The sequence below is a fragment of the Schistocerca gregaria genome, chromosome 8 (assembly GCF_023897955.1).
Source record: "Schistocerca gregaria isolate iqSchGreg1 chromosome 8, iqSchGreg1.2, whole genome shotgun sequence".
NCBI classification, from domain to species: Eukaryota; Metazoa; Arthropoda; class Insecta; order Orthoptera; family Acrididae; genus Schistocerca; species Schistocerca gregaria.
In genome coordinates this window covers 122,985,680-123,057,768 of record NC_064927.1, presented here as the reverse complement: position 1 = coordinate 123,057,768, position 72,089 = coordinate 122,985,680, and the positions used below count along the sequence as shown (strand labels likewise).

The following is a 72,089-nucleotide window of genomic DNA, read 5'->3' as shown; positions in this document are numbered from 1 at the left end:
CCCTCCGCCTAATAGGCGCTGTTCATCCATATTTGTTTACATCTTTGGGCGGGTTTAGTGCCATCTCTGAACAGTCAAAGGAACTGTGTCTGTGCTACAATCTCCACAGTCAACGTCTACCTTGAGCAGGAGTTCTGGGAACGAAGATGATACAAAACTTTATTTTAATGTGAAATTTTCGTTACCGCGACAACTTTCGAAAGAAAGTTTAGAGGTTCTTGAAGCACTTGTTTATGTTCCGTGGATGCTCTGTTTCTTCTAATCGTCTTGAAGCAGTCGTGTCACAAATGTCACTACAACTGATCCACCTGACGGCCACTGATGACATGTTAATGTGCTGCAGCACATAGTAAATATCACACTAAAATTACGCTATTTCTCTTCGAATTCGAGGCAGAAATATCATTAAAATAACAGTTTCTTTTCAAATGCGTACTGGTATGCGAATAAAATTGTTAAAATTATGTTTCGTAACACTCTGTCCGCGATAGTTAGAAACCAGTGTTGAGTTTTGACATGATGGTCAGCCATATTACGATCAACTCAGAGAAGGGACGCAGCTGTCTATTTTCAACTGCGCAGGCTCTGATACGACGTCATTCCTGCCAGCACGAAGAGAGCTGCGTTGCTCACAGCGTCAGATCAGTACTTTTCTTTGAAAGCGCGTATAAAGTATTGTGCAAACAACAAGGCGAATTTTGTAGACGATCTGCTAAAGATGGCCTTTTGCAGTAGATCTTTGGAGGAGAAAGTGAGAGTTACTTACTCCACAAAAGCCATGGGACGGGGCTCACCGATTTCACTGTAACTGTGTCAGTAGAAACAAATAGAAGCTCCTTACAAGTTTCCAGAATATTTCGCCTGAGTGGGTCTTGCGAAAAGATAAAATGGTCTCTAACAATTTATGAGTAAAGTTGAAGGAATTTTTGAACAGTAGCAGGTGTATCGATGCTGTGGTGCAGTGGTCCGTCCTACCGACTGGTAATTTGTCAGCTCGGATTCGGTTCTCACTGCTACTTTTTTTCATTTAATTATGTTACTGACAAAGTTAAATTATTAATTACAAAATTTAAATACATTTAAACTGTTCAATTTATCACACAAAATTAATATGTTCAATTTAGTTATGATTGTTACAGTTGTAAGTCAAAAGGCTATAGGAAATGAGGACGAAAGCGAGTATATGAGGAAAATTTGTATAAAAGTGTTCGAAAAGTCTTGTATCTGACGATATAATGTTCAGAATGCACATTTTTGCTTTTCACGTTCGGTATTTGGGAACAGTGGTGTGTGAGTTAGAGGGCGAGTGAAAGATCTAGGATATTTTAATGCATTAATAAAAATACAGATCAAATTTAAGGATACAGACAATATACTTGAGCTTAGTGCAGTAGGTAAAGCTCATGTCACAACAATATTAAGTCTCGACGTTCATGATGATATAGTGAAACATAATCTGATCATTTTTCTAGTACTGAAGGTCGTCTGTAAAATTTTTTAACAGCTGCCACTGGTGTCATATTCAGGACTTCTGATAGAATACGTTCACATGTACCATAACTTACTCACAGGTTGTCGTAGAGGTCTTGCACGGTCTGTCTACAATCTTGAAGAATCGAACCCCTTACTTTCCGAACATTTTCTGGAGTGATTCCAGCTGACGGCCGATCGGAAGGGGCGTCACGATCAGTTGATGTTCGGCCGTGCCTGAAACTTTAACACCAATCCTAAGTCTGTGTCTGACCTAAAGTGTTGTCCCCAAACGCTTGCTTCAACATTTGGTACGCTTCTCCAACCGTTTCCCCAATTTCAAACTATGAAGAGACACTCTGCTCTTTCTGGTCAGCCGTAGCAAACCCGTAAACTCAAGGAGACGCAACAGTGGGACTATGGCCACCAACAAGTAGCAAAACTATTCAGCTTGCAGCCACTCGTCACATTGATTCGCGAAGGAAGTGTGAGATCATCCACATGAGTGCTAAAAGGAACTCGTTAAACTTCGGTTACACGATAAATCAGTCTAATCTAAAAGCCGTAAATTCAACTAAATGTCTAGGTATTACAGTTACGAACAATTTAAATTGGAAAGAACACATAAAAAATGTTGTGGGGAAGGCTAACCAACGGCTGCGTTTTATTGGCAGGACACTTAGAAAATGCAATAGACCTACTAAGGAGACTGCCTACACTACGCTTGTCCGTCCTCTTTTAGAATACTGCTGCGCGGTGTGGGATCCTTACCAGATAGGTCTGACGGAGTACATCGAAAAAGTTCAAAGAAAGGCAGCACATCTTGTATTATCGCGAAACATGGGAGAGTGTCCCAGAAATGATACAGTATTTGGGCTGGAAATCATTAAAAGAAAGACGTTTTTCGTTGCGACGTAATATTCTCACGAATTTCCAATCACCAACTTTCTCCTCCGAATGCGAAAATATTTTGTTGACACCGACCTACATAGGGCGGAACGACCGCCACGATAAAATAAAGGAAATCAGAGTTCGTACGGAAAGATATTCTTTCCGACGCTATACGAGATTGGAATAATAGAGAATTGTGAAGGTGGTTTAATGAACCCTCTGCCAGGCATTTAAATGTGATTTGCAGAGTGTCCATATAGATGTAGATGTAGAGACACAAAGCGAAATTGTAATGAATTTATTGGAAACCCTTTTCATGCAAAATTCAAATTCTGGGAGTTACTGAAAAGCACTTCGTAATTAGGTTTCTTTGTTGGAGCATACTTGAGCTTCGTTTAAGATTCCTGCATGTTTCAGTGGGCGATGTATCCACATTCCTCAGCATAGAAACAGAGCGTCACTGAACATGCAAGAACTGTTGGAAGATGTGGGGAGGCAGAGGAAGACTCAATAACACTGTTAGAGTAGATGAAGTAGAATTGCTCCATTAGTGCAAGCGCTAGCGTGTCAACAACTGGTTTTGAGCATCATTCTTGGAACTAAGCAGAGGAAGGTGTAATGGTGAGCCACCAGACTTGCATTCCAGAGGATAGACGCTCAAATCGCCTTTCATGCTCTCAGATTTGGGCCTGCGGTTTACCTAAATCAAATAAGGCTAATATGAGATGGTTTGTCTGAAAAACACATAATAAATTTGCATTCCAAATCTTCCTAAATCCGAACTTGATCTCGCCTCTAATGATTTCGTCGTCGTCAGGGCGTTAAATTTTAATCTACGTTTCTTATTGGGCCCCAGCGACTAGTTTGAAGCGTCACTGTGTTAAGCATGAGCTCTAGGGTGTTCATGTCACTTTGTTGACAGTGCCCAGGTGGCCACTATAAAATCAAATGAGTCTTTTTATAATTGCAAAAACCGGAAAAAATTAATGTTGCCCATTAAAACTACGTCTACCACGAAAATAAAGAAATGGTTCTTGTTAAATCCTAGACATTTTTGGGCGTAGAATTCGAACTGGAGGGAGGAGGATGGAAAGGGGGATTCCCTTTCGAAAATAAAAGGTGGGCGGGTTAGGGGGTGGCCACATTTATCAGAGACAAAAGCCGCCTTGAAAATATTTTCATCCATAAAATATTTTTCGTTTGACGTGTAATTCTGAAGATATTTAGTTATTCCAAGTTAAAGTAAGTACCCTGTACATACACAACTGGCCATTAAAATTGCTACACCACGAAGATGACGTGCTACAGATGCGAAATTTAACCAACAGGAAAAAGATGATGTGATATGCAAATGGTTGGCTTTTCAGAGCATTCACACAAGGTTGGCGCCGGTGGCGACACCTACAACGTGCCGACATGAGGAAAGTTTCCAACCGATTTCTCATACACAAACAGCAGTTGACCGGCGTTGCCTGGTAAAACGTTGTTGTGATGCCTAGGAGGAGAAATACGTACCATCGCCTTTCCGACTTTCATAAAGGTCGGATTGTACCCTATCACGATTGCTGTTTATCGTATCGCGACATTGCTGCTCGCGTTGGTCGAGATCCAATAACTGTTAGTAGAATATGGAATCGGTGGGTTCAAGAGGGTAATACGGAACACCGTGCTGGATGCCAATGGCCTCGTATCACTAGCAATCGAGATGACAAGCATCTTATCTGCATGGCTGGAACGGATCGTCCAGCCACGTCAGCAGATGGGGAGGTTTGCAAGACAACAACCATCTGCAAGAGCAGTTCGACGACGTTGCAGCAGCATGGACTATCAGCTCGGAGACCGTGGCTGCCGTTACCCTTGACGCTGCATCACAGGCAGGACGGCTGCGATGGTGTAGTCAAGGACGAACCTGGGTGCACGAATGGCAAAACGTAATTTTTTCGGAAGAATCCAGGTTCTGTTTACAGCATCATGATGGTCGCATACGTGTTTGGTGGCATCGCGGTGAACGCACATTGGAAGCGTGTGTTCATCTTCTCCATACTGGCATATCACCCGGCGTGATGGTATGGGGTACCATTGGCTACACGTCTCGGTCACCTCTTGTTCGCATTGACTGCACTTTGAACAGTGGACGTTACATTTAAGACGTGTTAGGACCCGTGGCTCTACCCCTCATTCGATCCCTGCGAAACCCTACATTTCAGCAGGATAATGCACGACCGCATGTTGCAGGTCTTGTACGGGCCTAGCTGGATACAGAAAATGTTCGACGCCCTGGCAGCACATTCTCCAGATCTCTCACCAATTGAAAACGTCTGGTCAATGGTGCCCGAGCAACTGGCTCGTCACAATACACCAGTCGCTACTCTTGATGAGCTATGCTATCGTGTTGAAGCTGCATGGGCAGCTGTACCTGTACACGCCATCCAAGCTCTATTAGACTGAATGCCCAGGCGCATCAAGGCCGTTATTACGGCCAGAGGTGGTTTTTCTGGGTGCTGATTTCTCAGGATCTATGCGCCCAAATTGCGTGAAAATGTAATCTCATGTCAGTTCTAGTATAATATATTTGTCCAATGAATACGCGTTTATCATCTGCATTTCTTCTTGGTGTAGCAATTTTAATGGCCAGTAGTGTATATAAGGTGAAATTAATTTTAGCCATGTCGGGTTATGTTGCATATTGATACACGCTCTCTATATAGATATTTCTAACTGGCTAATTATTTTTGTTCAAGTTTCTTCTAGGGTACAGTTGGAGTTGTTAAGTAGAAACAATTTCAATTTAGATTTGAAAACAGTTCTGCTGTATGTCAGTGATTTATTCAATGGAGAGATTATAAAAAAAGTTTTGTAGCTGGGTGTTGCATTTCATTCCCTTCCTAAGTTAGAAGTGCAGAGAAAATAGTAGATAACTTTTCCTACTAGTATTGTATTGATGAATATATCTATTGCTCTCAAACTGCAATGTGTTGTTGATATTTCGTTCCCTGTGAATGACTTACTCGGGATGTGTGTGTGTGTGTGTGTGTGGGGGGGGGGGGGGGGGGATGTCCACTGCAATAGAAATGCGTGAACAATCCTTTTCGTCGCGCCTTTGGGTTTGTATTTCAGTGTGGCAGCTTTGGGTCTTGTGATGCTCCCAGGATGCTGTCTTAAGGTCTCTGTGCCAGGGGATAGCTATCGATCCTCACTCTTGCTGCTATATAGACAGGGGTGGAGGGCGGAAGGTGGGAAGGTGGAGGGGTGCCCGCAACGTAGGAAGGAGGCAGCAACTGAAGGCGGGAGGGCGTCACGCCGCTACTTGAAGGCTGAGGGGCCGGCTACTGGCCAGCAGTAACAGGAAGACGACTAACGCACCGTGAACACCTCAGAGTTCAAGGAAGCTACAGGCTTTTTACGTAGACGAAACAATCATAACCTCACCGGACAAAAAATTAGTCTCCCCAAGGATAAGTCACATTAATTTTGTGCAACACCGCCTCTAGTGTTGATAATGCCCTCAGTTGGGTGAAGAGTAGTTTACAAGTTTGTCAGTTAACGCCATATCCACTTGAAACCACTCACTGATGATCCTCCAGAGCAGTGGTGGTCAACCCGTTCCATATTTTATGGTAGGCAGTAAGTAGTTGAAGGTTAAATATATTTTCATAAGATTTCTACAAAATTTTGACATAAATTATGTGATAAGTAATTATTATTACATGATTTAACTAGCTGCAACCATGATTTACGAATTTTATAACGTGATGTTACTTCCATGTTTTAGAAATCACCATTATTGAAGAACTGATGGGCGGTTACAAAATTTTAGTACTAGTAAAGATACAAAAGCAAGCTGCAGGTAAAAAACGTTGACTACCCCTGCTCTACAGAGTACAGTTGTATTGAGTGCTATGTTTCATCCGCTGTCACAAATAATTCAATACTTCCAGAATGAGATTTTCGCTCTGCAGCGGAGAGTGCGCTGATATGAAACATGCTGGCAGGTTAAAACCGTGTGCCGGACCGAGACTCGAACTCGGCACCTTTGCCTTTCGCGGGAAAGTGCTCTACCAACTGAGCTACCCAAGCACGACTCACGACCCGTCCTCACAGCTTCAATTCTGAAAGTACCTCGTCTACTACCTTCCGAACTTTACAGAAGCTCTCCTGCGAACCTTGCACAACTACCAGCCCTGAAAGAAAGGATATTGCGGAGACATGGCTTAGCCACAGCATGAGGGATGTTTGCAGAATGAGTTTTTCACTCTGTAGTGGAGTGTGCGCTGATATAAAATTCCGCAATATCCTTTCTTGCAGAGGTGCTAGCCCTGCAAGGTTCGCAGGAGATTCTGTGCCTTGTCAGTTGTTTGTGTTGCCTAAAATCGTCTTCTTGCACACTAGCGTCTTTTGTTAATGATAGTCATTTGTTACCTGATCATAGTCTAGTATGCCGTAACCGGTGTAGTAAGACACAGATCTTAGTGGAAACATTTGCAGTTTTTTTCCTTTTCAGCCTTAAATGCTGACATTCATTTTAAGTCTCATATAGTAGAATCCAGACAACTGAATTCAAACGCAGTAAACGTACAACTATGAAAATGAACTTCAGCGGGTCGATGGAGATGATCATAGAAAATATCTACTGCCTGTCGACAACGCATAGTTGCACTACACATGTCTTTCTTACAGAATATGCATCCAAGTATGCATACTGAGTTATGTGCAAGTAAAGAGATGACTGAAGAACGTATTGCATTCAGTCTACGCGTCTTTTAGATAGCTATGCGTTCTGTTTACAGTTGGAATGAATCTTCTTTGAAAACGTCATACCAGATAAGAATATAACAATAACGAGAAATTCTCTAAAACAATAATATACTATAATACATCTATATCTACATGTATACCACTGTGACGTGGACAGCGGTTGGTAATTCCAATTGTATAATTTATTAGGGCTTCTTTCCGTTCCGTTCGTCTATCGGGTGTTGGAACTTTGACTGCTTAACTGCCTCTGTACCCGCTGTAATTGCTTAAATCTTGTCTTCTCCATCCTCTAAGGGAACAATAAGTAATGGTTCTAGTTCTCATATACTCGTATCCATAGGTTCCTCACTTAATATTGCTTCTTGAAAACTTTAAGTGGGTTCTTGTGTAATAGCTGATGTCTATTTTCAAGCGTCTGACAGTTTAGTTTCTTCAGAATCTCCATGACGCTCACCTATGGGACAAATAAACCCATGACTATACCTGCTGCCTTTCTTTGTACACAATCAGTATCTTCTGTTAGGCCTCATCAATATGGATGCCACACACTTTTCTTATGTTCTACGATAGGCCGCACGGGTATTTTGTAAACAGTCTCATTCGTAGACTGACTGCATATTCCCAGTATACGACCAACGTATCGAAGTCTGCCACCTGTTTTACCTTCGAGGGTAATCTATGTGCTCGTTCTCTTTCATATCCTGCAAGTTGTTGCACCCACGAATGGGCTGACTGATTCCAACTGAAACTCATTGATATTATAGCTACAGGATAATAGTTTTCTTTTGTCGTTTTGTGAAGTGCATAATTTTACAATTTTAAACAAATCTGAACCACTTAGAAATGTTATTAAAATCTGACTAAATATTTGTGTAGTTCTTCAGACAGTTTTTTATGGTGAACAACTGCGTCACCTATGGAAATTCTGAAGTCATTAACTTACAACATGAACAGTAACGGCCCAACACATTTTCCTGGGGCAAACTTGAAGTGTGCTTCCTGCAAAGATATTCTCAATGCTGTCACAATTTTCGCTGGATACCACTTATGATCATACTTTCATTGAGAAGAAGTGGTGTGGTACTGAGTGAAATTGTAACCTCACCCACTTATTCTCTAGCCATACATTTAATAACGTAAATACCTCGTATAACATATCCTGCGCCACTACATATAATTCTCTGTTTAAACCGTTACGTTTGAGTTGATTATTTGCTCGACCTCTAAACACGAATTCGACTTCCGGGTGCATCTTAATTTTCACATTCGCAAAAAACCGCAAATTTAGACTTTGGCAGTTTCGATTAAGCATGCGAAGACAGGTTATTTATAGCAATATTGGACACTTGTAACCGTGTGTAAGCCTGTACTGAAACTATTATTAAAGGCAATCATATGTTCAGTTAAGGCAATCGTATGTTCAGTCCCGAAGCGTCGAGTGGATACGGGGTTCGGGCTTTTAACTACAACACACATCTATAGAACACTTCGCTGCGCTTCCAAACTGCAGTATCGTTTTACCTATATCCACCAAGCAAACAGTAATTATTCAGCGACATGATGAGAGCAACAACTATCTTACCGTGAGTGTATTGGAATATGGTTCACCTGCTTGCGTGAGTGTTTTTTTTCTTTTTTTTTTTCTTTTTTTCATATGTGAATCTAACGTAATAAATTATCATGGGAGCTGAACAGTCATTTAGAAGTAGCAAACTATTCTACATTACTTTCCAACTAACGATTTGTATACATTATTAAAACATACAAATAGTTAAGTTCAAAAATAATACCTTGGCTGGATAAGGTTTCTTTATAATTCAGTATCGATTCAACATGTCAACTTTTAGCAGTATGCAATTTTATAAAAAGTTTAAATTTTTCAAGATGTATTTACGTATTTTGTTGTTGCTACTTTAGAAAATGATTTTCGGACGCCAAGAAATACGGCATCTACTTTACAGCGTTGATCATGTTTCAGGATGTCATGTGAGACAGCAAGTATTGATTTTCTCATGACCGATGTTTTCGGAATACATGCTGGTCGACATAAAGGTGTTATGACCTTATAAAGACGTATTATGGCGTATTCCTAACCTTCTTTAGTATAGACAGTGTAAGGAATCTCAAACTGAGTATTTTGAGGTAAAAAAGGGCTTACTCTTTTAAAAAACTGACAGCCACATATATAGACCACAGAAATTATTCAAGCAACTGCTGTTCGAATTACAGCAGAATCCTTTGACAGAACTGATCCTTCCGTTCAAATCGTTCGACTCCATTGACGCACACGCTGTTTATGATCAAGGTGTATCTCCTTCTCCGGCAGTAGTACTCTCACTGTATTGTAAAGAATGTTCGTGGGGGGGGGGGGGGGGCAAGACGAGTGGATGTATGCATATAACCACACCCTGAGACGCGCACACCATGTGCACGTTCGCCATGGAATCCACACAGCTTCAGAGTGTAGCCTAGGCTATGTCAATATGAGTGGAGGGGGTGCAAAGGGGACGAAGGTACTCCCAGAGGGAAAGTTACATGACAACAAAGTCGTGGAAACGATGTGGTCAGTTGTTTGCTTTAACTTGATCTGATGTATATGCTGATGACACAGCTGTGGTGATCCAGGGGTCCAATTTTGATGCAACATCTGGAAATCTCTCTAGAGCGCTTGAAGAACTGGCTCAATAGTGTGACGCCAATCACCTCAAGCCAAACCCTGACAAAACCCAAGTATGTGCTTTCCACCTGCGCAATAGAGATGCTGGAGTTGAGCTCGACGTTACATGGCAAGGTAAGAAGCTAAAGCACTGTCCAACACCTAAATATCTTGGGGTTGTACTTGACAGAACGCTTTCCTTCAAGCAGCATTGCCAAAACATCAAGGCTAAAGTCTTCTCCAGGAATAACATCATCCGCAGGCTGACAAACTATGAATGGGGAGCTCAACCATCAGTACTGAGAACATCAGCACTTGCTCTGTGTGTTTCTGCAGCAGACTATGCAGCGCCAGTATTGGAAGCGTCTGCACATGCTAAACAGGTTGATGTAAGTGTAAATGAGACAATGCGAATTGTTACAGGCTGTCTCAGACCCACACCGAAGGGTAATTTGTACCTACTTGCTGGAATTGTCCCATCCAAGATCAGAAGGCAGGTGACAGCAGACGCTGAGAGAACAAAGAAAGAAACAGATTCTCGACACCCACTGAATGAGCACGTCACTCAGACCCGGAGGCTTAAGTCTAGAAAAAGCTTTATTGCAAGAACCAAGATCCTTGACGGTTCACAGGAAGATAATAGAGTCCGTAAATGGGAGAACGAACAAACCGCACTGCAGATAATACCAAAAGAGCAAATGGCACCTGGATACAAACTTCCTTATACAGTGTGGAGAACACTAAATAGGGCGAGGGCTGGTGTACGCAGATGCAAAACTAATCTGACTAACGATGACGACGTTCTTTGCGGATGCGGAGAGGTACAAGACGAGGTACATCTGCTCATGTGCCGACTACTGCCGGAGCCCTGCAGTTTTAGTGACCTGCTACAAGCCAACGACAAGCCGTAGCGGTGGCTAACTATTGGAAAAATAAAATTTCATCTCGACACGGAAAGTAAGTAAGTAAGTTGTTTGCTGAAAAGTGTACTGGTGTCGAAGTGCCAGCAAAGAGTGCCATGCTACGCTTAGTCCAAAAATTGCGTCAAACAGGATCTGGTTTGAACAAGTAAAAAACATTCCGAATCGCTCCCGCACACCACAGAATGTGTCTCCAATTCAGCAGAGAATGCTTCGGAGTACTACCAAATCAATCTGACGTCTGTCGCAAGAGACAAGCATATTACGTCGATCATACGGACGAATACTCCAGCTGGACCTGGAAATACATACCTACCTCATCTGTCGTTAAGCATGAAAACCACCAGATGCTCCTCAGCGTCTCCAGTTTTACGAGTGCTTGTTCACTGAGATAGTTCGGAGGGGAACTGTTCTTTATATGTGATCAACCCTGGTTTCACCTGAGTGGTTATGTCAGATCACAGAACTGTATGATTTGGACAGCGGAGAATCCGCATAACTCCCACAAAACTCCATTGCATATCGGAAGGTTTGGCGTTGGTGAGCATTGTCTGCACGCCATGTTCTTTAATGAGAAGCTGACTTCGACGCACTACGTTGCCAACATTTTGAAACTATTTTGGACAGCATTAACCGAGGAAGAAATGACCTACACTTGCTTCACGCAGAATGGAGCAACTACCGACCGAACCTTGGAGGACATTTATACTGTCTTCACACCTTACAGAGTTGTAAGCAAAGGTCAGTCTGGTCGCGGTCCTATCAGGTCAGTCAGTTGATCTGATTTGCCAATGTGCGATTATTTTGTATGAGGGGCCCGCAAGTATGAGGTGTATCGCAACTGTCTTCATAGTCTTCAAGAACTGCAGCAGAATATTTGGGATGAGACTGCGGCAACTCCAGCAGTCCAGCTTTGATCCACCTTCAGCAAATTGTTGACCAGGGCCCAAAATTGCCAAGAGATGAAGGGTGGACACTTTCAACATCTGCTATAGTCAGATTAGTAGTGTATTTCCTTCCCTCTGCTGTGTTTCTTTGTTCCCTGGAACTCTGTTCTCTGGGCCACTTTTATTTGCCCCACTGTGTACCTGTCGTGAGAAAGTTGACGAGTGCTTATGGATGAATCTTGTCCATCGCAGTCAAACACTGTCTTCTCAAAATCTTCTGTGTAAACTACACTGTTGATCCAGAACTGTATGACCACTCCTCATCGCGATATTGAATGCCGCCTGGTGTCGTTGCGGACATGTGACGCGAAAAGAGAAAAGAGTGAACGTGGACGGAGAATCATTGTAGTGACGATACAGGCCGCAAATAGGTAAATCCACTGACGTAGGCGACTTTGATCAAAGGTAGGTAGTTATGGCCCGAGCATCTCGGCAACGGCGGAGGTGGTCGGCATTTCGCGTGCTGTTGTCGTGAACTTCTATCGATAATGTTGGAGGACGGTAGAACAACAAGTAGGCGACAAGGCGACAAAGTGTTGAATGTCCATGCCTCGTCAGAGAACGTGCAGATGGGATGCTTGCCTGTTGAATAAAGCAGAACAGGTGACGATCTGTGATGGGTTTGACGGCAGAGTGCGAGGGCGTTTGATAAGTGATGCAACACATTTATTCCCGGAGTGCTTCGAGTGGAAAAACGCGGAATTTGCTGTGGGGCATGGTGGAATATTCCCGCTTCAGCCCCTATAGTTTCTTGAAGTTCCAAAACGTGGCGGCGCTATATGTAGCCTTCAAAGTGGCTTGTGTAGCGGAGGTGTGTTCCAAGCTGAGAGCTGTCATTGAGTTTGTTTTGACAGAAAACTAGAGCACCACGAATGTTCATAAGCGCTTGCAAAATGTGCACGGAGACCTGGCGACCAACAAAATCATGTTGAGTCGTTGGGCGAGGCATCTGTCATCTTCGTGTGAAGATCACGCAGACCTGTCCTATCTATCACGCGCGACGCCGCCGCACACAGCTGTGAGTCGTGCAATGTTGGAAGGTGCGGACACTCTCATTCAAAGTCATAGACAGGCCAGAATCAAACACCTCGCTGCTCAGTTGCACGTCTCTGTCCGTGCTGACACACTTGTCCACCAGTTGGGGTATCCAAAGATGTGTACTGCGGGCTTCCACATAAAATGAATGATGTGGTGTGGTGGCCCTCAACTACGTACCCTCTGACTCACAGTTGAAATCTTAAATGTTTTGGCTTGTTTCTTTGTCTAGGGGCTGGGATATGTAGTTGTCGCACTAAAAGACAAATACTGCTAAGTCTGTGGTATACAGTATGAATATACACATGAATCTAATGGTCGTGGGTTCCTATCACTCGGCAATTGCGAATTTTGAATGTTACGTACAAATTTATAAATGGAAAATTGCAATTAAATAAAATTTGCAGTTACTATTTTAAAGAATTTAAATGATGAGTACGATAGCAGGAGTACCTTTAAGAATCCGCTTTATTACTGTAAAAAAACTGGTGTCGATTGTCAAGCAATTAAATAAAATATAAGTTGAGTAACAGGAAACAACAGATTCCTACTTCCGGTAATCAGTTATGAGCAACAATATTGCTTGTGAAATATTTCTATCTCCTGTGGCAACATGAAAACTGCTCCACTGTCCAAGTCTTTCACACAACCGTGCATCTGTCGCGCCTGACTCTCCTGGACTCTCCCATATCCTCTCCTGTACTCTCCAAGCCAACACACACTCACAAACATAATGAAACACATTCGAAATACTGGATTTACATTTAAATAACTTGAAATTAAATAAATATTCCTATGGCTGGACCATAAACATGCTGTAACGCACATTATGAAATACAGGAACAAATCAAATTGTTGTGTACATAGTTCCGCATAGTCAGCACTTACACAACTTTCCCACTAGAGCGTGTCCCGCTAAGCACAACAGCCCAGGCGAAGCGCTCGTCCATCCCCGCACTACGAGATGGCGCTGCCTTAGAGACAGACCATATTCTGCTTCCGCCGATTCGCGTATTAATATGTAACGCAGCCAATGAGATTGCTGCTGACGTAGAACCTTTTCTCCTTGCAGATCACACTCGCGCAGTGATACCTGAATGCTTGAGTTATTATAACGAGTATACAGACCACCGATTACTCAGTATGCATTTGTCCGCAGCAGTCTGTACCAGTCTGTATTAGTCTGTACCAGTGTATAGTCAAGTTTCAGTCTGCGCCGAATAAGATTATCATATTCCTGTACATAGCCATGAAGATAAATGTATAGACACTTAGTCAAGTATCAGAGATATGTGAGAATAAGATTAACGTACCAAGACCAAAGGAACTTCAGATTGTCAGCTGTAAACAGCATCCAGAATCAAGTTACATAATGTCTATGCTTTTTATTATTTTAATAAATGTGTGTGAAAATTAATCAAGTTCAGTTTAAAGTTGGTCACCGTCAATCTGCTACTCTAAGCGTGCAAGTGGCATTTCTATCGTCTGACCCAACGGTAGAAGATAAACACGCCACAATAAGACCACAAGACATATTGCTGACACTCGCCTACTTCGTTAGAACGACAAGTAAAAGAATCTGATGGTGTGTGTACCGAAGGTCTTAAAACAGTACGCACACCCCACAGATAAACATATGTCACAGGAATAGAAACAAAAGGTAGGCTATTACCCTAATGTCTTTGTCCTTTCTAAAACACAGCAAATAACTGACCAATTTCTTTGTGAACAGTATATATCGGATATAAACAAAGACATGATGAATAAAAATACTTATGGCCTGACGCGATAGACAGTAATCGGCCACATTGACCTCCAATAACTCATGTACTATTCAAGTTAGATGCCTGTAATTTATACCAGTTTAGGCTTACACTAATAGCTTTCTAAATACATGTCGATCGACAAAATCGGATGAACTGTTTAGATTTTTGGAAATTCGTTGCTCGGTGTTACTTGTATAATTTATAGTCAGACGCTAAATTTTAAACTAATAAAGATATTGAAAATCTGATTACACCATCAGAATCATCGTGCAAATAATGATAATGTACATATTTCTCTTTAAGGTATCATGATTCATCTGGCTAATATTAATATCTGTACGAACTGTGAAATGTCTGTCCTTAAGGTTTCACAAAGTCTGGCATCTTTGGCAATTCCGGCATCTCTCCTTCTTCGACACAGCGTCACCATGGAATTCCCAGCCACACGATCCCTGGATACTGGCTAACGTTCGGCACCACGTGACCGCCGACAAACCGCGGCCCGCTGAGAGGCCTCAGTGCGGCCGAGTCAACTCTAAACTTGGAATATTTTCAGGGCGCCACAACTCGTCCGTTACCTCACAGTACCGACTGGATCTCTTGCCACCTAACAGAAGATTTCCAACTGTTTGGCCCAATGAAGGAAGCACAACTCGGGAAGCAGTAAGTGGATGATGTGGAGATTATTGATACATGAAGACGTCGGATCGGTTGCCGACCAATAGACCAATGCCACGCTGTGGGGAGCATTCACCTGTGCCTCTGTGACACCTGTAGTATACTCTGTTCATCATAAGAATAAACACGATGTAAACGTTACACCGTGTACTGTTCCGCGTTTGCTTGAATCTCAATGGATTTCGTTTCACGTGGAGCAGAAGCTAAGCTGTGACCAGTACAGTGAAGTACGACGATAAGGATACGTTTTAGGCCGTGTTACCGGCGTTGGTGTTACACGCACATAGACTGAGAGATAATGCGGGACAACAGGTTTACTGTCGCATTGAACTTGGACAGCACTGGCCAGCCAGCGGTTCAACTAACCTGCAATGATGTGTGCAGCTGCAGTTCAGACGTAAAAAAAGGCGAGCTAAGAAACAATCTAGCTTCGAATGTCATTTAATGTTTAAAGAGATTGAAATAATATTTGGAAAAACTCCAGCACTATCGCGCGCTTTTTAGGTCAAAAGACGGAAAGCATAAAATGCTCTCGTTCTCACCTGACAGAGTATTCTAATTACAAAGAAGAGTGGTGAAAATTTCAAACTTAAACACAGCGTAATTTTTCTGAGCGAGCTGTGTATGATGCAAAAGCATACTGCAGGGATTTCACCGTACTGTTGAATAATGAAGCAAATGAAACGATTAATTACACTCAGTGGCCTGGTAATCTCTTAGCTCCTTCCTTATCCGAATCCGAGAAATACATTACATTTCTGGAAGTGTGACCTGCTACTTCGATAACGAGCCTATCAACCACAGAACCACGAAGCCCACTAGGTGCCGCATTTTCTTCTCTTCTTTTAAGACAACTCGTGAGCCCCGCCAGCGTTCGGCAGTGACGTGTGAAAAAACTGCGTCAGTTAGTTCCAGTACGTCTGTCAGCTTAATACTCTTGTTACTTCTCGGGCCAAATCCAGCAACTTGTCTCCAGATCAGTTCTATTGGGTTCATAATGTAATCGCACAGTGCCAAATGTAAAAATTCAGCATTTGTGTGGTGTTCCAATGTGTGTGAATTCCTATGGGACCAAACTGCTTAGGTCATCGATCCCTAAGCTTACACACTACTTAATCTAACTTAAACCAACTTACGCTATGGGCAACACACACACCCATGCCCGAGGGAGGACTCGAACCTCCGACGGAGGGAGCCGCGCGCTCCGTGACAAGACGCCTCAGGACGTGCGGCTACACCGTGCGGCTTGTATGGTCGGCTCGATGCTTTGAAAATGATTGTTTCTCATGTTTCTACAATACTTATCTACATATGCGGTATAAAACGATGGATACAGTAGAAATAAAGAGTATTTGGTTTTTCGTTTTTTGCCTTACAAATTAAATTGCTATGTTCTCTTAATTTAAGCAACTTTTATTAACAGTCTTTCATAAAATATCGATAATTGAGAATTTGTATTTGAAATGAAAACAGAAATTTCGCGTGCTATGTATAATTAGAAACAAGAGGACGTACATTAATCACAAAACACCCATGATAAGTTTTACAATTACGAGATGTAGGTATTTCAAATTGAACGAGAAAAAGAAGGAAATCAAACCAGATTTGAACCAGCAAACTATAAACTGCAGTTGGTTATCGAACTGTTACGCTACCGATTCCGCTACACATCCGTTACGCAATTTTGTGTCAACTGTACATCATACAGTGCATCGAAAAATATCAAAGCCGATTTATGATAAACATCATGAAAATCTTATTCCTCGTCACTTTTTAATGGTGTTTCACTACGGAACGAGAAGCAGCCTCCACCGTTTTCATACTGCGCAATTACAGCGCGACAATCAGAGCACAACATTGCAGAGTCTGTGACTGTACACGATTTTTGAAATAAAAACTACGCAGCTACGACGTGATTAAGAAAAAGTGGTTTGATGCAGCTCTCCACGCTACACTATCCTGTGCAAGCGTCTTCATCCACAGTACCTACTGCAACCTATATCCTTCTGAATCTGTTTAGTGTATTCATATCTTGGTCTCCCTCTCCAATTTTTACCCTCCACGCTGCCCTCCAATACTAAACTGGTGATCCCTTGATGCCTCAGTACATGTGCTACCAATTGATCCCTTCTTCTAGTCAAGTTCTGCCACAAATTTCCCATCTCCCCAGTTCTATTCAATACCTCCTCATTAGTTATGTGATCAGCCCATCTAGTCTTCAGCATTCTGCTGCAGCACCACATTTCGAAAGCTTCTATTCTATTCTTGTCTAAACTATTTATCGTCCAAGTTTCACTTCCATACAAATACTTCCATACAAATACTTTCAGAAAACACTTCCTGACACTTAAATCTATACTCGACGTTAGCAAAATTCTCTTCTTCAGAAACACTTTCCTTGCCATTGCCAGTTCAAAATGGTTCAAATGGCTCGGAGCACTATGGCACTTAACAGCTATGGTCATCAGTCCCCTAGAACTTAGAACTACTTAAACCTAAGGACATCACACAACACCCAGCCATCACGAGGCAGAGAAAATCCCTGACCCCGCCGGGAATCGAACCCGGGAACACGGGCGTGGGAAGCGAGACTCTACCGCACGACCACGAGATGCGGGCACCATTGCCAGTCTACATTCTATATCCTCTCTACTTCCACCATCATTAGTGATTCTGCTTTCCAAATAGCAAAACTCATCTACTACTTTTAAGTGTCTCATTTCCTAATCTAATTCCCTCAGCGCCACCTGATTTAATTCGACTACATTCCATCATCCCAGTTTTGCTTCTGTTGATGTTCATCTTTTACCTCCTTTCAAGACACTGTCCATTCCATTGAGCTGCTCTTCCATGTCCTTTGGTGTCACTGACAGAATTACATTGTCATCGGCGAACCTCAAATTTTTATTTCTTCTTCATGGATTTTAATTCCTACTCCAAATTTTTCTTTTGTTTCCTTTACTGCTTCATTATTTTACAGATTGAATAACATCGGGGATAGGCTAAAACCCTGTCTCACTTCCTTCCCAACCATTGCTTCCCTTTCATGCACCTCGAATTTTATAACTGCCATCTGGTTCCTGTATAAATTGTAAACAGCCTTTCGTTCCCTGTATCTAACGCCTGTCACCTTCAGAGTTTGAAAGAGAGTATTCTAGTCAACATTATCGAAAGTTTTCTCTAAGTCTGCAAAAGCTAGAAACGTAGGTTTGCCTTTCCTTAATCTATTTCCTAAGATAAGTCGTAGGGTCAGTATTGCCTCACGTGTTCCAACATTTTTACGGAATCCAAACTGATCTTCCCCGAAGTCGGCTTCAACCAGTTTTTCCTTTCGTCTGTAAAGAATTCGGGTTAGTATTTTTCAGCTGTGACTTATTAAACTGATAGTTCGGTAATTTTCACATCTGTCGACACCTGCTTTCTTTGGGATTGGAATCATTTTATTCTTCTTGAAGTCTGAGGGTATTTCGCCTGTCTCATGCTTCTTGCTCACCAGCGCTAGCTCTCCCAAGGCTATCAGTAATTCTGATGGAATGTTGTCTACTCCCGGGTCCTTGTTTCGACTTAGGTCTTTCAGTGCTCTGTCAAATTCTTCACACAGTATCATATCTCCCATTTCATCTTCATCTACATACTCTTCCATTTCCATAATATTGTCCTCAAGTACATCACTCTTGTATATACCCTTTATATACTCCTTACACCTTTCTGCTTTCCGTTCTTTGCTTAGAACTGGGTTTCCATGGGAGCTCTTGATATTCATACAAGTGGTTCTTTTTTCTCCAAAAGTCTCTCTAATTTTCCTGTAGACAGTATCTATCTTGCCCCTAGTGAGATATGCCTCTATCTACCACTGCTTGGATATCTCCCTTCCTGTCGATCTCATTTTTGAGACGTTTGTATTCCATTTTGTCTGCTTCATTTACTGCATTTTTATTTTTTCTCCTTTCTTCCATTATACTCAAAATATCTTCTGTTACCCAAGGATTTCTACTAGCCCTCGTCTTTTTACCTACTTGATCCTCTGCGGCCTTCACTACTTCACCCCTCAGGGCTACCCATTCTTCTTCTCCTGTATTTCTTGCCCCCATTCTTGTCAACCGTTACCTAATGCTCTCCCTGAAACTCTGTATAACCCCTGGTTCTGTCAGTTTATCCAGGTCCCATCTCCTTAAATTCCCACCTTTTTGCAGTTTCTTGAGTTTTAATCGACAGTTCATGACCAATAGATTGTGGTCAGAGTCCACATCTGCCCCTGGAAATGTCTTACAATTTAAAACCTGGTTCCTAAATCTCTGTCTTACCGTTATATAATCTATCTGAAACCTTTTAGAATCTCCAGGTCTCTTCCATGTATACAATCTTATTTCATGATTCTTGAACCAAGTGTTATGTACGATTAAGTTATGCTCCGAGTAAAATTCTACCAGGCGGCTTCCTCTTTCGTTCCATACCCCCATTTTATATTCCCGTATTCGCCTGCTACGTTTCCTTCTCTTCCTTTACCTTCTACCGAATTCCAGTCACCCATGGCTATTAACTTTTCGTCTCCCTTCACAATCTGAATAATTTTTTTTATCTCACCATACATTTCATCAATCTCTTCATCATCTGCGAAGCTAATTGGCACATAAACTTGTAGTATGTGGTAGGCGTGGGCTTCATGTCTTTCTTGGCTACAATAATACGTTCACTATGCTGTTTGTAGTAGATTACTCGCGTTCCTATTTTTTATTCACTATTAATCCTACTCCTGCGTTACCCCTATTAGATTTTGTATTTATAACCCTATATTCACCTGACCAGAAGTCTTGTTCCTCCTGCCACCGAACTTCACTAATTCCCACTATATCCAACTTTAACCTATCCATTTCCCTTTTTAAATTGTCTAACCGACTTGCCCGATTAAGGGATCTAACATTCCACGCTCCGATCCGTAGAACGCCAGTTTCCTTTCTCCTGATAACGACGTCCTCGTGAGTAGTCCCCGCTTGGAGATCCGAATGGGGGACTATTTTACCTTCGGAATACTTTAACCAAGAGGACGCCATCATCATTTAACAACTTAGTAATAATGTATCTAATATGTACAGTATGCAGGACGTACTTCGAAGTGCGTAACAACATCATTGTACGTGTACTACGGCTTCTGACGAATCATCGCGTTTGTGTTTGTTTACATCAGGTTTATTCTTATGATGAACAGAGTATAGTAACCGAAGACATCATGACAGCTGTGACCCTTGTGGACATTACTGCGGACCATCTGAAACTCATCATACTTGAAATATATCCTAACGGGATCATACACTACTGGCTATTAGAATTGCTACACCACGAAGATGACGTGTTACAGACGCGCAAGTTAACCGACAGGAAGAAGATGCTGTGATATGCAAATGATTAGCTTTTCAGTGCATTCACACAACGTTGGTTCCGGTTGCGACACCTACAACGTCCTGACATGAGGAAAGTTTCCAACCAATTTCTCATACACGAATAGCAGCTGACTGGCGTTGCCTGGTGAAACGTTGTTGTGATGGCTCGTGTAAGGAGTAGAAATGCGTACCATCACGTTTCCGACTTTGGTAAAGGTCGGATTGTAGCTTATCGCGATTGCTGTTTATCGTATCCCGACATTGCCGCTCTCGTTGGTCGAGATCCAATGACTGTTAGCAGAATATGGAATCGGTGTGCTCAGGCAGGTATTACGGAATGCCGTGCTGCATCCCGACGGCCTCGTATCACTAGCAGTCGAGATGATAGGCATCTTATCCGCATGGCTATAACGGATCTTGCAGCCACATCTCGATCCCTGAGTCAACATATGGGGACGTATGCAAGACAACAACCATCTGTACGAACAGTTCCACGACGTTTGCAGCAGAATGGACTATCAGCTCGAGTCCATGGCTGCGGCTAACCTTGACGCAGCATCACAGAGAGGAGCGCCTGCGACGGTGTACTCAACGACGAACCTGGGTGCACGAATGGCAAAACGTCATTTTTTCGGATGAATCAAGGTTCTGTTTACAGCATCATGATGGCCGCATTCGTGTTTGGTGTCATCGCGGTGAACGCACTTTGGAAGCGTGTATTCGTCATCGCCGTACGGGGGTAGCACCCAGCGTGATGGTATGGGGTGCCATTGGTAACACGTCTCGGGCACATCTTGTTCGCACTGACGGCACAATGAACAGTGGACGTTACATTTCAGATGTGTTACGATTCGTGACTCTACCCTTCATTCAATCCCAGCAAAACCCTACATTTCAGCAGGATAATGCACGACCGCATATTGCAGGTCCTGTACGAGTCTTTCTGTATATATAAGATGTTCGACTCCTGCCCTGGCCAGCACGTTCTCCAGATCTCTCGTCAATCGAAAACGTCTGGTCAATGGTGGCTGAGCAACTGGCTGGTCACAATACGCCTGTCACTACTCTTGATGAACTGTGGTATCGTGTTGAAGCTGCATGGGCAGCTGTACCTGTACACGCCATCCAAGCTCTGTTTGACTCATTGCCCAGGCGTATCAAGGCCGTTATTACGGCCAGAGGTGGTTGTTCTGGGTACTGATTTCTCAGGATCTATGCACCGAAATTGCGTCAGTTCTAGTATAATATATTTGTCCAATGAATACTCGTTTATCATCTGCACTTCCTCTTGGTGTAGCAATTTTAATGGCCAGTTGTGTATAATCCAGCGGGATAATTGTCTATGTCACTACGATAGAATCATTATTCAATGATTTGAGGATCATGATAGTGAATCCATGCTGATGTCTTGGTGCCCATATTGTCCTGATATGAATCTGAACATCTGTCAAATTTACGAAAAGACCTAAAAATATCAGTCAGTGAATTTCAACACAATTAAATTCTCTGTTGTATATGAAATATCTTGTCAGATCAGATCATGCTGGATAATGTAGATATCACAATTAAGACAAATGTTTTTTATGCTCTTACTGTGACATACTACAGCGGTTTGTAATTACAATTGTGACATGTTTAACACATATATTAGCTACAGCTAAAATGTGATGACGTAAATAGAACTTTTTACACAAAATATATCGCAAATACAACATACGTAATCACTTACCACTCGGATCAAAGTATCGCTAGTACCTTTATTACCCACATACGACGCATCCGTTCATAAATAACTTTATTCTCTGTGATAGGTGTCTTGTGTAAACGGCGAAGCACTAAACTAATCAACCAATAAATAAATATTAGCTCTGGCGTAAATAATTAAAATGACTTTTCTTCATTGAGAAATGCATCTCTTGTCTGTCATTATCCAGAGAACGCTCTTATAAGAAAGCGTTGCCTTTCCTGTCACGGTATTAAGTGCAACCAGCACAAGTTCTCCCCACCAAGATAAAGTTCGTGGCAGTATTGGGAATCGAAACCGGACCCGGTGGACAGCCTCTATCTAGGCTAACTGCTCAACTACGCAGGCGGACCTATAGAACAACTGCAATTAATAAAAAATATTGTGGCATCGGAAAAAGAAATAAAAACTTTGAAGCCTATCGGTGATATTGTAATTCTATCAGAGACAACAAAGGAGTCGGAAGAGCAGTTGAACGGAATGAACAGTGTTTTGAAAGGAGGATATAAGATAAACATCAACAGAATCAAAAGGAGGAGAATGGAATGTAGTCGAATTAAATCAGGTGATGCTGAGGGAACTAGTTTAGGAAATGAGACCCTTAAAGTAGCAGACGAGTTCTGCTTTTCGAGCAGTAAAGTTACTGATGATGGTGAAATAGAGATGATATAAAATGTAGACTACAATGGTATGGGAAGCCTTTCTGAAGAAGAAAAATTTATTAACATCAAATATAGACTGACTGTGTTAGAAAGTCTCTTCTGAAACTATTTGTATGCAGTGTTGTGACTTGTGCAAGTGAAGCATGGACGATAAACAGCATAGAGAAGAAGAGAACAGAAGCTTTTGGTATGTGGTGCTACAGAAGAATGTTGAAGATTATGTGAGTTTATCACGTAACTAATTAGGAGGTACTGATAAAACTAGGGAGAAAAGGAACTTGTGGCACAACCTCACTAGACGAAGTAAAATTCGGAGTCGGTGGTGTTATGGCGTGGTCGAGTTGTTGTTTTGCGTGGCACTATTATAGCATAGGCCTACATTGACATTTTAAGCACCTTCTTGCTTGTCGCTGTTGAATAGCAATTCGGGGATGGTGATTGGAACTGTTAACACGACAATAAGACCCCTGTAATGAACTGTCCTGCAGAGTCCTGACCTGAATCCTATAGAACAGCTTTGGGATTTTTGGAACACCAACTTCTTGCCAAGTCTCACCGACCGACCTCGATACGTCTCCTATGTATAGCACTCCGTGAAGAATAGGCCGCCATTCCCTAAGAAACCTTCCTGTACCAGACTGAACTTATGCCTGCGAGAGTGGAAGCTGTCATCGAGGCTAAGAGAGGACCCACTGAATTCCAGCATTACGGATGGAGGGAGCCACGAACTTGTAAGTCATTTTCAACTCGATGTCCGGATACTTTTGATCACATAGTGTACAACAAGGTCTTGCTTGATGTTTTGAAAGTGATAATTAAGATCTCATACCTCCTCACGTATTTAACACCTCTCTTGTCAGTTACTGCTAGTGCCACACAAAAGAATACCAACTGAAGCCGTTTCTCACTGACAACTGTCTTCTGTGAAAGATATGTATTCGGCCCCATTTATTTTATTTTTTCGTAGATTAATTAAAAAACCAGTTACGTAAATGAGCGGCGTGTAGCCATGTTTTCACAGAGGAAGCACATTTTATTTTTGGACGTACTGTCGTGTGTCTCATCATTGTGAGCTGTCACAAATGTTATATATGGAACGTGCAAATAACTGACTGCCATACTTACACACAGCACATGAGGCATCTGGTGCTGAAAAACTTGTTTCCACACACCGTAGTTACAACATGCGCACGTGTTATACAAGCAAATAGCATTTAAATTAATGTATTATATGAAACTTTCTGACAGATTAAAACTGTGTGTCGGACCGAGACTCGAACTCGGGACCTTTGGTCTTGCTCTTGCCCGCGAAAGGCAAAGGTCCAGAGTTCGAGTCTCGATCCGGCACTTTGTCTTAATCTTCCAGGAAGTTTCATATCAGCGCACACTCCTCTGCAGAGTGAAAATCTCATTCTGTAAATGTATTATATGTTTATACTACAGAAAATTATCACTTTAGACAAAACAAAAAATGAAATCTCTTCACACTACGAAAAACAAGCAAAAAAATGGTTCAAATGGCTCTGAGCACTATGGGACTTAACAACTGTGGTCATTAGTCCCCTAGAACTTAGAACTAGTGAAACCTAACTAACCTAAGCACATTACACACATCCATGCCCGAGGCAGGATTCGAACCTGCGACCGTAGCGGTCGCGCGGTTCCAGACCGTAGCGCCTAAACCGCTCGGTCATAGCGGCCGGCGAAAAAGAAACACTTCGGTAAAAAACGAAACTTGTCGCTGCAGCAGAAACTGATCTTCCGGTATTTGAAGACTATTGTCCTCTGCAAGTTAATTAAATGGCACTGTATTAAATTATTTCTTTACGAAAGAAACTTGCAACCATGCGATTGCAGGCTTTCTCGGCGTATTTTAGCTGTGAAATCTTCACGGGTTATCAGCCGAGTGGCATCGTCTTCTAGTCGCAACGTTTCAATGGATTGCGTATCTCCCACGCCCGGGTTCACGGGTTCGATTCCCGGCGGGGTCAGGGATTTTCTCTGCCTCGTGATGGCTGGGTGTTGTGTGATGTCCTTAGGTTAGTTAGTCCCCTACGTTCTAGGGGACTGATGACCATAGATATTAAGTCCCATAGTGCTCAGAGCCATTTGAACCATTTTTGATTGCGTATCCATCATCTTCAGGCTAAGTTGATGAATACGAAATCCATTGAAACGTTGCGACTAGAAGACGACGCCACTCGCCTGATAACCCATGATGATTTCATAACTTGTAACCAGTGACATTTCACTTACCTTTGTAAGTCTTTTCAAGTTATAAGCAATACCAAAATTTTAAACAATGTTGTTTGATGTCATAGATTCATATTGTATATTATTCCTAACATGTCTCATTTCAAATTGTAAAAATATTTCTCACTTCCTTAGAAACTTTTGAAACATGAGAATATTTCATTTTTTTTTTTTTTTTTTTAGGTGCTAAGCACTGTGATTAGCAGTTCTCTTGCTATCAAAGATGTCGATCTGTTCTGTTCGGTCGGGGTGAGATACGGCATTGCACTCATAACTTCAATGACTGATCCATGTTTTGTAGTATAACGCAATGCCGAATGACCACGATGTTACGAGTATAACTTGCTACAAAATCATAATTTTCAGTGCCTACAATTAATCGTAATTAATGTTTCTGTCCCCTTTCTTCGCAGTTATATTTGTTGTTGTTGTTGTTGTCTTCAGTCCTGAGACTGGTTTGATGCAGCTCTCCATGCTACTCTATCCTGTGCAAGCTGCTTCATCTCCCAGTACCTACTGCAACCTACATCCTTCTGAATCTGCTTAGTGTACTCATCTCTCGGTCTCCCTCTACGATTTTTACCCTCCACGCTGCCCTCCAATGCTAAATTTGTGATCCCTTGATGCCTCAAAACATGTCCTACCAACCGATCCCTTCTTCTAGTCAAGTTGTGCCACAAACTTCTCTTCTCCCCAATCCTATTCAATACCTCCTCATTAGTTACGTGATCTATCCACCTTATCTTCAGTATTCTTCTGTAGCACCACATTTCGAAAGCTTCTATTCTCTTCTTGTCCAAACTAGTTATCGTCCATGTTTCACTTCCATACATGGCTACACTCCAAACAAATACTTTCAGAAACGACTTCCTGATACATAAATCTATATTCGAAGTTAACAAATTTCTCTTCTTCAGAAACGCTTTCCTTGCCATTGCCAGTCTACATTTTATATCCTCTCTACTTCGACCATCATCAGTTATTTTACTTCCTAAATAGCAAAACTCCTTTACTACTTTAAGTGTCTCATTTCCTAATCTAATTCCCTCAGCATCACCCGATTTAATTTGACTACATTCCATTATCCTCGTTTTGCTTTTGTTAATGTTCATCTTATATCCTCCTTTCAAGACACTGTCCAGTCCGTTCAACTGCTCTTCCAAGTCCTTTGCCGTCTCTGACAGAATTACAATGTCATCGGCGAACCTCAAAGTTTTTACTTCGTCTCCATGAATTTTAATACCTACTCCAAATTTTTCTTTTGTTTCCTTTACTGCTTGCTCAATATACAGATTGAATAACATCGGGGAGAGGCTACAACCCTGTCTCACTCCTTTCCCAACCACTGCTTCTCTTTCATGCCCCTCGACTCTTATTACTGCCATCTGGTTTCTGTACAAATTATAAATAGCCTTTCGTTCCCTGTATTTTACCCCTGCCACCTTTAGAATTTGAAAAAGAGTATTCCAGTCAACATTGTCAAAAGCTTTCTCTAAGTCTACAAATGCTAGAAACGTAGGTTTGCCTTTTCTTAATCTTTCTTCTAAGATAAGTCGTAAGGTCAGTATTGCCTCACGTGTTCCAACATTTCGACGGAATCCAAACTGATCCTCCCCGAGGTCTGCATCTACCAGTTTTTCCATTCGTCTGTAAAGAATTCGCGTTAGTATTTTGCAGCCGTGGCTTATTAAACTGATAGTTCGGTAATTTTCACATCTGTCAGCACCTGCTTTCTTTGGGATTGGAATTATTATATTCTTCTTGAAGTCTGAGGGTATTTCGCCTGTGTCATACATCTTGCTCACCAGCTGGTAGAGTTTTGTCATGACTGGCTCTCCCAAGGCCGTCAGTAGTTCTAATGGAATGTTGTCTACTCCGGGGGCCTTGTTTCGACTCAGGTCTTTCAGTGCTCTGTCAAACTCTTCACGCAGTATCGTATCTCCCATTTCGTCTTCATCTACATCCTCTTCCATTTCCATAATATTGTCCTCAAGTACATCGCCCTTGTATAAACCTTCTATATACTCCTTCCACCTTTCTGCCTTCCCTTCTTTGCTTAGAACTGGGCTGCCATCTGAGCTCTTGATATTCATACACGTGGTTCTCTTCTCTCCAAAGGTCTCTTTAATTTTCCTGTAGGCAGTATCTATCTTACCCCTAGTGAGATAAGCTTCTACATCCTTACATTTGTCCTCTAGCCATCCCTGTTTAGCCATTTTGCACTTCCTGTCGATCTCATTTTTGAGACGTTTGTATTCCTTTTTGCCTGCTTCATTTACTGCATTTTTATATTTTCTCCTTTCATCAATTAAATTCAATATTTCTTCTGTTACCCAAGGATTTCTAGCAGCCCTCGTCTTTGTACCTACTTTATCCTCTGCTGCCTTCACTACTACATCCCTCAGAGCTACCCATTCTTCTTCTACTGTATTTCCTTCCCCTATTCCTGTCAATTGTTCCCTTATGCTCTCTCTGAAACTCTGTACAACCTCTGGTTCTTTCAGTTTATCCAGGTCCCATCTCCTTAATTTCCCACATTTTTGCAGTTTCTTCAGTTTTAATCTACAGGTCATAACCAATAGATTGTGGTCGGAGTCCACATCTGCCCCTGGAAATGTCTTACAACTTAAAACCTGGTTCCTAAATCTCTGTCTTACCATTATATAATCTATCTGATACCTTTTAGTATCTCCAGGGTTCTTCCACTTATACAACCTTCCTTCATGATTCTTAAACCAAGTGTTAGCTATGATTAAGTTGTGCTCTGTGCAAAATTCTACTAGGCGGCTTCCTCTTTCATTTCTTAGCCCCAATCCATATTCACCTACTATGTTTCCTTCTCTCCCTTTTCCTACACTCGAATTCCAGTCACCCATTACTATTAAATTTTCGTCTCCCTTCACTATCTGAATAATTTCTTTTATTTCATCGTACATTTCTTCAATTTCTTCATCATCTGCAGAGCTAGTTGGCATATAAACTTGTACTACTGTAGTAGGTGTGGGCTTCGTATCTATCTTGGCCACAATAATGCGTTCACTATGCTGTTTGTAGTAGCTTACCCGCATTCCTATTTTCCTATTCATTATTAAACCTACTCCTGCATTACCCCTATTTGATTTTGTGTTTATAACCCTGTAGTCACCTGACCAGAAGTCGTGTTCCTCCTGCCATCGAACTTCACTAATTCCCACTATATCTAACTTTAACCTATCCATTTCCCTTTTTAAATTTTCTAACCTACCTGCCCGATTAAGGGATCTGACATTCCACGCTCCGATCCGTAGAACGCCAGTTTTCTTTCTCCTGATAACGACATCCTCCTGAGTAGTCCCCGCCCGGAGATCCGAATGGGGGACTATTTTACCTCCAGAATATTTTACCCAAGAGGATGCAATCATCATTTAATCATACAGTAAAGCTGCATGTCCTCGGGAAAAATTACGGCTGTAGTTTCCCCTTGCTTTCAGCCGTTCGCAGTACCAGCACAGCAAGGCCGTTTTGGTTAATGTTGCAAGGCCAGATCAGTCAATCATCCCGACTGTTGCCCCTGCAACTACTGAAAAGGCTGCTGCCCCTCTTCAGGAACCACACGTTTGTCTGGCCTCTCAACAGATACCCCTCCGTTGTGGTTGCACCTACGGTACGGCCATCTGTATCGCTGAGGCACGCAAGCCTCCCCACCAACGGCAAGGTCCATGGTTCATGGGGGGAGGCAGTTATATTTATGATCATTTATTGTTTTGACCGTCATGTGCCATTGTTTTTCAGTAAGTGGCTTGAAACTATGAAAGTCATATTACTTTTGAAAAATTTTGGTTTTTACTGTTCTTAAGGTTGATAGAAATTTTCATACTGAATATTCCTATATGTCCTGTATTTTTAGGTTCAATTCCAACAGCATGACGCGTTACAGCTTCGTCTTTTGGGTACAATTTCGTAGCTGCAATGATCGACAATTTTTTTGTGGAGTTACGATCACCAATCTCTTTGCTGCGGGCATTATTCACTGCTAGGCCATAAAAGGCTGTGGTTTAATTTTTTCGTAATAAGTGTCCCTATTCCCTTCTTCCCACATTCTAAAGTTTTATATTTATTGAGCCATTTGTGATTTTGATTTTTGCGTGTAATACTGATTTTATAGTTTTGTATGAAAATTATATACGTCTACTGAGCTACTTCGATTTGCGTCATTTCGTATATTCGAATTGTAACAGCTTTAGAATGTAGCAGCCACGGGCTTGTTGCAGATATTTTAACATAGATTACATAGAATATTTCGGATGGAATTATGTAAATGTTATTCCCAAGAAACATTTGAAAAATATTGACTTTTCATTAAATACTTTTCTTTCTAATAGGACTAATAAATCGCTAAAACTTTTATAAAATTCGTTTTGTGAATATGATTTGTACAGTGAGGTATCAAAAATAGTGTTTCGTATTGCTTCTACGATTCGTCAGTACGTTTCGCGAACACAGTACATAAATGATCAGATTACTAGAATGTTATTTGTGTGTGTATGTAGCTGGAAATTTTGGAAATTTATGGTAAGTTCCTATGGGACCAACTGCTGAAGTTATCGGTCCGTAGGGTTACACACTATTTAATGTAACTTAAACTGACTTACGCTAAGGACAACACACACACCTCATACTCTAGGGAGGACTCGAACCCCCGACGGGAGGAGCCGCGCGAACCGTGGCAAGACGCCTGAGACCGCGTGGCTACCCCGCTATGTAGTTCAGTTTGTCTGCGTTTTAGGAATTCCTCCCTTTGAATCTGCTTATAAAAATAAAGTATTTAAGAAGATTTCGTATAGTGAATAGAAAGAGAGCCAACAGAAAAATATACGTGATATCCGACGTATAATAAATCGTAGTTACATAAAAAGGGCTTTGCATTGAATGAACGTTCATATATTTGACTTGGCGATATGTTTTACGATCCCGATTCGAGATAATTACAAAATCACATACAGATAGTTCATTATACTGTTAAATACAGACGACACATTTTACATTTACAAGTTTTCCGTTAGCATATTATGTTAAAGCGTTCTGACGTAAGATGAAAGCATCTTAGAATATTATTGAGAGATCGGGTGTTTTTTTATACAATAAATACAAATATTTTCAAACAATGGGCTGTTTGCAGAAAATATCATCCCACCGTTTTCCAGGTCAACCTTTGCGCTTCTAGACTGCCTTGTATATTTTCTTGCATATAACATCATTGAGCTGCATAGTCTGAAACAAAGGTATCAAAAGTTAATCAATGTAAAAGAAATATGAAACTGCTTAGAGGACATACACGAACTGACTTTAGGTATATGGAACATGGTATTAACAATCTCAGATTTTTACAGTTTTTTTTCCTTTCATATGCACAGAAAGAAAAATAAGACACATGAGAGAGATACAATTTATTTCCAAAATTTTTCGAGTTTGATGAAGAGGAAGACACTGCATTTACACAATTCCTTCTGTGGACAAGCGTTCTGGACCTTCCCACTGTTGATGTGAGAAAATAATTAATTATAAGTCTTGTGTTTGATAATACTGAAACTCGAAAATTATGCTGTTTCCGAAAATAAATGTTTTTGCTATTTTTCATAAAGTTGTGAGGAGTCCAGCAACCACAAACGACGAATGCCAGTTATCACTTTCACTTTTCTCGACAGACAGAATAGTCCTTGATATAAATACTATCTATTATTTTTTTAAGACTATTTCAATGTTTTCCGACACCTGATTATGTCTGATGCAGTCCCAATGCTGGAAAATGCTGTTACTGTTCGTATGAGGTGAATAAAAGATATACTCTGTACCCTTTCATAATGAAAAGGGTAATTTTATTTCAGCGCCTATGGGAAGTATGAATATGAGAAAGGATTTGTGCACATCTAACGATTTAAACCAGTTGGAACTCTACTGACAAGCGTGTTAAAAGTATCAACCATACAACGTAATTACGTGCCCATCTGCCTACTGTTACTAGCCGCAAATCTCGTTTAGTTGGCTTCAAACGTTCTGAATGTAGCAGGTCATACACGACTCATCTTGTAGGGATTCATGTCACAAACTGATGTCCAACGCCAGATTTTTCTGTCTGTGTGCTACGCTAAATCTTAGCATCTACCCTAGGGATTTTGATGTGGTTTTTCATTAATTGATAGACTGACAAGGAGGGTTGGTGTAAGTCTATACAAACTACAAACAAGTCGTCTTGTCTTGGATAGTGTGGCTGCACGAACCCGGGCGTGTCGCTAGTGTTTTATTTAAAGCTATTCGAGTTACGAAAAGGAATGCCGACGCGACATGATGGCATTTCTATACAAATGGACAAAGGCCGATGCATAGTAATATAAGGTTATTTACAGAGTTTTGGCAAAAGAAGACAGTTCTCCAAACTTGGAACAGACCTAAAATAGTTCCGCTTCGTGAAAGGAGAGAAAAAGATTGCATAAAGAATTGCAGTCCTATCAGGCCCCGCTTTGCAGTGTACGAGGTCAGTTAAATCATTATCAACAACATAGAAATAGCACTGGCTTTTAACTCAGCAAAGGAACAGGCTAGTTGCTGAAGTGAGCATAACACCATTTGCAAATTGCGAACTAATTGTAGAAAGGACCAATGAGTACGAATTTCCAATTTTCTAATATTCACAGATTTGGTACTAGCTTCTGGCTCTATTTCAACTAAATGTCTACCAATACCCCTTGATGACGGCAGTAAGTCAACTTACATTAGCATACACAAGTCAGCGCTACAGTTTCCATTGCATTTTGTCAGGACGATAATAGATACAAAACTGAAAATGCATTTAGGCAAGGAAAGATCGTACCACAAAAAGTTATTCTCAGCTCCCGTATGGGAAAACATCAGACCCTCTAATCAGGAAAGTATTTTACGTGTGAACACAAAACCATACCTAAACCACTGTCTACCTGTTCTTGACGTTGTACAGTTTGCGCTTGGTAGAAACAAATTTAACGACTGGTCGAAGAACTCAATAAATAAATTTTGAAAAGAAGACGTAAGTCAACTTTAGCAATGCTAACATCAAAAAAGACTATACAAATTACTAAGTTGAGGAAGTTTTATATTTCGGGTAGCAAAAGATAACGACTGATTTAGCAGCATAAGAAAGAATCAGAAGCATGGAACTCCGCAGGAATTTATCCAGGGGGGAGGGGGAGGGTGGGGGATGTCTGGAGGCCGCGACAGGGAAGGGGAGTGTGCAGCGCTCTCTGAAATTGTTATTTTTTATATAAATCACTGGGTCACCTTCGAGATGTGTCATGCCACGAAACAGAATTTTATTGGTGACACAAAAAACTTAATAAATGACATAGGGTTGATGGTTGTCGATTCAACTCTAGAAGTGTATCAGAATTGTGTAATGCATAAGAAAGTCCTGTGGGAGGCGGGGGTGGGGAGGCACAACGCCTGCCAAAAGAAGGTCCGACACTATGTTAGAAAGTATCCCATGACTTTCAACACCTCAGTGTGCAGCACTTATGTATCAGCATTATAAAAAGTAAAACGTAAGTATCTAACCTGACAACCTGACAACGATCGTTGATCTCGCCGTTTGTTTAAGTGTTCAGACCGCGAGAGTTAATTTTCGCGAGGAACTTCACCATCAGATTCTAATTATTAACAGCACTACTACACTACCGCAGACAGAGTCCGTGGCAAATAAACAATTCCAAGTATTCGTAAAAGATTTCTTTCAGCCCAACAGGAGGTGAAACAGTCACGTATCACTGCCCTAGGGCAACACTGGCTCTGCAAACAGATTCGACATATTGTTCTGAGCTCCCTGTGTAATTTATTAAAATCAATTATTCTCAGCTACTCCAACGTTGCTTTCCGAATTTGGAACTGTGGTCCATCATCACTTATATTGTGTACTAGTATGCCTGAATGCATAACGTAAACGTTTTTTATATTATTCGCTAATGCTCTCCTTGTGCTTTTCTCGAGGGGTACAGTGATACAAATTTTGAACCAACATCTAAAACTACAGTCATCCATCGTTTTAAATTTAAGTCCATCTCCACATATTTTTATCCAAATACAACACATGTTGTGGTGTTTGAGGTTTTTTAGGCGCTGAATCTGCTTGATAAGTTCCCGGGAATTACGCCTGATAATATTGTAAAAACCGCACAATATATATATTATATTGGCCAGATGTGTCGTACGGTTAAAGACAAATCCGACGACATAAACGTCACACGAGCTTGGGTCAGCCAGAGAAATCTGCCGTTGCTGAACACTGCCCTGACACGGGATACGACAAAACTATGAAGAAACCAAGATCCTCTCGTATGCTTCCACATACTGGGACTCCATCATCAAATAGGCGGTCGAAATACGTATAAGCAGTGACCTAATAAACAGAGACACGTGATTTCACCTGAGCAAAACGTGGGAGCCAGCCTTGGCGGCACTTAGCAATCGTCAGCCGCAGATTAGCAACTGCACAGAGTCAACGCAGATGGGAAACCTTAGGGCAGATGCTTAAATCTCGCTCCAACACCTACCGCGTGCGAACGGGGACCGTCGCTCCCGGCCGCATTTTCCCGCGCCGCTGCGCGCTCCCGCAGACCGCGACTCGTTTCTCCAGCAGAGCTCTGGTACTCGACACCGTGTACGATTGGTCTTCGATGACGTTATGCCCTCGCTGGCGCCTGCGCTGTTCTAGAAAGCCAACACATAAATTGGCGAGCTGCTCAGCGACGCGATCCTTTTCCTTGAACACATCTGCACACTCTATATTGTCCGCCACCTTGATCCCCGTCACCCCCTGGTTTCTCCTATCCTCTAAACCCCCAACCAGTTACCGCGCCTTTACCGTTGTGTCCCACCCTCTCTCCATCTCCACACCCTCCATCTCCTTTCCCAAGACAACTTCTACCGTCAACCCCTCCTGGCATTATGTGATATAACATCAAATTTATGCACAATGTTTTCCATCAAACACGGTTAACTCAGTAGCAGTCAACTTTTTTATTTCTGTACTCTTTGATGTATCTTATTGTTAATCTCAGTATGTATGCCATTACCTGAATGTACAAGTATATCTTCAGTCATCGATTCGAACTATCTTTCTTGTACATCCTACAACAAATGTTCCCACATCATCTTTACTTTCATCTCTGTATTCTTCTCCATGAATTTATTATATCATTCGCATTTACAGTGATTTTACCTTTGTCAAAATCTATTTTAGCTGAGTTGCTCACTTATCAAGCAGTTCATACTTGGTCTGGGTACTACCACTGCATTTACTGTATAGTGTATCCCACCGACCTGATAGACTTACAGAATGTCTTCTTATTAGCTTACTTTTATCTCCACATGCTGTGACTGTTCTTATTCCTTGCACCTGTAACTGCACCATTGCTGTCACTTATAATGACACAGCTTTATACTAATTTTAGATTGAAATGCTTCAGCAACTTCTCTCTCATCCTGTTTCATCAGTGTCTGTTTGACACTATACGTGGTATTATATCCTAGAAAATTACTCTTTGGTCCTTCCGTACTTGTAGTTCATGTCCTCATCTAAGCATGCTGTGAGTTTCTGTGAGGTTAAGTCTCTAATTCATAATGCCCATTACCAAACATCTCTGATGAGCGCACTGAAACGAATCACCATGCGTGAAGAACAGCCTAATCTTAAACTGGCTGACGTACTTGATCATCTTAATGATAAGGAAACCATTAATACGTTAAGTAGCTAAATGACAACACAGATCAGTGTAAAAATACATCATTTCGATGGCTAAAAATGTCAGATTCAGTGCCTATGCTTTACGCTTTCGTCCTGATAAACTCGCGAGTGAGGGAAGTTGTCGCTCCCACTGATTGAAACAGTGCTTCTCTATCTCGTAAGAGAGGTGGTATAAACTACCCTACTAATTCGTGATACGTCCTAAACTTTTTTAATGTCAGGTACCTGTATTCAATAATATTACTTGTTCATTTTTTTCGAATCCATGAAAGAGCTCTTTTTGTGCCATATTCTATGCAGTCGCTTTACTATATTTTTCACCAAACTACAATTCACTTTCGTTAATTTGTATTTTCCCCCTTTTCAACCTGTTACGCGACACATAATTTTGTTTTCAGTTTCTTTTAGAATTCACAACTCCACCTCCCCATTTGTCGTAGTTGAAGTATACTGGATAGAACGGTAGTAGCAGCCGAAACTCCCGGATGACACGCACGTTCACCAGGAAATGCTCCGACCGTTGTTGCAAGAGACCTGGTGACTATGTTGAAAAATAGTGTCATGTGAATGTGTCACTTTCAAGTGTAGTGCAGCATTCAATAAAATGTATTCCTTCCACTTTTTGTCTTTGGCTTATTTCGATTATGATTTTCTTGTCTGGCTGCGCCCTTGGGCATAACGACCTCGTTAGGTATAGTGATCGCTATTAAAGCTAATAAAACATTATCTTTGCTAAAATGTATTGTGCAAGATGCCTATACTCATGTGTCACGAGAAACGAAGACGATACAGTTCAGTTGTTTTATCATTAAGAAAATAGATATCTCGCTGCGTGAGACTTGTTGTAATCTATGGGATAGCGATATGCACATATACAGATGGCGTAAGTATCGCGTACACAAGGTACAAAAGGGCAGTGCATTGGTGGAGTTGTCATTTGTACTCAGGTGAATCATGTGAAAAGGTTTCTGACTTGATTACGGCCGCACGACGAAAACATCATCCTTCTAATCCTTCCAGAATAATTATGAGAGAATTAAATTCTAAAAAAAAAGAATCATTTCAGATGGTATGGACGCATCATATTATTCGAAGTGGTGGTGAATGAGTTAACCTATTCAACTATAGGAATATCTCCTGTGGAATTGTTAACCAGCAAGAAAGCTACATACTTAATCAGAAAGTCTCTGTCATTCACTCCACATAACAATCTAACAGTCGATAAGAAAAGAATACTGCGCTGTAAGGAATAAAAGACAAGGCAGAGCAAAGAAACTTACAGAACCAGAAAAGGATTGGATCAGAAACGTTCAGCCTAGATGATGTAATGTTAGATGAGACGAGACACAAATCCTCAGAAATCAATGCCAACATAAATTTTTATGAGATATACGAAGAACCCTGTAAATTCACTCAGATTGCTCACCCAAAGGAGGAGAGATACAACAATTAAACAAAGCAGAATAAAAGGGTGCACAACACTGTGGAATTAAAAAGATAGTATTGTAGTTAACAGTAAGACCTTAGTCGTCTAATCAAGATATGCGGATGATGACCAAAAGGACCTTAGTAACTGGTTCATATTTCTTATCTTCTGTTTTGTGTATGAGCAAGCAATCTCCATGTATTCTGTCAATCGATAAAGGATAAAGCTAATCTTTATCTATCTATCTCTCTATGAAACTAAGAAAAAGCGACACTAGAAAGCAGTATGAATACTGAACAAGATGCATAAAGTTGAAATAAAACGAATCATACTATGATAAGATAGTCAACAGAAGAAGTATCAGATGGAGTATTAAGGTAATTAGAAGAGAAGCAAAGAACAATTTATAAAGTGGATGAGACTAATGACAAATGGTGCACAAATCTCTTAGCATGTTATGATTAAAAGATAATATATTGTGGCAAACAATGATAAGTATATGGACAGAGAATGATAGATAAACAGACATAGTCCAGAAATCAATATATAGACACCTTCATCAGATAGCACCGATGAGTATGATGAGAGGATTAACAAAATGAGGTAAGAAATTTCCAAACTAAAGTATACGGTAAGTCATTCAGTCGAATATGTCACCACCATTAGCAAACAGCTCATATTATCAAGATGTAGAGGAGACTATTGAATGTAAGTGACAATCAGTTTACTGCATTATATTAGATATTTGATGCAAGGTTTATTCAGTGGGCAACGAATTAAGATATTATTGAGTAGAGTTTAAGTAACTTCTCTGCTAACAGTATTGATAGAGAGGGAACAATAGTAAGCGACAAGTAAGCTGGCAAGTATAATGAATGATTATGACATGAGTGTATATAATGCTTAAGTATCATTAACAGTTAATATCATTTTTATCACATGGAAAAAATAAGCATTTCAAGTTAGAACAAATATGATAAATTAAAGATGTGAGAAATTGCTTTCCCGATCAACAATAAAGTACCACCATAGGAACTGTTATTTTTGCAGAGACACTACTGAGATGGGTGCATACAGAATTTAATGATCATAGTGACAAGAACCCAAATCAAAGAAGCAGTAATTATAAAAAGGAACAATGCTCTTACAAAAAAAAATCTATCAGACGACTGTAGAATCTAGGCATTCTAAAAGAAAAAAATAAAGCAATGTCTGAATTGTAACAGTTGCAATAAAACACACAACAAGATGTGCATGTTAAATGTAGAAAGTCTGTAATGACAATAACTAAGATAGTCTACATGGTGCTGAGGAACACTAATGGAAGTGGATTGTTTGCAGGCTGGAAGAGAAAGGATCTCAGTGGATGCCTTAGAGCAGAGCGTCCTCACCCATAGCTGGTCGGCTACCCAACGCAAAGAAAAAGGCGGAGGGAGACATTGTTAGAGAGAGAAACTGTCAAAGTCGCATCTGGCGAATTCAGTCTGACTGTCGGTTAGAAAGGACTTGCAAAGTTCGTATTAGTGAAATAGTGAGCAACGATGGAGTATGGTTGAATTAATATTAAGACAGATATAAGAGAAATGAGTGATTATCCAAAGTTGCAATTCTTTTCAGGGATTTCATGGGATACCAGTTCGATTTCACACAGAGTACGCGAAGGAACTTGCCCCCCTTGTTGCAGCGGTGTACCGAAGGTCTCTAGAAGAGCGTAGCGTTCCAAAGGATTGGAAAAGGGCACAGGTCATCCCCGTTTTCAAGAAGGGACGTCGAACAGATGTGCAGAACTATAGACCTATATCTCTAACGTCGATCAGTTGTAGAATTTTGGAACACGTATTATGTTCGAGTATAATGTCTTTTCTGGAGACTAGAAATCTACTCTGTAGGAATCAACATGGGTTTCGAAAAAGACGGTCGTGTGAAACCCAGCTCGCGATATTCGTCCACGAGACTCAGAGGGCCTTAGACACGGGTTCACAGGTAGATGCCGTGTTTCTTGACTTCCGCAAGGCGTTTGACACAGTTCCCCACAGTCGTTTAATGAACAAAGTAAGATCATACGGACTATCAGATCAATTGTGTGACTGGATTGAAGAGTTCCTAGATAACAGAACGCAGCATGTCATTCTCAATGGAGAGAAGTCTTCCGAAGTAAGAGTGATTTCAGGTGTGCCGCAGGGGAGTGTCATAGGACCGTTGCTATTCACAATATACAGAAATGACCTGGCGGATGACATCGGAAGTTCACTGAGGCTTTTTGCAGATGATGCTGTGGTGTATCGAGAGGTTACAACAATAGAAAATTGTACTGAAATGCATGTGGATCTGCAGCGAATTGACGCATGGTGCACGGAATGGCAATTGAATCTCAGTGTAGACAAGTGTAATGTGATGCGAATACATAGAAAGATAGGTCCCTTATCATTTAGCTACAAAATAGCAGGTCAGCAACTGGAAGCAGTTAATTCCATAAATTATCTGGGAGTACGCATTAAGAGTGATTTAAAATGGAATGAACATATAAAGTTGATCGTCGGTAAAGCAGATGCCAGACTGAGATTCATTGGAAGAATCCTAAGGAAATGCAATCCGAGAACAAAGGAAGTAGGTTACACTACGCTTGTGCGCCCACTGCTTGAATACTGCTCAGCAGTGTGGGATCCGCACCAGATAGGGTTGATAGAAGAGATAGAGAAGATCCAACGGAGAGCAGCGCGCTTCGTTACAGGATCATTTAGTAATCACGAAAGCGTTACGGAGATGATAGATAAACTCCAGTGGAAGACTCTGCAGGAGAGACGCTCAGTAGCTCGGTACGGGCTTTTGTTAAAGTTTCGAGAACATACCTTCACCGAAGAATCAAGCAGTATATTGCTCCCTCCTACGTATATCTCGCGAAGAGACCATGAGGATAAAATCAGAGAGATTAGAGCCCACACAGAAGCATACCGACAATCCTTTTTTCCACGTACAATACGAGACTGGAATAGAAGGGAGAACCGATAGTGGTACTCAGGGTACCCTCCGCCACACACTGTCAGGTGGCTTGCGGACTATGGATGTAGATGTAGAGTAGATGTTTAACGTAGTATGACTTGTAACTAATCAGTGTTGATGTCTTCTGTTGCATGCTAAAATGCTGATTGATCTATCTGCTGTGGAGTGGAGGAAATGTTGTTGAACTGCCCAGTGTCAGTGAGGGACCAAGGGAAAACTGGCAGTAGCAGTACCAGTATCAATCGACCCTCAACTGGAGTTTCACTCCAGATATCTCCAATGGAAAGAAGCAATATGTAATAATTGGAGAGACGTCATTAGACGACAAGGAACCTCATTATGGAATATTTATTTTATTTTGTGTTTAGTGTTAGTGTTTAGTGGTTTGTAGAAAAAGGACGACCATGTGTGAAGAAATGGACAGTTACGATGACAATTTCTACTCATTCTTAACTGATGCTCTGTTCCCAGATCATGCCAGCAATATCGATATCCATCCTGCCCATCTAAATTATATTTCTTCTAATCACTGAAGATCACTTTATCGCATTCTGAAGTCCATGACAGATGTCTTTCAGCAAACTACAAGGTAGCCTGTATATATTTGGATGTTAGAGCGGGTTTCTGCAGCCGTTTCTTGAATGTGAGATGTTCGTTATATGCCAGAATTTGTCGTAAACTTCTGGCAGTTACTAGGAACTGTAAATCAGCAAGAAGGAGAGAAGAATAACTGTTTGTCGCTCTTGCTTTACGAAAGAGTAACCATTTCTCTGTCTCGGATAATTCTTTATTTTGCCCACGTCTTCCGTTCTGTTCGTGCAGTGCGCCCAGCCTAACGTAATTATCAGTAACTGTATTTGACAGTTCAACGACTTGACGATTCGTTTATTAGAGTGAACCACTTACTTTTACGCATTGATTTTTGCTTTTTGGTCTCACGATAACGATTTTCCACATGCCAGTGTCACAAACATGGTTTATGTACTCAACACGCACTGTCACTAATAGTATCTGCTTACTATCTGCAGTAAAAGCACGTACCCATACACCAGCACCACGCAGAGCCGTCTATCTTTATTCAAATCACTACCACCTACTTTCTTTTCCTTCATTGACATTTCCATTCCCCATCAGGGGTGGGCTGGCAGAAGCATAAGCGCTACTCTTCAGCCAAGAGACATAAATAAACAGGAACACATTTAAAAAAGAATACAAAGGAGATAACATGGCGGAATATAGAGACAAAAAAGGTGGAACAGAAGCAAATAGGACATACAAAGCGGTGACTAACAAATCGGAGATAAAATTCTAAAAAAGAATGTTACACGAAAAAACACCCACTACATTAAAAGGTACCAGGCAAAGTACAGCTGGACCATAAAAGTCCGTAGAACAAGTAAAACAGCCATATTACGAGCGGAGAAACAAGGAATTTCATCGACAACTATCAGGTCGAGTACTCATTCAAAAATGGTTCAAATGGCTCAGGCACTATGGGACTCAACTGCTGAGGTCATACGTCCCCTAGAACTTAGAACTACTTAAACCTAACTAACCTAAGGACATCACACACATCCATGCCCGAGGCAGGATTCAAACCTGTGACCGTAGCGGTCGCGCGGTTCCAGACTGTAGCGCCTAGAACCGCTCGGCCACCCCGCCCGGCGAGCACTCACTAAAACCCACATCACTAGATGACACTGTAGAAGGCACCAAAACACAACACTATCGTAGCACATTGATACCGAATAAAAACCTATGAGGATCTGCATGGGAGAGGAAGGGGAGTCAAGGGAATGGGAAGAAGGGGAAGGAGGCGAGGAGGAGGGGAGAGAAAGGGGGAGGAGGTGGGTGGCGCGCCGAAGGAGGGCTGGGAAGGGAAGGGACGGAAGAGGAAAACAACTAAAAAGGGTGTGCAGGGACTAAGGGAGGGAAGGAGGAAAATCCACTTTGGGAGAAGGAGGGGTGAGGAAAAAGGGGGCCCTGGGGAGGGGGGGACTACCACCTACATCGTTGATGTCTTTTTATATGCCATACTACTGGCATCAAAATGCAATACTATTTGACTGCATTTGTGGGTGTACTGATTTTCGTACTATTGCATATACATTATGAACAACTATTCAAATCGACAAAGTTAATTATCCTACAAATATCCATGTCCTCATACTACGGTAGTAGTGAGTGCCATTTGGAGACTCACAATGGTGACCTGCTCGGGCGTGAAGTGCCTGGTGACGGTGGCGCTCTTGCCGTCGTCGGCCATCTGGCGGTGGAACAGCGTACTCTCGTCCTGCAGCGTGATGACCGCCCTGACGAGGGCTCCGTCGTGGCGCTCCTCCTCGAACTCCTCGCCCAGCCGGAACTTGAGCTCGCGGTGCTTGAATGACGAGCTGGACGTCAGCGTGTATGTGTCGCCGTCCCGCTTCAGTTCGATGTACGGGTTCACCACCTGCGCCATCTTGCGGATTAGGTAGCCCACACCTGCAACATCGCACTGACCGTTAACTTCGCGCCCAGTACTACAATCATGCTCATAACTTAAGGATAATTACAGAATGTGGTGCCACACAACGTGGCACTACACAAAACTGGCGCTAATAGCATAGGTCATAGGGAACACACACGACACAGCTACGTAAGTCCACGGTATTGGTGATAAGTTGAGAAAACCGTCCCGAAACACATGTGCTACAAAACGCCACTGTTTTCGACATCAATATGAGATATGATCACCATGCACACGTACACAGGCCGCACAATGGTTTGACATACTCTGGATCAGGTGGTCGAGCAGCTGCTGGGGTATATCCTCCCATTCTTGCTCCAGTGCCTGTCGGAGCTCCTGAAGTGTCGTAGGGGGTTTAAAGACGTGTATCGATTCGTCGACAGAGAGCACCCCAGATGTGCTCGATGGGGTTTAGGTCTGGAGAACTGGCAGGCCCCTTCATTCACCTGATATCTTCTGTTTCAAGGTACTCCTCCACGATGGCAGCTCGGTGGGGCCGTGCGTTAGCATCTATCAGGAGGAAGGGGGGGACCCATTGCACCCCTGAAAAGGCGGACATACTGATGCAAAATGACGTCCTGATACACCTGACCTGTTAGTGTTCTTCTGTCAAAGACATGCAGGGGTGTACACGCACCAATCATAATCCCACCCCACACCATCAAACCATGACCGCTATACAGGTGTCTTTCAAGGACATTAACGGGTTGATATCTAGTTCCTGATTCATGCCAGATGAAAACCCGGCGAGAATCACTGTTCAGACTATACCTGGACTCGTCCGTGAATATAACCTCAGACCACTGTTCCTATGACCATGTACTGTGTTCTTGACTCCAGTCTTTACGGGTTCTCCTGTGACCAGGGGTCAGTGGAATGCACCTTGCAGGTCTCTGAGAGAATAAACCGTGTCTGTTCAATCGTGTGTAGACTGTGTGTCTGGAGACATCTGTTCCAGTGGCTGCGGTAAGGTCCCGAACAAGGCTACCTGCAGTACCCTGTGGCCGTCTGCGGACACTGATCTTGAAATATCGGTCTTCTTATGGACGTCCCGTACTGTAGCGCAAGGACACGTTTCCTGTCTGCTGGAATAGTTGTCATAATCTTGAGATCACACTTGGTGGCACACGGAGGGCCCGTGCTACGACCAGCTTTTTTTTTTTTTTTTTTTTTTTTTTTTTTTTTTTTTTTTTTTTTTTTTTGACCAGCCTCCAGTTGCCCTAGTATTCTACCCCTCATAACGTCATCAGTATGTGTTCTTTGAGCCATTTTCAACACAGTCACCATTAGCACGTCTGAATGCGTCTGCACACTTATTCGCTGCACCATACTCTGACATCCACCAACACACGTGTGCGTATGTGAACTACTGTCTGCGCCACCGTGCGACGACCGCAGGTCAAATGCACTGATCCCGAAGTGATTTAAGCCCGCAACCACCCACCAGAGCGTTGTTTCACCATGTATCAGCATTATCCTTAATTTATGAATATGAGTGTATATCACCTCTAGTTGTTCTTGCATGGGGCGGTCTGCTCATCGTACAGCAAGCCCAATGCGGTTCCTCCGCATTACGATTTTCGACCACTCCACCAGCAGTAGTCAGCTGTATCTGCTTTGCAAATCGCACACTTCGTTTACGACAATGGACATGCTTTAAATTGCTACGTTAGCTCTATCAAAACAAACATTTCCATGCTATAGCTCCAATATTCATGAGCATCATATTACCCAAAATGAAAGATCCCATGTCCAGACATCAACGACATCAGCATTTAAAACTTCCATTGCAAACCGTGTGTTACTTTCTTACAACAGTATTCCGCATAATGTAAAAAGCATACTGATTGAAAAAAAATCACAACATCAAGAAGGAGTTGAGCGACATAAAGCGAAGGTGATAGGTGTGTTTTTATACCAGAAAGATGTTGTCTATTCAGATTTCGCTTGAGAGGACGAAAATCAGGTTTGTTTCGAATACACGCTATAATGGCGAGTATTAGCTACCTTTGTAGCTGGACATTAGTCACGAATGCCTTTAAGGCATTATCAGCATCTCGCCTGCCATGGTGGCCGAGCGGTTCTAGGCTCTCCGGAACCGTGCGAACGCTACGGTCGCAGGTTCGAATCCTGGCTTGGGCATGGATGTGTGTGATGTTCTTAAGTTAGTTGGGTTTAAGTAGTTCTAAGTTCTAGGCGACTGATGACTTCAGATGTTAAGTCCCGTAGTGCTCAGAGCCATTTGAACCAATCAACACCTCACTGAATTTGGCGAGGTCGTGTAATAGGGCTACGAAAAGCTGGATGCTCCTTCTGCGATACTGGAGAAAGACTTCCAGGAATGTAGCCAATGCACGTGACTGCTGGTATCGGTGGTTACGAGAAAGTACAGTCGCTAGAAGAAAAGGCTCCGAATGGCCACTTGGCACTGCTGTGAGGGAATACCAACGTGTTCAACGTGTGGCTTTGGCGCATTGTACTACATCTGCAGCAGCGATTTGAGCAGGAGTTGGCACCACAGTGAAACAAAGAACTGTTACATATCGGTTACTTCAAGCACACCTCCTAACCAGACGCCCTGTAGCGTGCATCCCACCGATCACAAACCATGGTCATGCGCGACAAGGGCGTGTTTATTTTAGAGCAGGGTGGAGGTCTGTGTTGTTTACCGATGTAAGATGGTTCTTCCTCGGATCCTGTGACGACCATGTGTTGGTTACAAGTAAACCAGTTGATGGCCTGCATGCTAGACACACGAGGTCTACACTTGGATCCATGGTCTAGGGTGCTATTTCGTATGCTAGCAGGGACATTCTTGTGGTTATCCCACGTACCCTGACTGCAGGTTGGTACGTAAATCTAAGGATTCGATATTTTGTGATGCCAATCATGGACTACATTCGAGGGGGTGTTTTCCAACAGGATAACTCTCGCCCATATTCCGCTGCTTTATTCTAAAGGGCTCTACAGAGCGTCGACATGTTGCCTGGTCTGTTCGATCATCATATCTGTCTCAAATCCATCATAAATAAGACATCATCGGACGACATCTCCAACCACTCTGACGGATGTACGCCGTCGCCGTTGAGGAGTGGAACAACCTGGATTAACAGTGCCCTGATGAACTTGTGGATAGTAGGCCACGACGAATATAGGCATGCATCAATGCAAGAGGAGTTGCTACTGGGTATTAGAGGTACCGGTGTATACAGCAATCTGGACCACCACCTCTAGAGGTCTCGCTGTATGGTGGTACAACATGCAATGTGTGGTTTTCATGAGGAATAAGAAGGGCAGAAATGATGTTTATTTCGGTCTCTATTCCAATTTTATGTACAGGTTCCGGAACAATCTGAACCGAGGTGATGCAAAACTTTTATTGATGTGTGTACATGTCTGTCTCTATTCATTAGCAGAATCTTTAGAACATGTGAATTATCAGACACTTTTAACAACAAAAATACTAAGTATCCTATCACAAGTAGTGGAAGCTCTCTTGTAAATAAAGCAAAAACTCATTTTTTTACCACAATAATACTGTTAAATTTTCTGTACTTCATGTAAGAGTATGTTGGTGATGGCACGCGTGGCCAACTGCTGTGGCCGAGCGGTTCTAGGCGCTTCAGTCCGGAACCGCGCTGCTGCTACGTTCACCTGTTCGAATTCTGCCTCGTGCACGGATGTGTGTGATGTCCTTAGGTTAGTTAGGTTTAGGTAGTTCTAAGTCTAGATGACTGATGACCTCAGATGTTAAATCCTATAGTGCTTGGAGCCATTTGATTTTTTTTTGGGGGGGGGGGGGGGGGGTGAGGTCGTGTGTGCGTTCACGCAAACGCGCACGCGTGCGCGCGCGCGTGTGTGTGTGTGTGTGTGTGTGTGTGTGTGTGTGTGTGTGTGTGTGTGGGTGGGTGGGTGTGAGCGCCGTCATACACAGTATCTGTAAATGAATCATGTATCCGACCATCTTGAAAATTTTAGTGAAGGAAAAAATATTAACTGAATTAGAGCAGAATCAGGTAGTGACGTCGAAAACAATCTGCTGATTTGTTGGTCCATATTTCCTGGAATGTTCACAAAATTTAATAAACTTGCTCCTGACAGAGAGCGCTCTTGTATGTACATAACGCTGAATATTGCAGAACGTACTTCAATTAAATTAATAAGAAAGTCCGAGAATGTTTCAGTAAAGGCGTAGGTGAAAACAAAAATGAATATAATTAGGTGACTCTCTATCTTTAGACCTCTATCCACTAAATGATGATTAATTGTGGCCATGTCTTGTTTTCTTACGATTTCCTGAAGGCTTCAATCGTAAATATTTCATAAATTGACATTTAATTATAACAGAACTGCCAAGAACGACGCGTTTTTTTTAAATAAATTGTCGGTGTGACGTTGCCTTGAAACGGTATAATTTCATAACACAGAAGTTATAGGCGTGAGCAAGTCTGTGCACGGGGAAAAGATCCGAATCTATCGTTTTGCTTACTTGTGAGTGTAGTGGGACAGCCCTGCCTCTTCAGCTCAGAGCTATTATGGTGAAAGAGTCAGGTATGTTTTGTTAGTGGTTTGCAGTTGGAAGCTTTCGGGATAAAAATTGAGATAATTTTTTGGGACTGTCGATGTGAGTGTTTAGCATGTAATTGACGGCTATCCGTCTGCAATAACGAAATCTGAAAGAATTACCAACACATCACATGTTGTATATAACTCACGATTTAAGTTTAGTTGTTAGTTTAACAAATCGACATAAATGCAGCTGATACCGGAAGTTCAGAAATCGCGCCACAGGGCGAGAGTCCCACGAACCAGCTGGGGCAAATGCCCGCATGCATATGTTTGCCCGAAAACGTTTGTCTTTTTCTTTTTCAGTTTTCATACTAAACAAACCGGGTGTTTCAAAATGAATATTGAGATTTTAATTCATTGTAGCATTTATTACATTGAACGTATCATTATAAATAATACATAAAATAAAGCTTACAGAGTACAGTTTATGTGCCAACTTTGCAAACAAAAAGACGGTGAAGATTTTGTGGACCCCGTTTTCTGGATCGTGTCGTCTTCAATAATGAATCAACATTTCACCGAAGTGGAAATGTGAATGCATGTAATGTGCGCATTTGGGGTCATCAGATTCCCACGAAATAGCAAAGCTGCGGTGAGACTCTTTTGAAGTGATTTATTTATTTGCCATAAGCCGGCGTAAGTTTATGGGCCTTTCTTTTTCTGTGAACCAACTGTATCTGGTGTTTCTTATCTTGACGCGTTAGAACTGTGGCTCTTCCCTCGACTGGAAGGAGCTAAATCACAGAACTTTATTTGGCAGCAAGCTGGTGCATAACCTGACTGGCATGGCTCGCGACTGGTTAAACGATTTTGCGCCCGACTGCCGGATTAGCGGCAACGTGCCGGATGACATACCTTGTTTCACATGGCCCCCTATTTCACCTGATGCCACGCGATTTTTACCCTTGGGGATTCAGAGTGGATCCCGGCTTATCCATTCGACTTCGGAAATAAGTATTGAAGCAGTTATTGCTATAATCACTCCAGACACGCTGATCAAGGGTTAGCAAGAACTGGCCTATCAACTCGTAGTGTGTCGTGTGACGATTGGTACTCACAATGGAAGCTTGTAAGAAAAACTGTATGAGTTTCTCTTCCGGTTGATGTATTATTTATAAATGCTAGATGAATGTAATAAATGCTACAAAGCCTTAAAACTCCGACATTCATTTTGAAACACACAATAGACCTTAAGTTGCAGCTCATCATTTCACATCGACTGTTTCGGTATCAATAAGACTACTTCAAATTCGTATTACAGAAACCGTTGTCTTCTGAAACGTTATATGAGGCTAAGAAGCTTACAGAAAATGGATCTCCCATTACAAATGGAACTAAAAGGCATGGTTGTCACGAATCCACATTACATAAAAGACTTAAAGCAATCTATGGAGAGGGATCATTGGTGCGTTTCTAGAGAGTATTTTCTGAGACAGAGTCTGTGTTCTATACCCTATGGCTTTTTGTCTAAACACCGCCGACATTTGGCATATCAGTCTGCCGAAGGTAATTGCGTGAACGAAATACTTAATAAAGAAATCCAGGTAGTAGGTGAACACTGGTCTCGTCTATTCATCGCTCATCGTCATTTAAGTTCGATGCAACCGGAGAAAATCAGTATCGGGAGGATAATGGAGTTCAACAAAGTTCAAATGGAACATTTTTCAGCAACCAGGTAACTTCGAAGTCTAATTATAATTTTCTCCCCCATCGGTCTATGATGAAGACGAAACAGCAATGAAGAATGTACGAGGAAAACTACAAAGAAAGTGTTGCAAGAAAAGGCCAAACAATAGTACAATGAATTTCCTTGTGTTAAAAGTTTTTAATTTGTGAGGTGTTAGTATCACGTTTTGATATGTAGTACGATCACGATGATGGAAACAATGATGATGATTATTGTGGTGATTTTGATGTAGTAAAACAATGTATAAGTTAATAATGACAGTACCACACAAATACTGTAAATCTCCTTTAATGTGTTATCATTATAAAAATTCCTTCTGTGTGGAATTTTGCCCCATAAGAGTAGGACGTTTACCCTACCGCTGGGGCAGATTTCTTCATTTGTAATGTTTTGTTAAATGTGATTTTAATAAGCTCATGTTCAGAAAAAACAGAACATCTCCAACGACTAGAGATGGGACGTTCAGATCGACAGCAGATGTACGTTAGTATGTTGTGCAGAAATGATTAGCACTTTAACCATCTCGGCCTGCGGTTTAAAGGTCAACATCGACGTCGCTGCGCAACACCACCTACCGGTAAAGTGTGCCTGCGGCTCTCGTTGTCGCTGTAAACCGAAAGTAATGGACCAGTGTGACTTGGCAGGTATGCAGGAAACCTCACAGACGTATACGCAAACCGCACCGCCATACTACGGAGTTTCAAAGAGAGTGCGTTTTTTGCAAGGGAGAATGTGATGCATTCATCTGGGAAACTGCTGCTCGTGTGGAAAGAAGTGTTTAGATAGTGCAACGAGTGTGTGCCAAATGTTTACCAGAAGGCCGTAGAACACAACGAGATGGGTCAGCTCGCACCATCCAGACCACCCCAGAGAAATCGCACCCCGTCCGAATGGCATTGCAGAAAAGATATGCGTCCTCCTCGGTTCTGGCGCCACAGTAGAATGTAAATGCCGTGTGACTAGGGCCTCCCGTCGGGTAAACCGTTCACCGGGTGCAAGTCTTTCGATTTGACGCCACTTCGGCGACTTGCGCGACGATGGGGATGAAATGATGATGATTAGGACAACACAACACCCAGTCCCTGAAAGGAGAAAATCTCTGACCCAGCCGGAAAACGAACCCGGGCCCTGAGGATTGACATTCTGTCGCGCTGACCACTCAGCTACCGGGGGCGGACGCCGCCGCAGTGTAACACATCATAGACTATCAGGGGTGGCGACGTACGCTTCTCCACCTACCATTGACGAATGTGCTGACACATGCAGAACGACAATAGTGTATGGAACAACGTCACTGTAGACAGGAATGGCATCAGATACTGTTTCAGGAAGAAACCAGGTTCTAATTTTTTTGAAAATGAAGATCGCATTTTGGTTTGCCGCAGGCGGGGGAATCGGCGTGACGGTGAAGAATTACAGGGTGCCCCATTTATCTTGACCACCCTAAATAACTGTCTCTTCAGATGTAAATTACAAAATGTTTCAAGAAAATGTTTTTTAGCCGTCAGAGGGACATCAATCAGCATGATTGCCTTCGTTGTAGCTTTATTTTTTTTACAAAAATATGAACAGTGGTATGACTTTTTTAAATATCACCCAGTATTTTTTACTCGGTAATTAATTTTCTCTCCTAAAGACCTATTCAAAAATGTATCACAGTGTACCATTCACTGAAACACATTATTAATTACCTGACACAACATTGACTTTGAGCCTTGGATCACGAACTCGTCCACTTGCAGGAGCTGTTCAGATAACAAATGAAAACCAAGTAAAAACATAGCGCAAAATTGACTTCACTCTACTGTACCATTGTCCAAGAGTAGACCATTCAAAGGTGCTGAAAGTGATGACCCTGGACAACGATACACTGGTACACTCGTTGAATGAAAGAATTATTTCTTGTTTCCAGTGTTGGCTGCTGAACGGAATTACAAGCAAGCACGTTAAGTTCCTGCATGTCCTCTGGAATTGTTGGCATGTCACGGTAGACAATGTCCTTAATGAATCCCCAAAGAAAAAAGTCCAGAGAATTTATATCGGGAGACCTAGCAGGCCAAGTAACTGTTCCTCCTCAACCAATCCATCTGACAGGATGCCTTCGGTTCAGAACACGACGTGCACGCAAGGCAATATGTGCTGGACATCCATCGTGCTCATATTACATAAGCATTCTGGTTCTTAGCGGCACTTCATCCAGAAGAGGAGTTCATCTCAGGAAGCTGGCATACGTTGTGCCGTTTAGACTACCAAGGGCCAATAATTGTAGTACCAAGCATCCCACACCAGACGTTAACTCTCCATTGACGCTGATGTTCCACCTGTCTAAGCCATCGTGAGTTGTCGCTGGTCCAATAATGCATCTTCCTTGTATATACCTGTCCTTTGTTTGAGAAGAAACAGTCATCGGTAAATAGAACATTGGAGAACAAGTTCAGGTTGCCGAGGATTTGCTGCTGTGCCCACTGACAGAAATGTACACGATTCTGGAAATCATTCCTATGCTATTCTTGATGTAGGTATACATGGTAAGGATGGAACCGGTGACGTGTAAGAATACTATGTACGCTGGTTTTAGGAATGCCAATTTTGTGTTCAAGCTGTCGTGTGCTCACATGTGGATTCATAGCAACAGAAGCCGGAACATTAATTTCGGTAGCTTAATCTGTGCGAGTGTTACGACGATTGTGTTGTCGTGGATTGAAACTTTCTGTTGCCTGAAGCGTCGCAACAAGAGGAAAAAACATCCGTCGGGAAGGTGGGTTCTTGTCAGGATATTGCTCTCTGTACAGTTCCGCTGCCTGCGTAGCATTTCGCCTACCTACAACAACAACAACAAAAATAAAAGAAACATTATGTCGATGCAGTTTGTAGGAAGGATAACCTTTACTGTACGCTTACTCTGCACAACAGTATTTAAAAGATTTAACTATTGTACTAAATGTACCAGTACATAAGAAAACAGTATTGCAATCCCTGTTCTAACTTCCAATCTCGATACATGAGTACCATTTCTACCTTATCTTCATTGCTGTACATTCTACTCACACAACTCTTCAACTATCGATGTTTGACGGAATGACGGGTGTGCATTCTACTTATGTTTACATTTGTCCTCTGTCAACGTCAGCTCGTTGATGTGTTCCATTATCCAGAATACTAGCACTAAGCGCTGGGAGCGTCAACGTCAATGTTGTGTTATGTAATTAATAATGTTGTGTTTCAGTGAATGGTACACTGTGATACATTTTTAATAGGTCTTTATGAAAGGAAATGAATTACCAAATAAAAAATGCAGGGTGCCGTTTAAAACAGTCACATCGCTGTTCATATCTTTGTAAAAAACAAAGCTACAACGAAGGCAATCATGGTGATTTATGCCCCCTGACGGTTAAAGAACATTTGCTTGAAACATTTTGTAATTTGTATCTGAACAGACAGTTATTTAGCGTGGTTAGGATAAATGGGACACCATGTATACTGTCAGCTGAAGATGCGTCTACAGAGCGCTGTGACCAGTGTGACGTACGTGAACGACATCCTACGACCTGTAGCCATATCCTTTTGCACAACACCTCAGACCCCATTTTTCAGCAAGATAATGCACGACCACATGTTGCTGCATGAACATGTGCGTTCTTGGTGTCACAGGTTATCAGCCTTTCGCCCTGGCCTGCCAGATCACCACACTGGTCGCCAACTGAATATGTGTGGGATATGGTGACACGACCCAATGTAACCACCACAGATGAACTTTGGAAGCAGGTAAATGCTGCACGGATGGCTATACCACAGGACGCCCTTCGCCCCTTACATGCGTTGATGCCATCACGCATGGAACAAGTCATCAGGGCCCATGACAGACCTTGTGCGTTCTAGGCAACAGAACGCATGCAGAACCAAGGTGACTGAAATGCTAATCACTTCTGCAGGACATACTAATACAGATGTCGTGTGAATACGAACGGCCTATCTCTACTCATTGAACGCGTTCTGTTTTTTGTGACTATTACTGTAAATCACTGAACCAATTTTGAACTTGTGGTGTCGCGTAAAATATGGTTCAAAGTCTACTGCGTACAATTTTCAGTGTCAAGTAACCAGAAAAGTAGAAGAGAAAAATAGAAAAGTGCTAAGTACAAAACTTTGTCCACACCTACCCTAAAACGAAAACAAATAAATACGAACGGTGTTTAAACATCAATATGACGTTTCCTGTAATTTTATTACAACAAATCATACCAATGACGGCCCGTTTTCGAAAGCTCCTCACTGCGCTGGTGTTTTGAAACAGCATATATTCATAGGATGTAAGCCCACCAAATAAAGGCTTCCAACACGGCGTCTGCTTGTGGCGTACAACGCGGTCTTACGTATTACTGGCTACGTTTGCCTCCACGAAAAAAATCTCATTTGCCTTATCCAGTCTTCCAGGCTACATAGTGCTGTGAAAAGCACAAATTCCACATTGCGATGCCACAAAACTCGACTACTTCCTCGTCCATCGACGCTTTTTCGTTCCGTGTGAAAGTGTTGTTAGAAGTACCGGGGCGTATTGTCCTTCAGAGTTTTGAGAGCAACTCCTAACATTTTACGGACTGTATTAAAAATTTGACGGTTCTGGGGACACTACGTCTGTTGTCAATCTGAGAGTTTAGCCGTGGCGGTACAGCCGCGCGTCTGATCCGCTGTTAAAGCAGTCGGGCATGCAACAACCGAGTGCACAGTGTTCCTCAATCTCCGTGGGAAAAGCTCTGTACGTGGGCGAACCATTTGTGAAATAGATTCTGGCGAGCCTTCTGTTGCTTTACTGAAAAGAAAATACGGGCACATACATCAATGGAAGCATTCAATTCATCCGTTGCTAGCCGGCTGGTGTGGCCGAGTGGTTCTGGGCGCTTCAGTCTGGAACCGCGCGACCGCTACGGTTGCAGGTTCGAATCCTGCCTCGGGCATGGATGTGTGTGATGTCCTTCGGTTTGTTAGGTTTAAGTAGTTCTTAGTTCTAGGGGACTGATGACCTCAGATGTTAAGTCCCATACTGCTCACAGCCATTTTGAACCATCCTTTGCTAACAGCTTGGGAAAAATACGAACCGTTTTTGGCTCTGAGCACTATGGGACTCAACTGCTGTGGTCATTAGTCCCCTAGACCTTAGAACTACTTAAACCTAACTAACCTAAGGACATCACACACATCCATGCCCGAGGCAGGATTTGAACCTGCGGCCGTAGCAGTCGCACGGTTCTGGACTGCGCGCCTAGAACCGCGAGACCACCGTGGCCGGCGAACCGTTTTTATATATGAATAAAGTAAAATGTCAAGCGATGTTTTCCGCTTCTCTAGAACATCCGTGTCGCCTTTTGATGAGTTATGTGCTTTATCGTGCCTATGTTGTGCCAAGAATGACAATACGATACCTACTCATAGTACTATATCACGGATGAAAGTCGAGCGATTTGTCGCAAAGTGTGCAACGGAGTGCTGAATTATACAGGCATAGTGGTCATCAGCTCCTCTGTCTGCGAGGAACAGCTTGTAACGGAGCGCCGTGTCCGCATAAATTAGGAGCTTCATAAATTAACTTAACAGTTGAAGACCTTAATACACACCTGGAAATGGAAAAAAGAACACATTGACACCGGTGTGTCAGACCCACCATACTTGCTCCAGACACTGCGAGAGGGCTGTACAAGCAATGGTCACACGCACGGCACAGCGAACACACCAGGAACCGCGGTGTTGGCCGTCAAATGGCGCTAGCTGCGCAGCATTTGTGCACCGCCGCCGTCAGTGTCAGCCAGTTTGCCGTGGCATACGGAGCTCCATCACAGTCTTTAACGCTGGTAGCATGCCGCGACAGCGTGGACGTGAACCGTATGTGCAGTTGACGGACTTTGAGCGAGGGGCGTATAGTGGGCATGCGGGAGGCCGGGTGGACGTACCGCCGAATTGCACAACAAGTGGGGCGTGAGGTCTCCACAGTACATCGATGTTGTCGCCAGTGGTCGGCGGAAGGTGCACGTGCCCGTCGATCTGGGACCGGACCGCAGCGACGCACGGATGCACGCCAAGACCGTAGGATCCTACGCAGTGCCGTAGGGGACCGCACCGCCACTTCCCAGCAAATTAGGGACACTGTTGCTCCTGGGGTATCGGCGAGGACCATTCGCAACCGTCTCCATGAAGCTGGGCTACGGTCCCACACACCGTTAGGCCGTCTTCCGCTCACGCCCCAACATCGTGTAGCCCGCCTCCAGTGGTGTCGCGACAGGCGTGAATGGAGGGACGAAAGGAGACATGTCGTCTTCAGCGATGAGAGTCGCTTCTGCCTTGGTGCCAATGATTGTCGTATGAGTGTTTGGCGCCGTGCAGGTCAGCGCCACAATCAGGACTGCATACGACCGAGGCACACAGGGCCAACACCCGGCATCATGGTGTGGGGAGCGATCTCCTACACTGGCCGTACACCTCTGGTGATCGTCGAGGGGACACTGGATAGTGCACGGTACATCCAAACCGTCATCCAACCCATCGTTCTACCATTCCTAGACCGGCAAGGGAATTTGCTGTTCCAACAGGACAATGCACGTCCGCATGTATCCCGTGCCACCCAACGTGCTCTAGAAGGTGTAAGTCAACTACCCTGGCCAGCAAGATCTCCGGATCTGTCCCCCATTGAGCATGTTTGGGAGTGGATGAAGCGTCGTCTCACGCGGTCTGCACGTCCAGCACGAACGCTGGTCCAACTGAGGCGCCAGGTGGAAATGGCATGGCAAGCCGTTCCACAGGACTACATCCAGCATCTCTACGATCGTCTCCATGGGAGAATAGCAGCCTGCATTGCTGCGAAAGGTGAATATACACTGTACTAGTGCCGACATTGTGCATGCTCTGTTGCCTGTGTCTATGTGCCTGTGGTTCTGTCAGTGTGATCATGTGATGTATCTGACCCCAGGAATGTGTCAATAAAGTTTCCCCTTCCTGGGACAATGAATTCACGATGTTCTTATTTCAATTTCCAGGAGTGTAGTTTTAAAACTATAACAGATATTCAAAAACAGTTTTCAACATGTCATAACATAACTCTTAAGGTCCTTTTATCTCCCAAGTGGCGCAGTATGACGCAAAACTTAACATGATAAAATGCACACGCCACAGGCAACGCCCGATACCCAAGTGCAACGCAACTTTCGAACACGGTATGGAAGGCAACTACCGTCCCGACCAACTAACGATGCTTGGCATACGTCATTTATGGAAACAGATAGTGTTGTCCAAAAAAACGGGAGGTCGCCCATCTGTTTCAGAGGCCAACGTCGACAAAATACGGCATATGTTTGCCAGGAGCCCTAAAAAATCGGTGCGTACAGCGGCCAGTGAGTTGGAAAGGAGACGGCCAACAGTGCACAATGTCTTGCATAAGAGCTTACTGCTATGTATCTATGAGGTACAGCTGCTTTACGCATTAAAGCCTTCGGACAAACCTCGATGTGAACAGTTTGCAGTGGATATGCTAGGCAGTATTGACGCAAACAAAAACTTCTTAGAAGAGATTTGTTTCTCTGATGAGACAAGGTTTCATGTACCCAGCAAACTTTACCATCATAACGTTCGTATATGGGGTTCACAGCATCCTCATGTTGCATGTGAAGCAGAAAGAGACAGTCTCAACGCCAATACTTGGCGCAGACTGATGCACAGCTGTGAAATAATTTTTCGTGATGTTGCTGCTTTGTGTTACACTAAGAGCTGACTGGAATAATGAGGTTAGTTCGTGTTTAATAGGTTCCGCTTGATTTCGAGTGTGGCTTAATCCCGTGTTCAAGTAGTTGACCTGTGGAGACGAGTGTTACGGCGTTGTGAACACCTGCCACCTAAAAAGGCTTGATGTTCTGCTCACTCTCGGTCTCATTGTTCTGTAGCTGATTATTTGAATAAGTCTAACAAAGTGTAATCATTTGATTTCGGTTGGATTATGAGGCAGTGGACCTCGTAGTGTGGAAGGCTTGCTGTGAGACGCAATTATCTTGTCGGAGGGTCAGACGATTCCGGGAGTGGAATCGTGTTTCGAGAAGAGTGATATTTGGTCGTTATTCAGCGGCATCCGCTATGTTTGACTTCAAAATCTAGTGTCGTACAACTGTTCCACCTTCTGTGGCGGGTATTCCTTAGCGAAAGTAGTTATTGTAGTATCATTGCCACAGGTACTACCACAACGCCGCGCCAACGCAAGGTTGGCAGCCCGTCGTCTGCCGAGCACAGCGCACTCTAGCGGGCTGTGCAGCTCGACGGAACTGGAGTGTGCCTCGTTCACTTCGTAGCTAGATTTCAACCTAGGCAGACGCACTTTCATAATCGGCCCTCAGCCAGTTATGTTTGCAGCGATTCTCTGAGGAGGGCCCATCAGGTTTAGGCGCTGAGAATATGTTGTAATTAGTTAGTCGCAGCTACAGTCCTACAAACTACTGAAGATAAGCAATTTTCATTATACTATGTGTTTCTTGAATAATAATCCTCTCTAACAGTGTGCCGTACCGCATATTATTGCAACCTGGACCCCTTGAGCTCCTATCAACTCGGCCGCCTACTTATTTGCATTTAGTAACGAGCTGAAAACACCCACGCCTTTGTGCCTCTAAACAGTGAGGCACAATAGTTATACTAACCCTTGCCGAAGTTAGTAGCGATGTATCACTATATTTAGATATTTAATCTAAGTTATAGATTTACGGTAATTAACATTTTGGCTGCGGTCGCCATCAAGGTGTGTAGCCCGCAGCACAGGCTTGTTTTGATTATTTAACCGCAGGCAACTGCTAGCGGAAGCCGTACACAGGCAATCGTGTCACGACGTTAGGTAGTCCGTTATGACGACAAAGTGTCCTATTACACAAATCTTGGTGTGTGTGGCTGCGAGCGCTGGCTCGGTGGTTACAGTTTGTGCAGCTTTGTGAGGTCTAGGCTTAAGGGCGTTATTTCATAAGAGAGGTAGTTATTTAACTTGGCGAGGTCAGTCTGTTATTCTAAGCATTGTGGTTCTGTGTGGCTGTACTGCGCTGTTGCTGTGATGTGTAAATGGTGTTTTTCTGCTTAGGGGCGTTACTTACAAAATTAAATTACTATTCTGATATTTTCTGTGTTTTGTTTTTTTAGACCTAGTGGTCCTAAATTGATAGAATATCCTGTCTTATTGCCTTCTTGGAGGTTTCATTCATGACTGGTTAACTCAGGTATTTTAGAAATTAAAGCATCGTGCAATAAGTTTACCGATATCATAACCGAAAGATTAGGACTCACCCACTTGATCAAATCCAGTAGTGATGAGGGGCCCATTCGAAAAAAAGTCGTATAGGGTCCTCCCGCCCCCTCTCCCCTCCAGTCTTCTGCATGAGACATTAAAGTAGGCGATACAGAATCTGTTACAACAAGGAGTCACTAGACCATATATTTACTGTTAAGAAACCGCGGGGAAGATTTTGCCCTGTTGGTGAATAAGAAGGTAAATTTGCGTTAAGTACCATTGCCCATTCTCCTTTCTTGGTTTGTGCAGTTTAAGGGTACCAAGGTCTTCACCACCATAAACTTCAACCAGGCTTATAATCAAATACCCCTTGACGAATCATCTTAGGTTTTAGATTAGACTAGATTGTTTTCGTTCCATAGACCCAAAAATGAGATTCTCGTGAATGTGGAACAAGTTAGAAAGTGTAACATAAACATAAATCATTAGAATATAATACTCACTACCCTGATCACTTATAAGGAGGATGTGAAAATAGGTGAATACATTACAGTACAGTGGAACTGCTAATAATTACAGAATTAATACAGTTGGAACGAAACATAGTTATGCACTTTTAATGAATATATCAAACATGGAATACCTAATCTTGACTGTTATGACCAAGTGCTGTCAAAACTGAAATCTGACATTTTTACTTAAGCTGGTCTAACAGTCCCTGTTAAGATACTCACCTATAGAGTAGAAAGAGCTGCCTATCGGAAAATTTCAAACTCTATTTAAACTGTGCTTTATCTGAAACCAAGTTCTTAATGGTTGCTGGAAGTTTATAGAAAACGTGTGTTCCTGAATATTGGACCCGTTTTGAACCAAGGTAAGTGATTTTAGGTCTTTACGTAGATTGTTCTTACTCCTGGCATAGATAAAGTCTATGGAGCTAGCGGCTGTAAATAGATATACAGATATACAGTAGATATACAGATATCCAGTTTTTTTTCCATCGGTCTGACTGGTTTGATGCGGCCCTCCACGAATTCCTTTCCTGTGCTAACCTCTTCATCTCAGAGTAGCACTTGCAACCTACGTCCTCAATTATTTGATTGACGTATTCCAATCTGTCTTCCTCTACAGTTTTTGCCCTCTACAGCTCCCTCTAGTACCATGGAAGTCATTCTCTCGTGTCTTAGCAGATGTCCTATCATCCTGTCCCTTCTCCTTGTGTCTTCCACATATTCCTTTCCTCTCCGATTCTGCGTAGAACCTCCACATTTCTTACCTTATCAGTCCACCTAATTTTCAACATTCGTCTATAGCACCACATCTCAAATACTTCGATTCTCTTCTGTTCCGGTTTTCCCACAGTCCATGTTTCACTACCATACAATGCTGTACTCCAGACGTACATCCTCAGAAACTTCTTCCTCAAATTAAGGCCGGTATTTGATATTAGTAAACTTCTCTTGGCCAGAAATGCCTTTTCTGCCATAGCGAGTCTGCTTTTGATGTCCTCCTTGCTCCGTCCGTCATTGGTTGTTTTACTGCCTAGGTAGCAGATTTCCTTAACTTCATTAACTTCGTGTCCATCAATCCTATAAGTTTCTCGCTGTTCTCATTTCTACTACTTCTCATTACCTTCGTCTTTCTCCGATTTACTCTCAAACCATACTGTGTACTCATTAGCCTGTTCATTCCGTTCAGTAGATCATTTAATTCTTCTTCACTTTCACTCAGGATAGCAATGTCATCAGCGAATCGTATCATTGATATTTCACCTTGTATTTTAATTCCACACCTGAACCTTTCTTTTATTTCCATAATTGCTTCCTCGATATATAGATTGAAGAGTAGGGGCGAAAGGCTACAGCCTTGTCTTACACCCTTCTTAATACGAGCATTTCGTTCTTGATCGTCCACTCTTACTATTCCCTCTTGGTTGTTGTACATATTGTATATGACCAGCCTCTCCCTGTAGCTTACCCCTACTTTTTTCAGTATCTCGAACAGCTTGCACCATTTTATATTATCGAACGCTTTTTCCAGGTCGACAAATCCTATGAACGTGTCTTGATTTCTGTAGCCTTGCTTCCATTATTAGCCGTAAACTCAGAATTGCCTCTATCGTGCTTTTACTTTTCCTAAAGCCGAACTGATCGTCACCTAGCGCATTCTCAATTTTCTTTTCGATTTTTTGTATATTATTCTTGTAAGCAGCTTCGATGCGTGAGCTGTTAAGCTGATTGTGCGATAATTCTCGCACTTGTCAGGTCTTGCCCTCTTCGGAATTGTGTGGATGATGCTTTTCCGAAAGACAGATGGTATGTCGCCAGACTCATATATTCTACCCACCTACGTGAATAGTCGTTTTGTTGCCACTTCCCGTAATGATTTTAGAAATTCTGATGGAATGTTATTTATCCCTTCTGCCTTATTTGACCGTAAGTCCTCCAAAGCTCTTTTAAATTCCGATTCTAATACTGGATCCCCTATCTCTTTTGAATCGACTCCTGTTTCTTCTTCTATCACATCAGAGGCTTTCAATGTATTCTTTCCACCTATCTGCTCTCTCCTCTGCATTTAACAGTGGAATTCCCGTTGCACTCTTAATGTTACCACCGTTTCTTTTAATGTCACCAAAGGTTGTTTTGACTTTCCTGTATGTTGAGTCTGTCCTTCCGACAATCATATCTTTTTCGATGTCTGCACATTTTTCCTGCAGCCATTTCGTCTTAGCTTCCCTGCACTTCCTGTTTCATTCCTCAGCGACTTGTATTTCTGTATTCCTGATTTTCCCGGAACATGTTTGTACTTCCTCCTTTCATCAATCAACTGAAGTATTTCTTCTGTTACCCATGGTTTCTTCGCAGCTACCTTCTTTGTACCTATGTTTCCTTCCCAAGATCTGTGATGGCCCTTTTTAGAGATGTCCATTCATCTTCAACTGTACTGCCTACTGCGCTATTCCTTATTGCTGTATCTATAGAGTTAGACAACTTCAAACGTATCTCGTCATTCCTTAGAACTTCCGTATCCCACTTCTTTGCCTATTGATTCTTCCTGACTAATGTCTTGAACTTCAGCCTATTCTTCATCACTACTATATTGTGATCTGAGTCTATATCTGCTCCTGGGTACGCCTTACAATCCAGTATCTGATTTCGGAATCTCTGTCTGACCATGATGTAATCTAATTGAAATCTTCCCGTATCTCCCGGCCTTTTCCAACTATACCTCCTCCTCTTGTGATTCTTGAACAGGGTATTCGCTATTACTAGCTGAAACTTGTTACAGAACTCAATTAGTCTTTCTCCTCCTTCATTCCTTGTCCCAAGCCCATATTCTCCTGTAACCTTTTCTTCTACTCCTGCCCCTACAACTGCATTCCAGTCGTCCATGACTATTAGATTTTCGTCCCCCTTTACATACTGCATTACCCTTTCAATATACAATAGAACGCCTCTAATTCGACCTTGGATGGTCCGTCACTCCGGTTAGTCCGACCATGTTGAGGCTTGCGAGCCTGTGCAGACTTGTCACTGACTGGACGCCTGTCGGGCCATTGTTGTGGTCAATCGCTGTGCATATTGTTGTACTGTACGTTATTGTGCAGTTTCATCCTTTGTTGGGATTAAAAAACTTCGTTGTTTGCTTTATTCCGTGCTCTCTACCGTACTTATTACTGTAGATTCACTGTGTGTACAGTTGTCTGTTTTTCAACATGTGTAGATTCGAACGTAAACACGTAACTCTTTCACTAAATGAAAAATTAGCAGTGCTACAAAGACTGGACGAAGCAGATTTGCTCCAAAAAATTGCAAAGAAACTGAATGTAGATGTTACGACAGTTATGGATTGGATGACATTGACTCCTATACAGTTACGATTGTTGGTAAAAACACTCTGAAGAAACGCAAAACATTAAAAGAGCCTAAACTTGAACTGCTTGATAACGCATTGTGGATGTGGTTTTGTCAAGAAAGAAGGAAAGGAATTCCAACATCTGGGGAAGCCGAAAGTAAATTTGCTGCCAGTAAAGGCTGGATTGATCCTTGGAAAACTCGTCAAAAATGTCTCCCTGACTTTTTTTTTCAAGTAATTTGTTTTCGTTTTTACTGTAAAAACAAAGCATACAGTATAATCATTTCTTAGTTTATACATTCAGTAGTTTATTTCTTTGTAAAAAATTTCGTTTTATATACTGTGCTATAAACATTTTTAGTTTACAGTATATATCGTTTATACGCTATTTTGTACTGTACAGTACTGTAATTTGTTTGTCGTTTTTCCTTTTAAAACCAATACATATTATAATGTGTATAGACGTTCTTTAGTTAATATACTGTTTAACACTGTGTAAAAACATCTTTTTATGTTACTGTAGATAACTTTTAGTTCTTAAATCGTTTAATTTTTTGTACTAAATGCCTTTTTTATTTTTTGCAATAAATATTAGATTTTTCGGATAATCCGACCTTTTTCTCGTTCCGACCATGGTCCCGGTCCCGAAGGTGACGGACTAGAGGGGTTCTACTGTGTATTACTTGCAACAAATTTCATAAAGGAATAAATATACTGAGAAGCAGTGAATAGAACGCTGTGTTCCTTGAACAGGTTTCTACATGATGTTCTTGAAGTTACACGAAAATGAGTATTATTACACGCTTTTGCCCGCTAAAAAATTTTCCTTTGTTTGACGAGTTACCCCAGAATGTGATCTCGTATGACATAATTGAATGAAAGTAAGCAAAGTATGCAATTTTTTTTATATTCATATCTCCTACATCTGACATCATTCTAACTGCAAATACAGACTTCTTTAGGCTCATTTACTACGGAGTGGAATCAGAGTTTAATTGGGAATCTGACTGTTTGTGTATTGTATTTTCTGAGATGGGGATGGGGGGACCAAACCAGTATTTGTGTAAATGAGCGTAGGAAATGCCCTAAAATAGCACGCGGGATGTTGAGTGTACCAGGCCAGCGATCTTTAATCCGCCGAGCAGGTTTCATCCGGATCTGAATCCATCCCTGTCTCGCAAGCGATTGGCAGTGAGCGTTAAGCTACACGAGCAAATTGTTTTTTCGTTGTGATTATTACTGCGATGTCTGTGTTTTATTTATAAAAATCTTTCGCTAAAGTCGAACTTTACAAGTTAGCCGCATTGCTGAAAGAGTGGTACGGAAGACAAAGACCTCCAGATTACAATTAACCTACACTGGAATGAATATGCTGCTGTGAAAGTAGAAAATGATAAATGTTATATATTAAGCATCTGGTTCAGTCTTAGGTCCGCTATTGTTCTTCATATATGTAAACGATTTTCCGTCTAGTATATAACAAGCAGGACCAGTTCTTTTTGTTGACGCCAGTATTGTAATCAATCCAAGCATAAATACGCCTAAGGAAGAATGTCAAACAGTGTTCTTAAAACTATCACCGATCAGGTTTCTGCGAAAGGCCTCACTTTCAATTTTAAAAGGAAGCAACATATTCAGTTCTGCACATCTACGTAAGTACAACACATGGCGAGGAAAAACTAAATATGGTCGAAACTTCTAAATTCTTCGTGTGCTTTTTCCAGTTAAAGTTATTAGGCGAGGCTTTAAACTGGAAAAATCACACTTTGGAACTGCTAAAACAACTTAATTCAGCCACATTTCCACTTAGAATCATTGACAGTGTTGGAGACAGACAAATCAGTAAGCTGACATATTTTCCGCATCTTCATAGAATAATGCCATATTAAATTCTGGTCTGTGGTTGCTCATCTTTAATAAAGGAAGTATTCGTTGTTCGGAACGTACGGTAAGAATAATATGCGTGCTCCTCCACGATCATCTTTCAGACATCTGTATAAGGAGTTAGGCATTTTGACCACTGCTACATACTTGATTTATTCCTTCATGAGGTCTGTTGTAAATGATCCATTGCAGTTGAAAAGCAACAGTACTGTACATTATTACAACATGACAAGAAAGAATGAGATTCATTTCTCCACATCTAGGTTGTCTTTAGTACAAAAAAGAACGTACAAAGCTGCAACCCAATGATATAAAATGTCTGGCAGACAGCAAAGTGAAAGTTGAAACGAAGTGAAAAATATTCTCCTTGGCAACTCCTTTTGCTCCATAGAAGAATTTCTGTTATTGTAATGGTCATAATATGGCCATATTTACAAAATAATCTGTGCTGTGAACATAAAATGACTCGGTCGATATCATTACGATGTATTGTGCAACACATACATGGAACATGAAAATCACCAACAGCCCAGTGAGACAAGGCTTCATTTAGTGGCTGCTGATGATTGATATTTATTCGGAATGTATCTTCAAAGGAGCCCTTAAAAACATCGAAGAAGGAATCGTCTTCAGACGAGAGAAGCTGAATAATATACGCTGCGGTGTGGATACTGTAATATTTGCTAATAGCTTTAACATTCTTCAATATCTTGTATCCCGAATCAAAGAAAGAAGTGAGCGTTACGGCCTAGAAATAAACATAAGTAGAAATTAAGGGTTATTAGCAAGAAAGACATACCAGACTGTCATATAAACATTAACGGTAAACTTTTTGACCAAAGAAACAAACCCACATTTCCGGTAACTGACAACCAATGAGATACCAAGAAATTAGTCCTTATTGAAAAAGTCAGTAGACGTTGTTACGTATTTCCCATCCTTTTCTATGGAACTTGTAATGGTTCTTTATTTACGTGACCATTACGGCACTCCAACCCCAGTTCTCGATACCAGTAATATCGTACTTCTTTTCTGCGAAGTAACAGACATATTTTTGTGACAATATTCACATTTGGTTTTATTAATGTATAGTTACTCCGATGTATCGAGATATTACAGTGATATGGTTGTTGTGTGTATTCATTTCTGTGAGACTGTCATAATCTTTGACTTACTTGTAACCGTTTTGGCGTGAATGCAAACAGGGCAGTCTTTGTTTCACTTTGCAGAAGTTAAACTGTTATTTTGCTTTGTAAAAGAACAGTCAAGTCTTGTGTTTGGTTAAAGTGGAAATTAAATACGTGAAGATTGATGCAAAACTGTTTTCTTGATGATTTGACACTAAGGAAGTATATGTGAATTTACGAGAAGTTTAATAAAAATGTGGATCGTGAACACCAAGTCAAAAATTATTTCTACCATACCATTATTCTGATCTGGGATTGTTTGATCATTAAGAATTTCCTGAAAAACGCATTTGTTGGGTCTTCTTGCTAAAATACAGACCTGACCTTCTAGCAGTCGAAGTGGAATCACCGTAGAATCAACACGATGAGCCATAACAACTTCGACGAAATCTACGTGAGAATCCATTCAAGATAAGTGCCAAAATTAATGATTTTTTTACAGTGACTTCATTAATTCCATTCTGACGATACCATTCACAGGCAATAACTTTGTTGTTGCCCGATAAAGAGAACATATGGTGCGTGAGCAACATTATTAATCTGATTTCTAAACTACTTTGCAAATGGTGATATTGTTAGAAGCTGAGACCCAGACATTGACCGAGGCGACGGGCAAACAACCTCAGATGTGGCTTTCAGGAGAATGTTAAGAGTGCCATGAACAGATAACACAACAGTATTCTCCTTAAAATGTAGAAGAAAACGAAATACTCGACAGAACAAAATTCAGAAAACTGAACCATCTCGGCCATGTGATGAGGAAGCAAGCGTAAACTGCCGCAGAACGAAAGATTCCTGGTAGAAGAGAGCGAACAGTAGGAGGAACAACTTGGCTCGGAAACTTAAGCACATGGATTTCACACACGAGCAAGGAGATTTTTCGATCAAGTGAAAGTGATATAGCTGTAATGGTTATCAATATCCGCGACAGATAGACACAAGAAGAAGATTATTGTCATGCTTAGCGAAAAATCAATGGAGAATTAAAGATTGAGAAAAGTTAATTCATGATGTCGATGGAAAAAAAGTTCAATCCATGTGGCGACTCAGAGAAACAGCTACTACCGTCGTTTATCGTTACGTAACTTGTATTAAACTGACTCACCGAAAGCCTTCAGGAACTCCTCAAAATTTTCGCTCTTCTCGAGCTTGTACTGTCGTCCAAGGCACGCTTCGAGAGACATCGCTGAACTGGCTGGAGCGAAGAACACACGCACGCGCGACGCACTGCCACCTTCCTGCTTTTATACTGGGCCATCAAGTGGAGACAAGGCGAGCGCCCGAGCACGTGGCCGAGTACCTGGCGACGGACGGCGACAAGTACTCAGCTGGACGCCAAGTGCTCTCACAGCTGTCGACTCGCTATCAGTGCAGCCGACCGTATCGCCTGGATATTTGCTTGTGGCTTGAGGGATGAGGCATAGCCCTGGTGTTGGGCGTGGGCAGCGACCAATGTTGAAGTATGCTGGACCGTTGACCCTCTCCAAAGTGTTGATAGCTTATCTCGGCCTTCCAGAATGTGCCATTGACACACCGCTTCCTGCGCTTGCACGGCCCTTGTGGAGCATCGATCAACTGGTATTACCTTTAATTTTTTATTCCAAAACGTTTAGTACGAGGTGTTATTGACAAGATACTGTATCATTCGAAATAAGTTCAGATGTCCTTTTTCTTTGGGCAGTACCAACCTCTCCGGGCAAAAAATTTCAACCTACACCAGTGATTACAAGCCTTTCTCAGATCACTATCCTTGACTGCAATCAGCATTAGTTAGTACCCCTCCCACTCGCCCCGCTGCCGTCTCTTGCCCCCCCCCCCCCCCCCCACATCATCACCAGCTGTAGCCCCTAAATAAACTGTAGGTAGAATGAAATACTTTTATTTTTAAAATGATGATGGATGTGAAAGATGAACGATACTGTGTGTGTGTGTGTGTGTGTGTGTGTGTGTGTGTGTGTGTGTGTGTGTGCGTGTGCGTGCGTGCGTGCGAACGAGTATTAGAATGAATGATGAAGCAGTTTGCATTGCGTCGCAAATGCTAGCCATAGCACCTTCTCAGATAAGAAAGATAACTGTCCACCGTGAGGTAGACACTTGCTACATAACATACTTCTCTTGCATTACACCGCTCCGTTGCGGCTTTTGCTTGATCTCCACACTGCAGCCCCATTTAAAACCAAATAATCAGATGTGTACACTGTACTTGCTGTTTGTTCGCCTCCTTACTTCTGAACTGGCACAAACTGGACGACTTCAGGCTGTTAATGCTTTGTGTCTAGCCAATCTAATAATAATAATACTGCGTACAGCCTTATCTACTTACTGCTGTATCGTGCTGTCAATTAAATCGTTTCGAAGCGAGTAATGAAGCAATTTTTTAACGACTGCGGCTACCGTCAACAACTTGCAGAAGACATTTTGTTGAGATATTTAACATTTGTTACGTATATGTCTCACTTTTATCATCAGCAGTGTACGAGACAAAGCAGAACATAAACGTGTAATGGGTGGTCTATGTGAGGAACCTGTAACTTCCACCAGATTAATACTACTAATTGAGAAAAAGCAACGGCAGCTGTGGCCGCGCGGTTGTAGGCGCTTCAGTTCGGAACCGCGCCGCTGCAACGGTCCCAGGTTCGAATCCTGCCTCGGCCATCGATGTGAGTGATGTCCTAGGTTAGTTAAGTTTAAGTAGTTCTAAGTCTAGGGGACTGATGATCTCATATGGCAAGTCCCATAGTGCTTAGAGCCATTTGAATCATTTTTGAGCAAAAGTAATTGTTGGCAACCTATACAATCAATATTAGATTCTTACAAAATTGTGATAACAATAATGATCTTTAGAAAATAATTTAGTTTCGTGAGTGAAACAGAATCAAATCATTTAGTTTTACCCCTCACAATATTTCATTTTATGTTTCTGACGTATTTCCATACACTGAAGCGTTGTCATATGTTGCCTTGTGACTTATTTACGAATTAATATTAAATTACAGCATTACTGTGATCCGTTGAAACGCTTTAGAAATGACCCTGCGTTGTCAGATATGATGGCGTGATACGTATGAGAACCCATCTTCGTAGCCGTGCTTACTAGCGCGCAAATCTACAGCGATTCTTGATTCAGAGATAATTGGATCTGAAACACCGCGGTGGAAGAAATCGCCGTCACTTGGGTAACATGTGGGTGTGCATCGGGCGTCTAGATCCTTCTCAGAAGACTGGGTTTCATTTCAAACATCTTTATTGCGCTTTACGCATTGTCGAAGCGGATGGGGATGTTAATATCGGCTCGACCATTGATTTATACGGTTTGGTAGAGTACTAAACGGGCGTCCGATAACGCTAGGTTGAAACATACACAAACAGTATTTGAAACTTAAGTGTTTTGACACGAGGTACAAAAGGCAACAAATCGATAATTCAGGCTGTACAAAGTATTGAACGAGCAATGGGTTGTTAATGCTTTCGTGGAAAAAATACACAAATACTTATAACTGTGATGAAATTTTTCTCTGTGTGGTTACAGGGAGACGTTAGTGCATATGATCGCAATAGAACGCGATGTGCAACTGATACGTTGCTTCCTATACGGCTGTCAGATTGTACAATAGGGGATATTTGAGGAAGTTTGGCAAGATTTTATATGCCGTTCTAATGTGTGCTTTCAGATTAGTGATCGTCACATTGAACAGTTGTTGTGTGCATAAGTCGTTGCTTTAACATTCAAGTTATCTCAATAAAAATTAAAATATTAGTTGCCAGCATTAGTGAATTATCTCAAAATACTCGGTACTACATGTATAAATTCTTATCCTAAATGTATGTTGGGTGCTGTACATGGTGTGGCCTCTCTCTTACTCATTAACGACACAAACCTAACATTATGTGAAAGGTCTCTGTTGGATTCCTATCATGTTAATTTCTTAAATCTGTTGTCAGTTACGGAATAAATTCCTCTTCTAAATTAGCTGTGGTGTTTCTGGGACGAGACTGAGCAGAGAATCGTGTTACTTTTACACATAAACAAGAACGATCTGTCACACTAATACACTTTAAAACACAGTTTATATGTAATTCACCTCACACGGTCTCATACGGAACCTAAATCCGCTTTCTTTTTTATACTGTATATGATAAGATACTGTCATCCCCCTTCTCTTCTGTGTGAGAGGATGAATGAGCAAATGTATTTCTAGTTGCATGCTTGATGGTAGCAGACAAGCCTGTCTGTTAGAGAACAGTAGAACCAACGTTGGAACAGGCAGCTACGCTTTCTAGAAGCAAAGAGGTTTCTATTCTTAGTATGGTCCTGTCCGTCCCTTGTCATGTTGGTATAGGAATCTGCCTCTCTGGTCACTTCCGTTTGTAATTGTGAAGCACGCTCGGTAGGAGCCTAGGTCAGTCTGTCCGCGGCGAGCTTCTGAAGTGGTAAGATCTCTGGCTAAGTGCGTGTCTGCTAAGTCCGTAGGACAATGGATTTCTTAAGTTCAGCCTAACTGAAAATGTAATCACCTTTATTCCAGGTGTAGCTCTAAAATATCTAATGTTATCTTAAATTGCAACGCAGTGTAATTTGAGTGTGAAGTTCAGAATATCTTCAGGTAGTTGCTTTGTCACTACTTTGTGAGTAAAGTAGAACCAAGTGTTGATCAGTAACTCTAACTAAGATCATCAATCTTAACTGCGAATGTGCGTGAGATTATAACGTCTCGTCTTGACAATATTTTTCAATATAGCAACTTTCCCTTATGTTCAACCCATGTGGGGTGTAGAGTCTGAGACCAGTACCACATGCCTATACAATTGTTTGAACCATCAGGTTAATAGTAAGACGATAGTAACCAGTTTGAGGTTTTTCTTTAGTAAATTGCGTTTCGATGTAATTTATTTTAATTATCAAAATCCTGGCAAGGTCGCCATGTGTAATGTTGTTGCTTTAATTTGTTGTTGCTTTAATTCTCCGACAATAAGCGCAACGAGCGCCACTGAATGCAGTCGGGAGTCTCAGGCCATCAGTGCTCCGCTGAAGGCAGGCTGCCCCGTGGTTGAGATGAACTCGTCGCCACACGGTCAGCTGCCGACGCCTGCTGCACCGGCAGCTGGGAAGCCGTCAGTAGCGATATCCGCGTGGTCCCGTCATGGATGGACCACGCGCAGTGGGGCCGGGTTGCCGTGAAGTCCGGGCGTCAGTCCCCGGCCTCGGCCTGGCGGCGAACGGATGACTCCTGCAAGCTGGAACAGACTTCCGGAATCGTCACATTGGACATTCGGACACGGACCACGTCCGTCCTCAGATCCGAACTGCTTCCTAAGGACTTCTGTCTGTTGCTGCCTGCGCTCCACTGTTTGTATCCGACACGAGGACGTTTCTTACCCTCGGTGATAGCTTTTGTGTTATTACTCCCGAGTATATCGCAGCGTAACTTAGCGTGCTGATCTCACTACCCCTTACCCAGCACTCTCCAGGCTTCGCTCGTCGCTCGGTCTGTGTGCGTCCTTGCATCAGTCTGTTGGTAGACTGTTTTGCCATTCTCCTCTGCGTCAAGCAACGCTTACTACATGTGGCCGCAACACGGTAAAGAGTGTGGCGTGTGGAAACATATTTCCGTGCCACAGACTGTATAAAAAGATGAAACTGCTGGATGGCGAAATAAGAAATTTGCTTGAGAAATCAGACAACGAGTTTAATGGGAAACTATCCGAAAGCTGAAGTAGTGAAACTTAACATGTAGTCGTTGAACTTCCAGATCAAGTAGTTTCTGACAGCAGCGAGTCAGATGAAAATGAACAGCCAGTATATTATTACTATGTCTGCCTCGGTAGATGAGTGGTTAGTGTACTAGCCTCCGGTTCTGAGGCGACTCAGGCTGGTGGCATAAGTTGATCACCTTGTCACAGAAATGGTGGCCCCATCAGATGTGATATGGAAGACTAACTTAAATCGAAGGCGCAGGTCTGCTGCTAACATAATGAGACTTCCAAAAGAAACAGTCCTGGATCAAACCTGATCAGCAGGTAAAATTTTTCTTATGTACTCTGATGATACGGTTTTGAATAATATTGCGGTTTGTGCCAACCAAAGCTAGGCATTCCTTGGGAATCATCTGAAGACATTTAAGAAATTTTGAAAGGGAAGAAATTGTGAGAGCAGTTGGATATCTTTTGAATTGTGAAATCCACAAACAGAACAAAGGCAGCTTACGTAACAGATTTAGTAAAGAAAGTTTTCCGATGTACCGAGCTTCATTTTCGGCGTGTAGACCAAGGCTCTTTCTGATGTGCCTACGTTTTGATTATGTTCTAATTCCAGCAGCTCGAAGACAGCCTGGCGAATACTCTCCTATCAGGAATATAAGGAAAATAATAGTAAGTTTCCTGAGGCTTATAATGCTAGTGAGTCAATGGCGGTGGATGAAGAACTTGTGACCCTCCATGAGTGACGCCCGTTCACGGTATTTATTCCAGTTCTAACAAAACCAGCAGAATCGGCATAGAAGTGAAACTGTTATGTGATTCAGATACGAAATACGGCTCCACAGGGGATCCCCACGCTGCAAAACATGACATTGAGAAGAACTATAACAGCGGTCCAGAAACAGTAGATCGATTGAAATCTCTAATTTGATTCGATTAGGAAAAAAACATGCCCATGGGCAGAAAATTAATTCGCACTAGCATCTGATCTTTTGTAAGAGAAAGTAACTACTCTTGGTACTGGCTCAAATGGCTCTGAGCACTATGGGACTCAACATCTCAGGTCATCAGTCCCCTAGACTTAGAACTACTTGAACCGAAGGACATCACACACATCCATGCTCGAGGCAGGATTCTAACCTACGATCGTAGCAGCAGCGCGGTTCCGGACTGGAGCAGCACCTAGAACCGCACGGCCACCGCGGCCGGCACTCTTGGTACTATTCGAAATGATAAACACGATGTACTTACAGAACTGCGTCCTGTTTCTCTAGGGAAAGCTGTACTAGGAACTGTGCAGTTTGCCTTTAGTGATGATGTCTATTCAGTTAATTACGTACATAACAAAGGAAAGGTTGTTACACTATTGTTAACCCAGTATCACGACATGAACGTAGCGGAAGAGAAGCCAAATATCATCCTGTTCAGCACGTGTACAATGTCAGGAGTGGATACACTCTATAAGTGTATAAGAATGTAGAGCTCCTGCCGAGCAAAGCGGCGATGGCCAGTGGCGACGTTTTTCAACTTTGTTGACATTGTAGCATACAATTCGCATGTTTTATTTCAATATGTACGCAAGAAATGAGCAAAGAACTGTCCCACAAACAGTTCTTGGAGGAGGGAGGAACTGAAAGATATTGCTCTAGAACTTGTAGGCAACAACATGAAAAGATGTGCCCAAAATGCTGTAGGCCTATACTCTAAATACACAACAGTCGCTTACGTTCCCCTCCCACCTCCCCAACTGTTGTTGGCCAGTGCAACAGAGAGTATTGACATGCAACTCTTACGCTCCAGAGCAGGCTGACCTGGTCAGACGAGTCTGTTGGACAGGAGTCAAACAAAGAGCAGCAGCCCACAGCAAAGGAGGGCAGACGGAGCTCTTCGACGTAGGGAAACCAGCTCTGCTAGAAGAGGGAGCCTTGACGAAAAGCATGGAAGGACATCCTGCAAAACACGGAGCGATGTACCCATAATTATAGTGAAGGCAACCGTTTAATGGACACAGCTTGGCAGACCTTAATGGTAGCTCCCCACCCACTAACTGTCCTGTCTGCAAATTGGTGTCTCGTAATGGGGAATTATAACATTATAAAATGAAGTAGAAAAACGACAAAACGGGCTG

General features: G+C 42.2%; 1 protein-coding gene across 1 annotated transcript; it reads right to left on the bottom strand.

Moving 5' to 3' along the window:
- Positions 1-30,074: 30,074 nt before the first annotated feature.
- On the bottom strand, positions 30,075-65,659 carry LOC126284722 (fatty acid-binding protein-like). The gene is made up of 3 exons (XM_049983857.1): positions 65,370-65,659; positions 41,533-41,813; positions 30,075-30,405 (listed from the first exon to the last, which is right to left on the bottom strand). The coding sequence occupies exons 1-3, from the start codon at positions 65,446-65,448 to the stop codon at positions 30,355-30,357; spliced, it is 411 nt and encodes a 136-aa protein (XP_049839814.1). The 5' UTR covers positions 65,449-65,659; the 3' UTR covers positions 30,075-30,354.
- Positions 65,660-72,089: the final 6,430 nt, after the last annotated feature.

What these genes read in the sequence shown, in the direction of transcription:
- LOC126284722 (XM_049983857.1), bottom strand. Translation starts at nt 65,448, where the DNA reads ATGTCTCTCGAAGCGTGCCTTGGACGACAGTACAAGCTCGAGAAGAGC. An exon ending in GGAGTTCCTGAAGGCTTTCG is followed by an intron (nt 41,814 to 65,369) that starts GTGAGTCAGTTT and finishes GCGATGTTGCAG; the next exon opens with GTGTGGGCTACCTAATCCGC. An exon ending in CGCCCGAGCAGGTCACCATT is followed by an intron (nt 30,406 to 41,532) that starts GTGAGTCTCCAA and finishes CCTTTGTTTCAG; the next exon opens with ACTATGCAGCTCAATGATGT.